Source organism: Tinamus guttatus, unplaced genomic scaffold (assembly GCF_059628265.1).
Source record: "Tinamus guttatus ecotype Peru unplaced genomic scaffold, ASM5962826v1 Tinamus_guttatus_pri_ptg000219l, whole genome shotgun sequence".
NCBI classification, from domain to species: Eukaryota; Metazoa; Chordata; class Aves; order Tinamiformes; family Tinamidae; genus Tinamus; species Tinamus guttatus.
This window is the reverse complement of record NW_028288753.1, coordinates 366,725-431,449: the sequence shown is the minus strand read 5'-3', so window position 1 is coordinate 431,449 and position 64,725 is coordinate 366,725. Positions and strand designations below refer to the sequence as shown.

The window sequence follows — 64,725 nt, the reverse complement described above, 5'->3', positions numbered from 1 at the left end:
TCTCCTTGCACGTTCAACGTCCCTTCTTCCCCCTTTCTCATTTGCTATCTTTTCCACACCTCCCCACTAGGCACTAGGCTATCCCCTAGTTGCCACCAGACACCTTCAGATCTCTTCCATTGCCCACTATCAGATCTCCTCTTTTGCCATGCTCACAATCCCATTGCCACTGCCAGAGCCTCAGCTCTCCTCCACTGCCTTGCTTCTGCCATAGGATCAGACAGCACACCGGATCTTGAAGACACCTGCCCTTCCAAATGGCTCCACATGGACGTACTGCCAGGCACAGCTGGGCTACTCCAGCTGGGAGAAATCACCGGGTCTTTATTGGGCACTGCCCAGGCCTCAAGAGCACTTGCAGAGGCCATGCTCTACTAAGGGCTGTCCTGGCGCAGAAGTGGCAATGCTGGCAGCAGCAGTGGGAACTCCTGCACCAACACGCTTCTGCGCAGCCCCACCACTGCCAGCCCTGCTGTTTCTCTCGGTCCCCTCAAGGCTTCAGGACCTTCAGGACCGTTTTGCAGGTCTGCGTGGTTCAACTCGGCCGTACTGCTCCCACGTCCGCCGGGCTGCCACAAACGACTCATACTTTTGACGGTGCTCTTGCAATTCCATCTTCTTCCCAACACTGAAGAGGAAACAAAAACTCCTCAATTTCGCATAGAGGCAGGAGGACAGAGACTCCTATAGACGTCTCTCACAGCCCAGGAGCCTGCTGCGCTCCATCCCTCAGGCTGTCAGGCCAAGACAGCTTTTCCACTTGCCATTCTGCCAAGGAAAGTGAGGAACATGCCACAGAAGGGAAATACCAATTGAAGCTGGACACATTTACCAAGAGAACTGCTGCTGGTCTCTTCTCCATGGCCTGCTGCTCTCCAGACTCCTCCATTCCTCAAGGCAGGCTCCTGAGGACTGCAGCCCTTGCAGATCTTGGCTTGCTTGTCTTGGCAGCACTCTGTTGGGGCAGGCACAAATTCCCCCTCACAGCCGGGCTCCGTCCTGGCCTGCCCCTGCCCTCCCCCAGCCTCTGCACGCTGCCCTGGCAGCTACTGCTCCCTTCAACACCGCAGCAACCTCAGGCACTCGCTGGGGGCTGCCTAGAGACACCAGCATCAGGGGCTGTCCCAGGGTCTCCTCCAGGTACCGAGAAAGCAGAAGCTGCCGCATCCTCCTCAGGGCTAAGCCAGGGGGATCCTTGACCCTGCAGCACAGCCGTCCCCGCTGCTCCACTCCCCTACACCTTTGAGACACTTCGCACACACTTACATTTGCCGAGACGTTTTCAGCCTCGGGACCGCTTCCTTCTCCCCCACCACTTCGGGAAGGCACAGAGACACCAAGCTGAGTCTTAGCGGGTGGCCCCGAGGCTTCTTTCTTTGTGCTTCAAGCCTTCCCTGCTCAGAGCCACCATAGATTTGGGGCTTCTGAGCTTCTGCTTTAGGTTGTGTCTAGGCAAAGAGAGAGGAGGAGGAAGGCCATGAGAACAGAGACAACAGAACGGAAGAGTCAACTCAAAAGCTATTGGCATTTGGAAACTGAAAAGCTACATCCCGCTGTGGCCATACACCTTGGCCTTTGGACGTTACGTAAATTCCGATAACCTACCCCCTCTCTTATCCGCTTGCCCACAACAGGGAGTCCGGATTCAGCAGCCTTCCTGCCCATGCTGCCTCCTTTCTGCACACTGCTCCTCCTTACTGGTGGCAGCGCGCTGCAGATAGAGCACACGCGCAGCTCACATGAGCACGTTCTCCAGCCTGCGCTCACACACCAAGCCCATCAAGAGCATGGCCGTCCCCAGAACCTTTCTCCAAGAGCCTCACCTCACTGAAGGCAGTGATACTTTCGGCCCCTGCACATCACTGGTGTGTGCGGGAGAAAGACGTGGCCGGGAGAGAAGGCGCTTGCTCGCGAGATCTCCTGGAAGCACATAACAGGGAAGCTCTCCACAACTGCATCTCCGGCACAGGGGCCACCAGAACAACAACTCAGCAATGCTCAGGCATGAAGTGCATTGGAGAGGGCCCTGACTCCTCCCGGCCCTTTCAAACTCCCTCCATTGTCCTACCCTCTCTTTCCAGAACATCCCCTTCCTCCCAGAGGGATTGCACCCTTCTGCTTTCTTTGCTCCACATTCTGACATGCAGCCTTCACTGTTGCATTACCTCTTACAGGCCGGTGCTCTCTGCAGCTGCCTTTTCCTGCCTGCTTTTGCCGCAGAAGCTCTCCAGATGCAGGCACAGCTTGGCCCAGGCACTGCTTATCTGCACCCCTGGGAACCAGGAGCACACACAAATGAAACCTCACACAGGACGCGCAACACAAACCGCCACACGCTTCCCACCCAGACACAAGTCCTACAAGCCATGGGGCATGGCACTATCACCTCCGAGCACTACTTCAGGCAACAGGTCAAAAGGAAAAAGTTCCTTCGTGCATATCCAGGAGCACAGCATTAACAAAAGGCAGTTCTGCCATGCTCTCACCTCACTCCGTGAGCTCTAGCCTGCGCCTTGCTCTTCTCCCTTTCCGGCTCTTTCACAGCACATGTGTGCTTTGATGTTACACGTGCTCGCGAGGGGACGCGCTCAGCAGCAAGAAGCCCTGCAATTACAAAGAACCTCTTCACACCTGCCTTTTTGGCATGCTTGCCACGAGAGGTACAGGCTGGCCTGCCCATGCATGGGCTACTATGCTGCAAGCCCGGACACTGCCAGCCTTGCAGACAGCCTTCCTAGCAGCCTTTTCAGGCTGCCTGCATGCTCCATGCATCCATTTCTAGAGCATCACGCTGCCCCCTGGGACCTTCCCCTCCCACTCTTGCACTGGCCCAGATTTGGAAAAGTGCCAGCAACTCTTACGGTACCTTCTCTGCCAGCATCCATCGCAGAGCCGCCTTTGCTTTCCTTCTTTGCCAGCGGTGACTCTTTGGCAGCTTCTTGCATGGCTTTGGCCACGTCCTGCTCATCTGCGAACCTGCAAATCACAAGGGCACACCAACCATACCTCAGCTGGGGGGCTCACTCAAAACTGCGACACACTTCCCTCCCACTAGGAGGACTTAAGACCACCCAGAGCACAACAGGAACTTCCCACCATTACGAGAAATGAGTCCAACAGCAACAGCTCCCTCCCGCAAATTCCACAGAACGCTTAACCAAAGCTGCTTCTGCCAGAGTCTCACCTCACCCGACGTGCTCTATGAGGGGCCTCTCCTGCCATCTCCCCATCACTCCTCTGCTTTGGCAGGACAAGCTCTTGGGAGAGGAGGCGCTCACCAACCAGACCACCTGCAAGGACAAAGCATGCAAGCTCTTCACATCTGCTCCTGCGGGACACTTTCCACAAGAGGCACGTGTTGGCCTGATCACACATGGGCTACTGCGCACGGAGCACACACTCAGCTAGGCTTGGAGGCCAGCTTGCTAGAAGATTCTTCATAGAATCACGCAGAACCACACAATGGTTGAGGTTGGAAGAGACCTCTAGAGATCACCTAGTCCTTGCTCCTTTCACACTCCTCATCTTGCCTGAGCCTCCCCTTCTAAAGGACCATGGGGTTCCCTGAGCTCTCCTTAGGCCATTCTTTCGGGTGCACATTCTCCAAGTCGGGCCAGAGGGACAGTGTGGTCACTTGACAGAATCTCTTTGGCATGGCACACATTCATTCTGAGAAGGCCAACACATATAGGCTGTCTTCACCCCTTATGGCTGCTCTCCACGCTCGCGCTTACACTACCTTTGCTGTCCGTTTGCTCAGGCAAGCCTTGTTCTCTACCTGCATTTTTACGTATAAATCTGGAAAGAACAAAGGTGAAACCAGTTTCAAGAAGGGGCAATCCAGTCCCAAGTGGCTTTCACTCAGCTGTTGCTCAGAGAGAGGGCGGAACGCTACTGTAAGCTCTACAGTTTTGCAAAGCAGAAGTTGGTGCAAGGCAGAAGTGCATCTTAGGAGCCCTAGCGCACAGCACTCCACTGCTGGAATGGCACAAGAAACTCCATCCACAGGCATTCTATAGATCAGGCTGGGACACAGCTTCTCACAGATGCTTTTCAGGGAAAAAAAAAAACGTGCAGGGAAGAGAAACCTCTTGAGCTTTAGCAGGGGATTCTTCAATTTCTCTCAAAAGAAAGCAGATGTAGCTGGATGTATGCAAAGGGATCCCTAACTTCCTCTCTCCCTCTCATTGGGGAGCAATGGAAAGGAGAACCTCCTCCAGGTGACTCCACCTCAACACACATGGCTTCCCAACGAGGCAACAACAGCCACGGACTTTGCTCACAGGTATAACACCACTACTATTTCTCCTGATGAGAGAAGCTCTGGCACCTAGGCCCTAGGCCCCTCTAGCTGGTCCTATGAAGCAGGAGGTAAGAAGCTGCTCAGTCAGGCAGTCAAGGCCTACCCAAGGAAACATACTCACTGTGGCAACACAAAGACACCCCCAGGAGGCATCTGAAAAACAGCCGTCTCCGTGCGGGCAATGATCAAAGGCCTCAAGGCTGGTGTCTGCAAAAGTGACAGAGACGCACATGGTCACCCCCGGAAAATAGCCCCTGGCTCACAAGGGCGTCAAACTGCCTACTACTACCCACACAACAAACCGCTCCTCCACAACTCTCACACCACGAACTCCTGCATCAACATCAGACCCTGTCCCAGCACAGACATGCTGCCCAGCAAAACCCTGAGAAGGAGCACTAATGCTGCTGGCCTTTGATGAGGCCAGTCACAAGGAGATTCCCTCAGGCAACAAGCTCTTTCCTAAAAAGAGCTCAGGACAAGGAGCACAGCACCAGGCTTTGCCTTTGATGGCCTTTCTGCCAGCATGGCTTACTGGAAGCTGAGAGGCTGGTGGAGGGGGAAGGAGCAGCAAAACTGCCCTGTGCTTCGTCTTCTTCCCAAAGCCCTTCCCAACAGGCATGGGCTACCGCTCTGCATCCTTCCTCTGACCCAAGACAGCTGCTCTCAAAGACTCCTGTGTTGGCAAGTCTCTCCCGAAGGTGAGACAAGCTCTCTCCAGAGAGCTCCCGGGATGGCACATCAAGTCTACCCAAGGCACTCCACAGCCAGAGAGAATTCTGGGGCCTCTTTTCTAAAGAAGCAGAGGGAGCACTCAACACTTCCCAGACTTACCCGCAGGAAAGATTTTGACAGCTTTCCCGTCACATCTACTTCATTGATGAAGTCTTCAAAAAACCTCATGGTGACGTTCCTTTCTCGGCACACAAGAATGCCGATGTTCTTGAAAACGAAGTCAAAATCTTCCCCTTTGGACAAGGCCCACACAAGCAAGGTCTGAGTTGCCCTTAGACAAACGGACACCTTCTGCAGGGAAAGGTGGGTCCTCATAACCATGGTGGTAAGCTTCACTTGAGCAACTTCCAGATGCCCTGCAAAAAAAGGCAGCAGGCAACAAAGTCACTCAAAGAGCCCTTGGGCACACTCAACTCACCTGGCAGCTCAGCACACCCTCCACAGCCTTCTCAACACCCTCCCTCCCCACCCACTCCCCTTTCAGCAGAAAACCGCTTGCCTGGGGGATACGGACCCATCTCCAAACACCTTTTGCTCTTCCTAGCAAACTGGACATGGTTTCACAGGAATGCAAGAACCACTCCAAACACAGCCCCACTCCTTCCTGACCCACAAGATCCACGCAGGGCCCCCTCCAGCTGGCCACAGGGCCCTGGGGAAAACTCCTCCTCCCACCTCTGCTTCACTGCTCCCTGCAGCTCTCTTAGACCACTACTAACTACAAGCTGCCAGGCAGAGCCCTGCCACAACACGAGGGAAACACCAGCTTTGCATCACGCTTCTAACCAGGCCACGGGATGTTCTCGTAGCTGAGGTCATTCTCCTTCAGAAACGCGTTGTCCAGATGTAAGACAGGCCTCCGAACAGGGAAACTCTTGTTCCTCACAGAGCACAAGTAGTTGTCCGTGATGAACATGTTTCCCACGCCTGCTAGCTGGACAGTCTGAAAAGAAGAGAGCACGTAGAGGACAGAAGGAGGCTTTTCACATGCCCAAAAAGTAAGGGATAGCTTTTCAGGGCACTCAGAGGGTGCTTAAGGGCCGGATCTACAATGCAGGAAGATGAGGTGCTTTGCAGGAGAGCCCTGCACTCTCTAGCCATGGCCTCTCCCACCCCTCACCTCCCACCAGCTAAGCGCTGACCCACAAGTAGGGAACACCACCCAGGGAGGTGCAAGACGTGGCAGAAAGTCTCCACCGTGTGCCAGGCGCGTTGTTCCACCCGGCCACGTGGGTCCAGAGAACGCCCCAGAGGAGAAAGCCCACATTCTGCTTCTCCAGCTGCCCTTTGCTTTGGCTCTCCATTGCCAAAGAGCTGCCTCTGGGGCAGAACTGCCACCCACAGGCTCCTGCTGGCACATCGCTTCTGCTTTCAGAGGGGACAGCAATACGGCTGCTGAAAGGCAGCACGGAAATGGGGGCATCGGCGCTCATCAGGGTCTGAGGGAGAAGGAGCAGAGAAGCCCACCTGGTTCTGCAGCAGCGCCTGGCGGTAACACTCGCACGCGCAGTCCCAGACTTTAGCGATATCTGGGCAGGAAGAGAAAGATGGGCTGTGCTTGAAGTGCACAAGCTCACCTCCATGCCAACCCTGCCAAACCATGCAGACGCAGCAAGCGTCACCCACCACCACCACAATCCCGCAAAGGACCCTTGCAGAGGAGGGCAGCGGAACTGACATTCCAACAGCGTTCCAACTACAAGCCCTCCCCTGAAAAGGAAAGCATGGAGCTCTAAGAGGAACAGTTCCCAGTGCCTCTCTAGAGCCCTGCGGGAGCACCAGCTCACCTCAGCCTTCTGCAAACAGCACTGCTGCCCTTTCACATGCTCCTTCCTAAGCTTGACCCTCTCCCTGGCAAAACCGGCCAATCCATTCCCACCCCACTAAGAGGACACTCCTCTGCCCACCACCGGCTTGGACACTCAGGGACCTTTCGGACTTACTTTCCTTACGGAAACGCACGAGCCGTTGAGAGAGTGAGTGGAGGAAGTTTGAGCAAAATGATTCCATGGCTCAAGGCACAGGCCACCAGCTCCTCCGCTCCAGCACACCAAAGAGCCCAGCGCTATTGCACTGCCTCTCTTGCCCTCTCCTCCTCACTGCAGAGCAGCTGCCACGAGCAGAGGGGAGCCGAGAGCAGCCGAGTGCCAGGGCTCAGCGTGGCCTCGCACGGCAGTGTGCGTGGGGCGCCCTACTTATAGGGAAGCTCTGATGGTGATGCGGGACATCCCACTGTGACCCCAGCCCGTGTCACAAAAGGCTGCAGGGCCCGGCCACCCCCACCGTCGGGCACCTCCCTATATTTCACCCCACAAGGACAAGGGGGCAGCACTCGGCTTCCTGGGGGATGCCCCCTACCTCCCCATGATCTGCACGCCTTAGCAGCAACCATCCACACCTCTGCGCTGGGAAGGACATTCAGGCCAAAAGGAAAGATAAGCAAAGAATTGAGGAGAGGCTGGTTCATCTAAGGAGCCGCAGCTTGCCACAAAACAGAGAGCTCTTCTTATTCTTATTCCTACCCAAAATAAAGGAAGCCCCCCTGGTGCACAACACTGCTAACTACCAGTTGCTCTGTCAGGAAAGATTCTCTCAGGAACTCCTTCCCGTGGGGAGCTTCTTTCCTTTCTAAGGAGAGATTTCACAGCCCTTTGGCGGCTAGAAATCTCCCAGGAAGACAAACCTCCCAAAGACGACACTGACAGCTTTGTGTTGGGAATAGTGCACATCACCCCAGAGGGACACAAGGGCCCTGTGCAACCACAGACATCTTCAGAGCACAACTACACACTGATACACCCCCTGCCAGAGCAGAGAACACCCTCATGCCTTCTTGCTTTGCAGCAAATTCAGAATTCACCTCACCAGCCCCAAGCTTGTGAGTTAAACAAGAGAAATGTGAAGAAGCTGAAAAGGGAGTTTTGCCCAACTAATCCTCAAGAGGAATTTTAAAAACATTTCAGCATTCCCAGAGCTGCGGTGTTTAAATGCATTTGTGAAATAAAATCAAAGGAAAACACAGCTTTTTTTTTTTTTTTTTTTTTTTTTTTTTTTTTTTTTACTTAACTACAAACATACAAATTCCTGTGAAGCACATATACCGCTGACAGGCTTGCATGATATGATGATTTGACCAAGGAACAGTCCCAGGAGCCACCAAGTGAGTTGAGCAAGGTCCGTGGGGTGGTAGGAGGGTGCCAGCAGCCCCTCGGAGACATGCTCTGTGACACGCTCTGGGTCACTGAGGGACACGGCGCCTCACACCTGCCCTCAGCCCAGGGTGTCCCCACACTGCCCAGAGCTCCGGGTCCTTCCTTCCTTCTAAATATGACAGCCAGAGAAAGAGCAACGCATGGCTGTTACCAGTTTAGAGGCTTTCCAGTGAATCGCAGTCCATAGCCCCAGTTTGTGCTGGTTCATCCTGTGCATCTTTGGCGCTGTCTTTGAAAAGGGCCAAAGCACCAAACAAGCGCCAAAGCGCAGCTGCCCACACAGCTCTGACCAGGACGGAGAGCTGTCAGTCCCGCTGTGCTGCACAAGCGCCTTCTCCAGCGGCCACTGGAGAACTTCCATAGCCCGTGGCACTGCCTGCAGCAGGGGGAATGGACTGGAGGGCTCTGTCAGCAGCTCCTGGACGCTGCATGTGCTCAAGGCAGGGGCTGCTCTCCAGGATGTGCGGGGCGATCTCTGCGCTCTCTCCTGGGCTCTGCCATCTCCCTGGTGCTGATGTCGGGACCCCCCAGGTGACATGAGTGGAGCTCACGGTGTAGCTGCCACCTCACAGGGGGTCTCCTGTGCGGGGCGGGCGCCGGGCCCTCACTTCCCTGCGAGACTCTTTCTCTGGCTGTCGTATTTAGGAGGAAGGAAGGACCCGGAGCTCTGGGCAGTGTGGGGACACCCTGGGCTGAGGGCAGATGTGAGGCGCCGTGTCCCTCAGTGATCCAGAGCGTGTCACAGAGCATGTCTCCGAGGGGCTGCTGGCACCCTCCCACCACCCCACGAACTTGCTCAACTCATTTGGTGGCTCCTGAGACTGTTCCTTGGGCAAATCATCATATCATGCAAGCCTGTCAGCGGTATATGTGCTTCACAGGAATTTGTATGTTTGTAGTTAAGTAAAAAAAAAAAAAAAAAAAAAAGGCTTTGTTGCTTTGTTTTCCTTTGATTTTATTTCACAAATGCATTTAAACACCGCAGCTCTGGGAATGCTGAAATGTTTTTAAAATTCCTCTTGAGGATTAGTTGGGCAAAACTCCCTTTTCAGCTTCTTCACATTTCTCTTGTTTAACTCACAAGCTTGGGGCTGGTGAGGTGAGTTCTGGATTTGGCGCAAAACAAGAAGGCATGAGGGTGTTCTCTGCTCTGGCAGGGGGTGTATCAGTGTGTAGTTGTGCTCTGAAGATGTCTGTGGTTGCACAGGGCCCTTGTGTCCCTTTGGGGTGATGTGCACTATTCCCAACACAAAGCTGTCAGTGTCGTCTTTGGGAGGTTTGTCTTCCTGGGGGATTTCTAGCCACCAAAGGGCTGTGAAATCTCTCCTTCGAAAGGAAAGACGCTCCCCAAGGGAAGGTGTTCCTGAGAGAATCTTTCCTGACAGAGCAGCTGGTGCTTAGCAGTGTTGTGTACCAGGGGGGCTTCCTTTATTTTGGGTAGGAATAAGAATGAGCTCTCTGTTTTGTGGCAAGCTGCGGCTCCTTAGATGAACCAGCCTCTCCTCAGTTCTTTGCTTATCTTTCCTTTTGGCCTGAATGTGGCGATGGTTGCTGCTAAGGCGTACAGATCATGGGGAGGTGGGCAGGGGAGGTAGGGGGCATCCCCCAGGAAGCCGAGTGCTGCCCCCTTGTCCTTGTGGGGTGAAATATAGGGAGGTGCCCGACGGTGGGGGTGGCCGGGCCCTGCAGCCTTTTGTGACACGGGCTGGGGTCACAGTGGGATGTCCCGCATCACCATCAGAGCTTCCCTATAAGTAGGGCGCCCCACGCACACTGCCGTGCGAGGCCACGCTGAGCCCTGGCACTCGGCTGCTCTCGGCTCCCCTCTGCTCGTGGCAGCTGCTCTGCAGTGAGGAGGAGAGGGCAAGAGAGGCAGTGCAATAGCGCTGGGCTCTTTGGTGTGCTGGAGTGGAGGAGCTGGTGGCCTGTGCCTTGAGCCATGGAATCATTTTGCTCAAACTTCCTCCACTCACTCTCTCAGCGGCTTGTGAGATTCTGTAAGGAAAGTAAGTCCGAAAGGTCCCTGAGTGTCCAAGGCGGTGGTGGGCAGAGGAGTGTCCTCTAGGTGGGGTGGGAATGGATTGGTGGATTTGGCAGGGAGAGGGTCAAGCTTAGGAAGGAGCATGTGAAAGGGCAGCAGTGCTGTTTGCAGAAGGCTGAGGTGAGCTCTAGAGGGCTCTAGAGAGGCACTGGGAACTGTTCCTCTTAGAGCTCCATGCTTTCCTTTTCAGGGGAGGGCTTGTAGTTGGAAGGCTGTTGGAATGTCAGTTCCGCTGCCCTCCTCTGCAAGGGTCCTTTGTGGGATTGTGGTGGTGGTGGGTGACGCTTGCTGCGTCTGCATGGTTTGGCAGGGTTGGCATGGAGGTGAGCTTGTGCACTTCAAGCACAGCCCATCTTTCTCTTCCTGCCCAGATATCGCTAAAGTTTGGGACTGCGCGTGCGAGTGTTACCGCCAGGCGCTGCTGCAGAACCAGGTGGGCTTCTCTGCTCCTTCTCCCTCAGACCCTGATGAGCGCCGATGCCCCCATTTCCGTGCTGCGTTTGAACAGCCGTATTGCTGTCCCCTCTGAAAGCAGAAGCGATGTGCCTGCAGGAGCCTGTGGGTTGCAGTTCTGCCCCAGAGCCAGCTCTCTGGCAATGGAGAGCCAAAGCAAAGGGCAGCTGGAGAAGCAGAATGTGGACTTTCTCCTCTGGGGCGTTCTCTGGCCCCACGTGGCCAGGTGGAACAACGTGCCTGGCACACGGTGGAGACTTTCTGCCACGTCTTGCACCTCCTTGGATGGTGTTCCCTACTTGTGGGTCAGCGCTTAGCTGTTGGGAGGTGAGGGGTGGGAGAGGCCATGGCTAGAGAGTGCAGGGCTCTCCTGCAAAGCACCTCATCTTCCTGCATTGTAGATCCAGCCCTTAAGCACCCTCTGAGTGCCCTGAAAAGCTATCCCTTACTTTTTGGGCATGTGAAAAGCCTCCTCCTGTTCTTTACATGCTCTCTTCTTTTCAGACTGTCCAGCTAGCAGGCGTGGGAAACATGTTCATCATGGACAACTACTTGTGCTCTGTGAGGAACAAGAGTTTCCCTGTTCGGAGGCCTGTCTTACATCTGGACAACGCGTTTCTGAAGGAGAATGACCTCAGCTACGAGAACATCCCGTGGCCTGGTTAGAAGCGTGATGCAAAGCTGGTGTTTCCCTCGTGTTGTGGCAGGGCTCTGCCTGGCAGCTTGTAGTTAGTAGTGGTCTAAGAGAGCTGCAGGGAGCAGTGAAGCAGAGGTGGGAGGAGGAGTTTTCCCCAGGGCCCTGTGGCCAGCTGGAGGGGGCCCTGCATGGCTCTTGTGGGTCAGGAAGGAGTGGGGCTGTGTTTGGAGTGGTTCTTGCATTCCTGTGAAACCATGTCCAGTTTGCTAGGAAGAGCAAAAGGTGTTTGGGGACGGGTCCGTATCCCCCAAGCAAGAGGTTTGCTGCTGAAAGGGGAGTGGGTGGGGAGGGAGGGTGTTGAGAAGGCTGTGGAGGGTGTGCTGAGCTGCCAGGTGAGTTGAGTGTGCCCAAGGGCTCTTTGAGTGACTTTGTTGCCTGCTGCCTTTTTTTGCAGGGCATCTGGAAGTTGCTCAAGTGAAGCTTACCACCATGGTTATGAGGACCCACCTTTCCCTGCAGAAGGTGTCCGTTTGTCTAAGGGCAACTCAGACCTTGCTTGTGTGGGCCTTGTCCAAAGGGGAAGATTTTGACTTTGTTTTCAAGAACATTGGCATTCTTGTGTGCCGAGAAAGGAACGTCACCATGAGGTTTTTTGAAGACTTTATCAATGAAGTGGATGTGACGGGAAAGCTGTCAAAATCTTTCCTGCGGGTAAGTCTGGGAAGTGTTGAGTGCTCCCTTTGCTTCTTTAGAAAAGAGGCCCCAGAATTCTCTCTGGCTGTGGAGTGCCTTGGGTAGACTTGATGTGCCATCCCGGGAGCTCTCTGCAGAGAGCTTGTCTCACCTTCGGGAGAGACTTGCCAACACAGGAGTCTTTGAGAGCAGCTGTCTTGGATCAGAGGAAGGATGCAGGGTGGTAGCCCATGCCTTTTGGGAAGGGCTTTGGGAAGAAGACGAAGCACAGGGCAGAGTTTTGCTGCTCCTTCCCCCTCCACCAGCCTCTCAGCTTCCAGTAAGCCATGCTGGCAGAAAGGCCATCAAAGGCAAAGCCTCGTGCTGTGCTCCTTGTCCTGAGCTCTTTTTAGGAAAGAGCTTGTTGCCTGAGGGAATCTCCTTGTGACTGGCCTCATCAAAGGCCAGCAGCATTAGTGCTCCTTCTCAGGGTTTTGCTGGGCAGCATGTCTGTGCTGGGACAGGGTCTGATGCAGGAGCCCGTGGTGTGAGAGTTGTGGAGGAGCGGTTTGTTGTGTGGGCAGTGGGCAGTTTGCCGCCCTTGTGAGCCAGGGGCTATTTTCTGGGGGTGACTGTGTGCGTCTCTGTCACTTTTGCAGACACCAGCCTTGAGGCCTTTGATCATTGCCCGCACGGAGACGGCTGTTTTTCAGATGCCTCCTGGGGGTGTCTTTGTGTTGCCACAGTGAGTATGTTTCCTTGGGTAGGCCTTGACTGCCTGACTGAGCAGCTTCTTATCTCCTGCTTCATAGGACCAGCTAGAGGGGCCTAGGGCCTAGATACCAGGGCTTCTCTCATCAGGAGGAGTAGTAGTGGTGCTATACCTGTGAGCAAAGTCCGTGGTCATTCTTGCCTCATTGGGAAGACATGTGTGTTGAGGTGGAGTCACCTGGAGGAGGTTCTCCTTTCCATTGCTCCCCAGTGAGAGGGAGAGAGGAAGTTAGGGATCCCTTTGCATACATCCAGCTTCATCTGCTTTCTTTTGAGAGAAACTGAATAACCCCCTGCTAAAGCTCAAGAGGTTTCTCTTCCCTGCATGTTTTTTTTTTCCCTGAAAAGCATCTGTGCGAAGCTGTGTCCCAGCCTGATCTAGACAATGCCCTTGGATGGAGTTTCTTGTGCAATCCCAGCAGTGGAGTGCTGTGCACTAGGGCTCCTAAGATGCACTGCTTCCTTGTGCCAACTTCTGCTTTGCAAAACTGTAGAGCTTACAATAGTGTTCCACCCTCTCTGTGAGCAGCAGCTGAGTGGAGGCTACTTGGGACTGGATTGCCCCTTCTTGAAACTGGTTTCACCTTTGTTCTTTCCAGATTTATACGTAAAAATGCAGGTACAGAACAAGGCTTGCCTGAGCAGACAGATAGCAAAGGTAGTGTAAGCGCGAGCGTGGAGAGCAACCCTAAGGGGCGAAGACAGCCTATATGTGTTGGCCTTCTCAGAATGAATGTGTGCCATGCCAAAGAGATTCTGTCAAGTGACCACACTGTCCCTCTGGCCCCACTTGGAGAATGTGCACCCGAAAGAATGGCCTAAGGAGAGCTCAGGGAACCCCATGGTCCTTTAGAAGGGGGGCTCGGGAGGAGTGTGAAAGGAGCAAGGGCTAGGTGATCTCTAGAGGTCCCTTCCAACCTCAACCATTCTGTGATTCTGTGTGATTCTATGAAGAATCTTCTAGCAAGCTGGCCTCCAAGCCTAGCTGAGTGTGTGCTCCGTGCGCAGTAGCCCATGTGTGATCAGGCCAACACGTGCCTCTTGTGGGAAATGTCCCGCAGAAGCAGATGTGAACAGCTTGCATGCTTTGTCCTTGCAGGTGGTCTGGTTGGTGAGCGCCTCCTCTCCCAAGAGCTTGTCCTGCCAAAGCAGAGGAGTGATGGGGAGATGGCAGGAGAGGCCCCTCATAGAGCACGTCGGGTGAGGTGAGACTCTGGCAGAAGCAGCTTTGGTTAAGCGTTCTGTGGAAGTTGCGGGAGGGAGCTGTTGCTGTTGGACTCATTTCTAGTAATGGTGGGAAGTTCCTGTCATGCTCTGGGTGGGCTTAGGTCCTCCTAGTGGGAGGGAAGTGTGTCGCAGTTTTGAGTGAGCCCCCCACCTGAGGTATGGCTGGTGTGCCCTTGTGATTTGCAGGTTCGCAGATGAGCAGGACGTGGCCAAAGCCATGCAAGAAGCTGCCAAAGAGCCACCGCTGGCAAAGAAGGAAAGCAAAGGCGGCTCTGCGAAGGATGCTGGCAGAGAAGGTGCCGTAAGAGTTGCTGGCACTTTTCCAAATCCGGGCCAGTGCAAGAGTGGGAGGGGAAGGTCCCAAGAGGCAGCGTGATGCTCTAGAAAGGGATGCATGGAGTATGCAGGCAGCCTGAAAAGGCTGCTAAGAAGGCTGTCTGCAAGGCTGGCAGTGTCTGGGCTTGCAGCATAGTAGCCCATGCATGGGCAGGCCAGCTCTGTGTGGCAAGCGTGCCAAAAAGGCAGGTGTGAAGAGGTGCTTTGTAATTGTAGGGCTTCTGGCTGCTGAGCGCGTCCCCTCGCGAGCACATGTGACGTCAAAGCACACGTGTGCTGTGAAGGGGCCAGAAAGGGAGAAGAGCAAGGCGCAGGCTAGAGCTCACGGAGTGAGGTGAGAAGATGGCAGAACTGCCTTTTGTTAATGCTGTGCTCCTGGATATGCACGAAGGAGCTTTTTCCTTTTGGTCTGTTGCCTGAAGTAGTGCTCGGAGGTGATAGTGCCATGCCCCATGGCTTCTAGGACTTGTGTCTGGGTGGGAAGCGTGTGGCGGTTTGTGTTAACGTGTCCTGTGTGAGGTTTCATTTGTGTGTGCTCCTGGTTCCCAGGGGTGCAGATAAGCAGTGCCGGGGCCAAGCTGTGCCTGCATCTGGAGAGCTTCTTCAGCAAAAGCAGGCAAGAAAAGGCAGCTGCGGAGAGCACCGGCCTGTAAGAGGTAATGCAACAGTGAAGGCTGCATGTCAGAATGTGGAGCAAAGAAAGCAGAAGGGTGCAATCCCTCTGGGAGGAAGGGGATGTTCTGGAAAGAGAGGGTAAGACAATGGAGGGAGTTTGAAAGGGCCAGAAGGAGTCAGGGCCCTCTCCAATGCACTTCATGCCTGAGCATTGCTGAGTTGTTGTTCTGGTGGCCCCTGTGCTGGAGATGCAGTTGTGGAGAGCTTCCCTGTTATGTGCTTCCAGGAGACCTCACGAGTAAGCGCCTTCTCTCCCGGCCACGTCTTTCTCCCGCACACACCAGTGATGTGCAGGGGACAAAAGGATCACTGCCTTCAGTGAGGTGAGGCTCTTGGAGAAAGGTTCTGGGGACGGCCATGCTCTTGATGGGCTTGGTGTGTGAGCGCAGGCTGGAGAACGTGCTGACATGAGCTGCGTGTGTGCTCTATCTGCAGCGCGCTGCCACCAGTAAGGAGGAGCAGTGTGCAGAAAGGAGGCAACGTAGACAGGAAGGCTGCTGAATCCGGACTCCCTGTTGTGGACAGGCGGATAAGAGAGGGGGTAGGTTATCGGAATTTACGTAACGTCCAAAGGCCAAGGTGTATGGCCACAGCAGGATGTAGCTTTTCAGTCTGCAAATGCCAATAGCTTTTGAGTTGACTCTTCCGTTCTGTTGTCTCTGTTCTCACGGCCTTGTTCCTCCTCTCTCTTTGCCTAGACACGACCTAAAGCAGAAGCTCAGAAGCCCCAAATCTATGGTGGCTCTGAGCAGGGAAGGCTTGAAGCACAAAGAAAGAAGCCTCGGGGCCACCCGCTAAGACTCAGCTTGGTGTCTCTGTGCCTTCCCGAAGTGGTGGAGGAGAAGGAAGCGGTCCCGAGGCTGGAAACGTCTCGGCAAATGTAAGTGTGTGCGAAGTGTCTCAAAGGCATGGGGGAGTGGAGCAGCGGGGACGGCTGTGCTGCAGGGTCAAGGATCCCCCTGGCTTAGCCCTGAGGATGATGCGGCAGCTTCCTCTTTCTTGGTACCTGGAGGAGGCCCTGGGACAGCCCCTGATGCTGGTGTCTCTAGGCAGCCCCCAGCGAGTGCCTGAGGTTGCTGCGGTGTTGAAGGGAGCAGTAGCTGCCAGGGCAGCGTGCAGAGGCTGGGGGAGGGCAGGGGCAGGCCAGGACGGAGCCCGGCTGTGAGGGGGAATTTGTGCCTGCCCCAACAGAGTGCTGCCAAGACAAGCAAGCCAAGATCTGCAAGGGCTGCAGTCCTCAGGAGCCTGCCTTGAGGAATGGAGGAGTCTGGAGAGCAGCAGGCCATGGAGAATAGACCAGCAGCAGTTCTCTTGGTAAATGTGTCCAGCTTCAATTGGTATTTCCCTTCTGTGGCATGTTCCTCACTTTCCTTGGCAGAATGGCAAGTGGAAAAGCTGTCTTGGCCTGACAGCCTGAGGGATGGAGCGCAGCAGGCTCCTGGGCTGTGAGAGACGTCTATAGGAGTCTCTGTCCTCCTGCCTCTATGCAAAATTGAGGAGTTTTTGTTTCCTCTTCAGTGTTGGGAAGAAGATGGAATTGCAAGAGCACCGTCAAAAGTATGAGTCGTTTGTGGCAGCCCGGCGGACATGGGAGCAGTACGGCCGAGTTGAACCACGCAGACCTGCAAAACGGTCCTGAAGTTCCTGAAGCCTTGAGGGGACCGAGAGAAACAGCAGGGCTGGCAGTGGTGGGGCTGCGCAGAACCGTGTTGGTGCAGGAGCTCCCAGTGCTGCTGCCAGCGTTGCCACTTCTGCGTCAGGACAGCCCTTAGTAGAGCATGGCCTCTGCAAGTGCTCTTGAGGCCTGGGCAGTGCCCAATAAAGACCCGGTGCTTTCTCCCAGCTGGAGTAGCTCAGCTGTGCCTGGCAGTGCGTCCATGTGGAGCCATTTGGAAGGGCAGGTGTCTTCAAGATCCGGTGTGCTGTCTGATCCTATGGCAGAAGCAAGGCAGTGGAGGAGAGCTGAGGCTCTGGCAGTGGCAATGGGATTGTGAGCATGGCAAAAGAGGAGATCTGATAGTGGGCAATGGAAGAGATCTGAAGGTGTCTGGTGGCAACTAGGGGATAGCCTAGTGCCTAGTGGGGAGGTGTGGAAGAGATAGCAAATGAGAAAGGGGGAAGAAGGGACGTTGAACGTGCAAGGAGAGGAAGTAAGGAGAGGAAACCACTGCTGTCTGATGGCCGAAGAGCATGTGAGCACGAGGCAAGGAGAAAGGAGGGTCAGAGGAGATGTGGAGGGTAGTGGGAAGAGATGTGGCTGGAGGGCATCTAAATGCTCCTGAAGGGACTGGAGGGCACAGGAGTGGTCTGTGAGGGGAGAAAACACATTGCGCCTTTGCGAAAAGGGCAAGGAAAATGCTTTAGGTACTCGTCAAAGGGGCAGACACACAAGGAAGGTGAAGGGAGGTGATTGACGCAGTCCAGGGAGGGAAGGGGGAATTTGGAGCGTCTCCCGAGGGGGCTGGACGGAGCCTGAGAGAAGGTGGGACCACGCTGTCTGTTAGTGCCTGCCATGAGCCACCCACAGCAGCTGTGGGCAAGGGGGAAGGCGGTGCTGGGCACCAAGAGGAAGGTGGGCGCTACCATGTGGCACCGCCACGCTGCCTTCCTGCAGAGCATCGCAGCTGCCCCAGAGCCCATGGAGCTGCAACCCGTGGAGGGAGAGCCTGCCCTGTGCACCATGGACGTGCCCCAGGAGCCCCAGAGGAGGAGGATGCGCTAACCCGGCAGGAGATTCCATTCCTGCCAGCCGGGGCATGACGCCCAGCAAGACCAGGCTGGTGATGGCAGTACCCTGCCATCAGATGGCAGCCACAGGCCTGCCATCACAGCTGATGCCATGAGTGCAGGCAGCTCTCGCACAGGTGAAACCTCGCTGCGATCATGTCCCTGTTCACCTCACTGCTGGGCTGCCTCAGCACATGGAAAGTGCCTAATGCATTGATGGCTACACCCTGAGTGCAGGAGAGAAAAAGAGGATGACAAATAAGAGTTTGGCTTCGATGGATGGATGACTCATAGGAGTAAGAAGATAGTGCCCTGTGCTGTGTGAGCTATGGAGGAAAAAGAGGGCAGGATTGGCCCTTTGGGAAACCTTAAAGATGACTGATTGTGGAGAAGACCCTCTTCTTTTCTTTCCCTCTTGGTCGCCTTTGCAAAGGAATGGAATGGGAAATGTGAAACAATAGCTGTGGGATAAAGAAGCTGGGAAGCGCAGCGTCCATTGTTTGTTGATCTGTTGGTGGACAGCTCAAGGACTCTCGATCATTTCAAGGCTGGGGTGGTGCTGACCGCCTGGAGCTGTGCAGTGTCCTCAATCCCCAAGCCATTCCTCTATAAGTCCTCCTTTTTTCTTTTGCGATAGCCAGGCTTTATTAGTGAGGGAGAATAGCATTCACCTTAGGGATGCGAAGGCACAGCTAAATAAGCATAGGACAAAAAGTATAACAATCAAAAGCACCAATCCTGTCTTAAGCAAGGATTTTAGCCACTCACCAAAACCCAATAAATCAGTTAACCCATCCAGCCCAAAGAAATCCCCGTCCTTTTGTATCTTCTGGGTGTGCTCCATCAGCTGCTGAATCTGCTGCTGGATTGCCTTAGAGTGGTCTTGTAGTTCCATGCAGCACATCCCTTCAAAGTCTTCACATCCATGTCCGTGGGCCAGTAGCAGGAAGTCAATAGACGCTCTATTTTGTACCACCACGTGTTGTAGCTGTGATAAATCCAGCACCAGATTAGAGAGGACCTGACTGGTGACATTTGCTTGTTTATCCACCCAGCAGGACAGGGTGTCTAAGATTTTGTGGGCTCTTGCTGCTGTTGCCCCTGGAATGAAAAAAGATGCGAAAATGGCCTCCCACTTGTACCAGAGGCGGACTTCGTCATCAGAGTCCTCCGTCTGGATTATGCTACGCGCCATTCGCTGAGTTCTTCTCTTGGCACTGGTGCTGTTGGGATGAACCCAGGGCAAAGCCATACTTACTTGGCCTACCGTACATGGACCCCCTATGGGCTTTGATGGAATTCCGGCTCAAGCCTGGTTGCCACATGTAAGGCAACGCATGGTGTGGCCTCTGTCAAGGGGTGGCAGACTTCAGGATGGTCGTTCCATTCTGGTACGGCTCAGGTCTACCTGTTGGGTACCCACCGTGGACCTGTTCAGGTGGAAACACACATATGCCCTCGACCATTAAATATGACAGTGGTGGGGCCCTCCCAAATCCCTGTTCTAGGGTTAAGATAATTAACCATCATTTCCTTAGTGGGAGTGCCTGCATTAGCACAGGTGGCATGGATTACAACGGGCAGATGGACATTGTCCCCGAAGACACAGAGATGATTTAATACAAATAGAACCTTATCCAAATGCTCTCTTGGGTCCACTATTGAATTGAACTTTTGCAAATAGTCCTTGAATGTTCTGTTTGTGCGCTCCACTATAGCCTGACCAGGTGGAGAGTTTGGGAACCCGGTGGTATGCTTTACTCCCCAGGTCATCAGAAAGCGTCGCACAGACTCACTGACATAGGCTGGACCGTTATCCGTCTTGCTGGGCTCAGGTGAACCCCTGACCGCAAAACATGTGGTTGGATGCCTACAGACACATAGGGCCCTTTCGCCGGTCTGCGCCATGGCCCACACAAACTTAGAGTAGGTGTCTATGGACACGTGGACATACTTGAGGCGTCCAAATTCAAGTACATGCGTGACGTCCATTTGCCACAACTCTACCCTTTTTGATCGCTTCACTGAGCGCTTCCATTCGAGTTTGAACACTCTTTTTTGGCTGCATTGCTAAAAATACCCATTCCAGAATGATAAAGCGATGAGTGTAGTGATGATCGTCTTCTCCCCCTTTTTTCTTTTGCCACTGCAAACACCAAGATTGAGTTGGAGACGATCATGAGGCGTATTGGAAGCTCAGGGCATCGCTGTCCTGCCCACCGGGTGGAGATGAGCTGTCCTAGGCAATGCATGCATTGTTCCTGCTCGACACAGAGCGTAACTGGCTTAGCTGCATCGGTGCCTTTTAACAGTGGCCAGAAGGCACTGTGTTACTAACCATTGAAGTATAAAGGGCATTCCTTCCATTGCAACATTGTCCTGTGTACACTGATATGATGTATTGAGTAGGCTATATGGATTCAGGTCTGTCCAGTTGCTTAGAGGAATACCTATCACCAGTGCATCAAAATGATCTGCTGTCCCACAAAGCCAACAACTCTTAATTTGGGTATAATTAACAATATGCCTAAGAAGCATAACATATCCATTAGTGTTAAAAGTGGCATCAGCTTCTATAATAGCGTTAAAAGCAACATTACCTCCTAAAAGCCACAATATACAGCTAATAACAACAGTTAACACCTCTTCTTCCCATGTTTTTCTTCTGCAGGCTCACACTTTCCACAGCTAGGGTACCAGCTGCTTGCCTGCTACGTCTGGTATATGCAAGTTTGCTTCCAGCCAAGGTCTGACCTATCTCTCTATTTCCATTTCTATTTATGTTTGTATAGCTTCAATTTGGTTTCCTCCCCAGAAATTGCTTGGGATTTCCATATATTAAGGAGGCCTCCACTCCAGTAGCAATTGAGGCTTTTACAACTTGTTGCAGGTCCTTCTGTGCCAGTCGCACTGGAACTTGGCTGTTGCTTCATTCATGTTTCCCATGCTGAACTATTTCCCTAATCTCTTTCCAAGGACACAAGTCAGAGTACAGCTCCCATTCCTCCACTGGTTGCGGGGGTGGGCAGGGGAGGTGGTGGGGGGTGCCGCAGTCTGAGTTATTCCTGGCTTTCCCGCTTTCAAATTCTGCACTTTCTTGTTGTGCTTAGTCAGCCCTCTCTGCTGATACATATTACACAATAAAGACCTAAAGACCACACACACAAACAGCACAAACACAGTTTCTATCCAGTGGCACGACCTCACGTAGCTGTGCACTCCACTAGTGAGTTCCACACAAAACAAGGTGGCTATGGTGAGCCTCTATTCAGGTGAACGCACATTAAAGAAGCCAAGTATAGATGATCACTCTTGAGGTAATACTTGCTGGCAGGACACTGAGACTGAACATTCTCTTGAGTTGGCAGATGAGAGGGTTGCTGACAGGCTCCTAACTCAGCGGGCGTCCCCGCAGAGACAACGTGGGTCTCAGTGTTAGGAATCTCACCCCTCCTTTCTCTGCACTGTCTGTTTATGCCTGGTGCATCCTGCCACGTAGGGCCAGTACGTGCCAGCAGGCAGACCAGGGGGGCGGACAAACTCCACCTTCAGTCACGTATCCTTCCCTCCTGGATGCACAGGTGTGCATACCAGTAAATTGTCCCAGTCGTCAGTCTGAGGGTCCTGCCTTTCTCGTCTCCCTCCCTCTCGGGTGTTTCACCTTCAAACTAATTTAGAGGATGTTTGCAGTTAAGTTGGCTACAAGCCCGGTCGAGCAGCCACCTTCAGCTGCTTTTGGAGGAGGTTGGCTCTGGGCCTGGCTGGGCAGCCGCCTCCATGCTCCTTATCGCTCAGCCTGGGCAAACAAACATCTTCTTTCTCAGCGTCTTGGATCCTATTTTGCACAATAGTTTTATGACTCTACGGATTGTACAAATTTCCAGCTTTTCAACCATACCTCGTGTCGGCATCAATATACAAAGGATACAACACATAATAGAGATGAACATAGCAAACAGAAATAATAGCCCTAATAACGGTTTCTGTCCTCACTTAAAGCATTACAGTTCTTCAACCCCCACTTTTAAAGACAGATCAAATTCCTCTGCACCTCCCTCCTGGCTTTCATCAAGCCCTCAGCAACATAAGTTTCCTTGATCTCATTCGCCTTCTCTTCCCCAGCCCCCTTTTCTCCTTTTTTCAAGGCGATCTAACAAGCGGAAGCGGGGGCACAGACGGTGCAGGCGCCGCAGGTGCAGGCACAGAGGCAGGCACGGGCGGGGGGGTTAGCGATGGATCTCCAAACACCAGCGGTTTTCAGTGGCGTGGCGGTCCCGGTCCTGAAGTGCTTGCAAAGGCTGCCGTGGCTCCGATGGCCACTTTGCTTTTGGCTTTCACATCGGGTTTGAATACTCGGTGGGGCTCGGCTTTGAACCCATTCTCTCTGCACCAGATCGAAAGCTTGCAGAGCATCTGTTCATCAGCCTCCGTCTGCACTCCCACTGCTTCGCTCTTCCTGAGCGCCTCCCGTGCTGCCCTCCAAGTCTCCCTCTCCTCCCTTGCTCTCTGGAGGACCTGCCGTATCACTCCCCATGTCTTTAGATCTTTCGCACTCCCTTTAGGCATACCATATTCCGTTAACGCGGTGGTACATCTCTGCCAGTGCTGAGGGAATAAAACTTCCACGGCACTGTTAACCGCCCCTTCTTCAAGGAGCCGCTCAATGCAGCTCTTAACTGCGTTCGATTTCATAGAAATCCCCCATTCCCGAGCACCAGATAGTACGACCTTGACTATCCCTTCCATGATCCGCGGATCCCTCGACCGCCTGCGGTCCGCCGCCTCGGAGTATCACGTCGGGGTCACCACTTGTTGCCTGACATTGGCAATCGACTCCATCCGCCGAGGCGGCCAGGCATGCCCAACCTGTGCCCGGGCCAAAGAGCACAGACACCAATATGAGGATGCTGCAAATGGCGTTTATTGATGGATAACAAGGTGTTATATAGCTAAGGTTTACAACGTCACATAGAATCATAGAATGCTTAGGGTTGGAAGGGACCTCTAGAGATCATCTAGTCCAACCCCCCTGCATACGCAGGGACACCTAGAGCACGTGGAACAGGACTGCATCCAAGCGGGTTTTGAAGATCTCCAGAGAAGGAGACTCCACAACCTCTCTGGGCAGCCTGTTCCAGTGCTCTGTCACCCTCACTGTTAAGAAATTTTTCCTTAAGTTCCTATGGAATTTTTGATGTTTCAGTTTCCGACCATCCGCCTGCTTACATCATAGACTAAACACTATTGGCTATTACGGGCCCTATCTTTCCGTACAGCACGATATCTTCCGGCCGCTGGACCCTAACTATCTGCAACAGTCCCCAAGGCAGAAAATACAGCATCCTTTTGATGGGAGGCTCAAGCTCTCCTCTAACCCAGATCTTCTCCCCACAGCGCCATGGGGAGCTCCCCAGGCAGGCTGAGCGCTGACACTCACAGGTGGCAGAGTCACTGCCCCGGGCTCACAGCACCATGGAGCACAGGGACGCTGCTCTGAATTACAGTCCTGGGCAGACCACAGTGCTCACCCTGGTTTCACACCCTGCAGCCATCCCCAGGAGAAGAGAGCAGCATGTCCTGTCCCTGTGTTGGAGTGGCAGGAACGCTGCTCTGAAGCATCTCCCCATTCTCTGCACAGGAGAAAGTGAGAGAATGATCGTTAAAAGCCCGATCTGTAATGGATTGGGGTCAGAAGAGTCCTCCAGGAACCTCAGTAGCATTGCCCTCCTCACAGAGACTCACCGTGTCAAGGGCTGTGACGATTTCTCCACCAGTTCTCCTCTGTGCTCCCGCTCCACACTGCCGTTCCCCTCTTGCTGCCTTCTCTCCTCTGCTGTCCGCAGCAGCAGGCAGTGCCCGCAGCCCTGCTGCTCTTGGCACAGGAGCTGCTCCTGCACACGCTGTCTCTGGGCAGTGCTGCCAGGCTGCCACGAGCTGCCTCCGTCCCAGGAGCCTGGCCCTGCTCAGGAGCAGAGGAACAGCTGAACTCACCAATTTCTCTGTCCCTTGTTCCCCCTCCTCCTGGGAAATGTTAAGTAAACTAAAATAATCACTTGTTGTCCTTTCCAACTGAGTGGAGAAAGAAGAATTCCCAACCTGCCATCTATTTCATCAGAGGATGACTATCTATGCAAGGTCCCACTCTGGAAGTCCCTAGTTAGTAAGATTCTCATAGGCAGGACACAGAGACAGGGGCAAAGAGGAGGGTCATGGATTCAGATGAATCTGTGTGGGCATCACATGCTGGTTCAGAAGTCACTGATCTGGAATCAGGTTCAGATTCCTCCCTTGAACTCCACAAACACACAGAAGGTGGGATTCTTCTTCCCCACTCTGAAGTGTGCACAGCACTGACATCTGCATGCGAGGTCCTTCTCTAAGCTCCCCTTGTAATCACTGGTGATGGAGGGTGGGATGACACACAAACAGCTGGGGGCAGTTGAAGAGGCAGAGGAGGTGCCAAAAATGTGCCCATGTCTGTTTGCTCTGCTGGAGCAAATCTGAGACCCACATTCTCAGGGAGCTTCAGGACAAGATGAGGTGGGAAAAGTCCTTTGCCACCCCTAATGGCCCCAGATGCCTTCCACTACTATGTGAGGACCATGCAGTATAAAGCAGAGACCCAGGCAGATCATTACAGTGCAAAAAGCTAATATAATTCAGTGCAGACATATCATTCAGTGACACAGGAATAGGCTGGCTGGGCCAAGACAGATGCCTGTGTTGTCCAGCATAACCAAATGTCTCCTCTAGCAGACACAGCATGGGATCTATGGGAAGCCATGTCCCTTTGGAGCTGGAGCTGGAAAAGTGCCCCACTGCATCTTGGGTTCCCTCCCCAGTGCCCAAACAACAGGATCCCACCACTGCCTTTGGGCCAAGTCCATCCCTCCTGCAGACGAGCATGGTGGAGATTGGGATGTACCCAAGAGTGCTGCAGTAGCTGGTGGATGTTATTGCTAAGTCACTCTGCCTCATCTCAGAATGCTCATGGAGAGGTGCTTGGGGTGTGTTAGGAAGTGTTGCCAGCAAACGGAGGGAGGTGACCCTGGCCCTCTACTTAGCCCAGCTGAGGCCACATCAGGAGTCCTGTGTCCAGTTCTGGGCTCTCCACTACAAAAGGGACATGGAACCACTGGAGAGAGTCCAGTGTGGGACTACAAAAATGATCAAGGGACTGGAGGATCTCTGCTGTGAGGAGATGCTGAGAGAGCTTGGGGCAGCAGCTCTCTGGAAGAGACCTGAGCATCCTGGGGGATAGAGGAAAAACATGAGACAGCAGCATTCCCTGGCAGCAAAGAAGGCCATAAGAATCATGGTGCTATGAGCAGCAGCACAGCCAGGAGGTCAAGGGAAATGGTGAATGCCTTTAATCAGTGTTCATTAGACCACATGGAGAACACTGCATCCAAGTGTGGTTTCCTGGAACAAGAAAGATGTTGATAACTGGGAGCAAATTAGGCCAAGGACCCTCAGTAGAGTTGGGGAGCTGGAGCACTTACCCTGTGATGAAACACTGGAACTGGTTGTCCAGAGAGATTGTGTAGTCTCCTCCCTCAGAGGTTTCCAAGACCAGAGTGCATGAAAACAGAGCAAGCTGGTGTGACACCAGGGCTGACCAGGCTGTGAGCAAGGAGATTGGGCTAGAGATCTCCTGAGGCCCCATCCACCCTCTGTGCAAGGAGTCCATGATTCTTCCTGGAACTGGCTGGATGGCAGAGCTCTGAAGGTTGTGATAAATGGAGCCGAGTCTAAGTGGAGGCCTGTGGCTAGTGGTGTCCCCCAGGGCTCAGTACTGCTTCCAGTGCTGTTCAACTTTATTTAATCAGTGATTTGGATGAGGGCACAGAGTGCACTCTCAGCAAGTTTGTGGACAATACCAAACTGGGTGGAGGGGCCAACACTCCGGAGGGCTGTGCTGCCATTCAGAGGAACCTGGACAGGATGGAGAGTTGGGCAGAGAGGAACCTCATAGGGTTCAACAAGGACAAGTTAAGGGTCCTGCACCTGGACAGGAATAACTCTGTACAGATAAGGGATGACCTGCTGGAAAGCAGCTCCACAGAGAGGGATTTGGGAGTCCAGGCTGACAACAAGTTAACCAGTTGCCAACAATGTTCCAGGAAGGCCAATGGGATCCTGGCCTGCATTAGGAGGAGTGTTGCCAGCAGGTCAAGAAAGGGGATCCTGCCCCTCTCCTCACCTCTGGTGAGGCTGCACCTGGAGTACTGTGTGCAGTTCTGGGCTCCCCGGTTCAAGAGGGATGTGGAACTTCTAGAAAGGGTCAAGTGTAGAGCAACAAAGAGTATTAAGAGCCTGGAGCATGTCTTGTATGAGAAAACACTAAGTGAGCTGGACCTGTTTAGTCTGGAGAAGAGAAAATTGAGAAGGGATCTTACCAACATGTACAAATACCTGAGGGGAAAATGTAAAGAGGTTGGGGCCAAACTCTTTTCGGCAGTGGCTAATGACAGGACAAGCAGTAATGGATATAAACTAAAACACAGGAAGTTCCACTGCCATGTGAGGAAGAACTTCTTTACTGTGAGGGTGACAGAGCCCTGGAAACGGGGGGCCCGGAGAGGTTGTGGAGTCTCCTCCTCCGGAGATACTCAGAACCCACCTGGATAGGACCCTGTGCAATGTGTTCTAGATGTCTCTCCTCGTGCAGGAGTGTTGAACTAGATGATCTCCATTAGCCTTTCCCAACCTCAACCGTTCTGTGATTCTGTGATACGTACACCTGGATTTAGTGCTCTACCTTCTGCTTACCCCACTGTCGATTGTCCCTCATTTCGTGAAGCTCCACTCATTGCCCGTCCCCAGGCACACGCTCTCCCTTGAAATCCCCTGAGCTCTCCTGGGGGCCCCTCCAGAAGCATCTATCATCAGCGCGGTCTCCTCTGGGAAAGACCCAGGTAGACACTTCAGAGACCGTTCCCTATCTCCACTGGTCACTGAGAGATGAACCATAAACCCAGTCTAATCCCTAATCATCTGGGGACTCTGAGCTCATCGCTGGAACCCATAGATCTTACAATCAGAAAAGCAGGCCCTTTTTGGTTCCACCCCACCTTGGACATATTGCAGCCATCCTGTGAATAAATGCCTAGTTTCAGACATATCACAGAGGAGATACCCTTTAATTATAGGAAATACTAGTCTGGAGGCCAGGGCTGACAGAAGGGTGCTCAGTGCCGGTGCTTCCAGGACACGTTCGCATGGCAACACAACAGAGCGTCACCAGGTTATGAGAACTCCTGGGCCATATCCACACAACAGAGCATAGAAGCACAGCATGGAAATGAACAACTCTAGAAAGAGAAAGTCCTGCTCTGCCAGGATGTGTCTCCAGAAAGCTGCAGATCCCATGAGAAGGCTGCAGTGAGGAAATGCCTGCTGTGGGAGTGTGGGGGTGACATTGTCAAGCAGAGGGTCTGTCCCCACAGGCTGCTGCCTGAGTCTCCTCCCCTCCCCTGTCCCTCCACTTGTAATGTTACAGCACTGGAGACAGAAGGGAAGAGCCCACAGTGACATCTGGCTGCCACCATCACAGGAGAGGGGTTTGAGATGACACCCTGACGGTGCCTGGGGCAGCTGAGCACTCCTAATGTACATGGGGCCCATGGTCTCACCCCGTCTGTACTCGTCTGAGCCTAACCCTGTCCCCCTGAGCTCCCTTGGTGCCAGTTCTGGAAGAGACACTGCACGAGGAAACTCTCCTCACTGCACTAGGGGCATGCGAGGGAGCTCGAGCAATGGGCTCTGAAGTGCCCCCTCTCTGCTGGAGAAGGGGGAAGAATCCTGGTTTCCTCCTTCAACACAGGATGTGGGTCCGATTTAAAGGAGAGGCTCCCGAGGAGACATGCAATGAAGTGGATATACTTATTTATTTACTTATTATATTTGTCTGAGATGGATGTACAAGAGAAAACTAAGAAGGAAATAAATGCATAACACACATCCTTGATGAGGGATATTTTGATGAGTGAATGAACGTGGGACAGGTATTGGCAATGACCTCATATCCATTGAACCATCTTTTCTAGTGTGTCCCTGAGCTCCTTGTTCCTCATGCTGTAGATGAGGGGGTTCACTGCTGGAGGCAACACCGAGTACAGAATGGACAGCACCAGATCCAGAGCTGGGGAGGAGACAGACGAGGGCTTCAGGTAGACAAGCATGTCAGTGCTGACAAAGAGAGAGACCACGGCCAGGTGCGGGAGGCACATGGAAAAGGCTTTGTGCCGGCCCTGCTCAGAGGGGATCCTCAGTACAGCTCTGAAGATCTGCACATAGGACACTACAATGAAAATGAAACACCCAAAGACTAAACAGACACTAACCACAAGAAGCCCAACTTCCCTGAGGCTGGAATGTGAGCAGGAGAGCTTGAGGATCTGGGGAATCTCACAGAAGAACTGCTCCACCACATTGCCTTGGCAGAGCGGCATGGAAAATGTGTTCGTAGTGTGCACGAGAGCATTGAGAAAGCCACTGGTCCAGGCAGCTGCTGCCATTTTGACACAAGCTGTGCTGCTCAGGAGGGTGCCGTAGTGCAGGGGTCTGCAGATGGCAACGTAGCGGTCATAGGCCATGACTGTGAGAAGAGAATACTCTGCTGACATAAAAAAGACAAACAGAAAGAACTGGGCAGCGCATCCCAAGTACGAGATGGCCCTGGTGTCCCACAGGGAATTGTGCATGGATTTGGGGAGAGTGGTGGAGATGGAGCCAAGGTCGAGGAGGGAGAGGTTGAGGAGGAAGAAGTACATGGGGGTGTGGAGGCGGTGGTCGCAGGCTACAGCTGTGATGGTGAGGCCGTTGGCCAGGAGGGCAGCCAGGTAGATGCCCAGGAAGAGCGAGAAGTGCAAGAGCTGCAGCTCCCTCCTGTCTGAGAATCCCAGGAGGAGGAACTCATTGAGGGAGCTGCTGTTGGACATTTAATCTTGATTCAGCGCACTCTCCAATGAGGAAAAAGCATCAACAAGTTAAAGTTAGAACAAGCTTCTCTGAATAAAATCCATTCCACTCCTCATGGCACCCCCATATGGGTTCTTTCCCTGCCTCCAGGGCAGTCAGTCCTGCTCTACTAGGGGGTGTAAATGGAGGTGTCAAATTGACTCATGCATTTGCAGGGGACACCTGGGGATGGGTACTGTGACCTGAGTGAAGGGGATTTGGTGGAGTGAAGTGGGAATATTCTCCACTTCCTATTGAGACAGAGAGAGAGAGAGAGAGAGAGAGGCCACACTCATGACAGCTCTGTTTGAGAGGGAAGATCACTGCGAGGGATTAATCTAACCCCTCTTCCAGTTTGCTCTCTTCAACAGAGGTGTCTGGACCTGAATCAGTCACCGCTGTTCCCACTCCAGCAAGGGAGAGGAACAGTGCAGTGAAGGCAGGGGCTGAGCTGACCCCTTCTGGGCATCTCATTTCCACTAAGACAGACCCCATCCTCACATCACCTAAATGTCTTCACTGTTGCTTGAGGGAATGCAGCGGGAGAGGGAAGTTACTGCCTCAACTGCAGCTGAATTCCCCTCCTTAGCTCCAGAGAGCAAAACCAGATCAGCACAGGCAGGTGAAGGAATGAAGAGCAACAGTATGAACCTTCTGCCAAGGGAAAGCAAGGAGCAGCAAACAGAGGAGCACTGAGGAAAGCCTTCACCTCCCCCAGCTGTGCACACCACCCCCCAGACAGTGACATCTGAGGACAGTCCCTCTCAGTCCCCTTGTCCTGCACTGGGAAAGGACCAGGCTGCAGGAGAGACACAGCCCCTCTTCTACCAAGGAGGGGGCTCATGGCCAGGACTCCATGGCCTTGAGGGGTGGGAGAGGAGACACGGGACTTTGCTTAGAGGAAGAAGTCTGCATTGCAGGGACTGACTGGGTTGATCCAAATCCCACCTCTCATAGCAATTATAGTTCCCTCCCATTTGCTGATTGTATCTCCACTGCTGGAGCTTTTCCTGCTGGCAGCTCTTCCTCTGCCCCATGTCTTCTCCCTGTCAGTGTCACAGACACTGTCCCATCCTCTGGACACTCACTCTGCTCTGCAGCAGCCCAGGAACATCTCTGTGTTTGCAGGTGGGGAGGAGAAGGTCAGCCAGACCCTGGTGAGGCCAGAGAAGGTGATGCTGGTGCTGTCTGCAGTCAGGGAGGGGTAAGGGACTTGCTGAGGTTCCCCACAGATCTCTCCATTTAAGGGACTGGGAGTCTCAGTCTCCTGCCCCAACCTGGCATCACCTTTCCATACACCCCTGGCCCTTAACAAACAGGACAAAACTGAAAACAGACTCCTGAAAGCTCCTTGTCTTTAACATTAACACTGCCTTGACTGTCCTGAGTGCCGACCCTCGCAGGGGGCATAGTCACTGCCCCGGGCACGCAGCACCCTGGGGCACTGGGACACGGCTCTGTATTACAGCCCATGAGCACCTGGGTGCATCCAGGGAGAAGACAGTTGTGATGCCCTGTCCCTCTGAACGTGCGGCTGGGAATCCCTGCTCTAAAGCAACCCCCTAATTCAAACAGGAGAGGCTGGGAGAGACACCCTGACACATCCTATTGATCTGAAGGTGCTGTGCCAGGTTCAGAAGATCCCTCCAGCACTCACAGCACTGCTGCCCTGCAGAGACAGACTTACCGTGTCAAGGGCTCGGAAGATTTCTCCCTGCACTGAGATTCTCGGGTGTCCTCCCATTCCCGACTGCCTTTCACTTATGAGCGACTCGTCCCAGCCTGGTGCCTGCGGGCAGTGCCCTGAGTCTTGGTGCTCCTTTATGAGGAGCTGCTCCTGGGCAGAGCTGTCTCTCTGCAGCTCCTGCCAGGTTGCCATGGGCTCCCGCAGTCCCAGGAGCCAGGCCCAGCTCAGGAGCAGGGACCCAGCTGGAGATGGGACATTTTCTGTCTCCTGTGCATTTCCGAGATGATCACGGGCCTCCAGGGCTGATGGTTCCTGAAAGGTACTCAAAGGTCACCCCTGCCACCCCTGGCAAATGTCCACTCACGTCCACAAAATGGTCACCAATGGTCTCTCTGTTAGCCGTGGAGAGAGACTGAGACATTGCAGTTGGTCTCATCAGAGGATGGTTATCTAAGAGAGGTGGACGTGTCCTGCTCTACAAGACCCTGCTCCCATCTCATAAGCAGACAGAACACATGCACAGGGGCAGAGAACAGTGCAAGTTCATTTCCTTATGCTTCAGGACCTCATTTGGAGGAGTACAGCAGGACATCCAATGCCAGCACATCTAACACTCCACAATCTCAGAAGAGGATTCTATCTGCCCAACTTTTGGGGTCCAGAAAACAGCTATGTGCATGGGAGCTTCTTGTCCAAGCTCCCGTTTTAGTCAGTGGAGATGGTGGCAGGGAGTCAGCTACACACGCACGCTCACCCCTTGGGACTTCAGAAGGGACAAAGGTTGGTCCAAGACTTGTGCAAGTGTCTGCTTGCTCTGAGAGGGCAATGAGGAGACCCATGTCCATCTCCTGCATCAGCCGGGTGGAGAATCTTCTTAGCCATCTGACATCTCAGTGCCTATGACCCTCTAGAGCTCCACTCACTCAGACTTCTGCAGAACCAGACATTGCAAAGACCTTGCATAATTCACTGCAGATCGTTGGTTTAATGAAATGACAACAGGCCTACTCGGTCATGTCAGATGCATGGGGTGTCCAGCACAGCCACCATGTTCCTAGCACATTCAAAAGGGAAACAAGAGAAAAATCAGGCCTTTCAGAAATGGTTGGTGGGCAAGCACCCTAGGACACCTCAGTTTTCAAACCTATTCCCCAAAACTGATTCCCACCACTGCCTTCATGCAAAGACCCCCTTGGAGAGGGATAACAGCTCCCCTCCTCTAGGTAGCCATGCTACTACTAATGCAGCCCCATAGCTGTCTGGCCTTATTCACGTGAACATGCACCACTGGCTCATATGGCCTCCCTTGTAACATGCAGGCCCTTCTCTTCAGGTCAGTCCTCAGTTTCTCATGTTCCACTCTGTTTTGATAGACAAGGTTATTGTCTTCCCCACACTATGGGGCTGCCAGGAGATTTCCTTGGCAGTGGGAAGCAGCATGAAAAGATGAAATATCCTGAAATATCCCTAGCTTGGGTATTTCTGATTGGGCTTTAGGATGAGGTAATGTCACTTGAAAGGCTAATGCTGGAGTGCAACAGGCCACCCAGCCCGAGGCAAGGATCATCCCTTGGCTTTGTGTTACAAGGAACAGCCAGTGGGGATGGAGAGACATCAGTGAAGGGAAGGAGATCCCGTGTGAGACCAAAGTGGGGAAGCGGGCTGGGTGTTTATAGGCTGCATGGGCACAACTGCAGGTAGGAGCCAGCATAGGACAGGCTCTGCTGGAGACAGCCTAAGGCACTGCCAAAGCTCAGGGACCCCAAAGGAGGGCAGCATCCTCTTGGCTATGGCTGTTGTCTCTGCCACCAAGGCCTGCCAGGAGACCCTGGGACCTCCTTGTCCCCCTTGACAACACCCTGAAAGGTGTCATATCATTGTCCTGCACTGAGCACTGCACACCCCCACACACGCACTGTCCCCAGGATGACCCCGAAAACATGTGGGGAAAGGATTTCCCTTCCCAGAAGCTCAGTGACCGAGCTTGGACATTTTGCCTGATAAAACACATCAAGGGTTAACGTGGCATCAGAACCATCTTGCACATTTCCTCTGCCTACCTGTTACCAGTGATTACGATTTTCTGCTCTAATCAGCTGGGGAGTCTTTGCTGCTAACGACTCTCAATGGGACCCATTAATGCTCTACAGAACTTTGGAGGTTGCTTCTGACTTGGAATTCTTCAATGTTTTGTTCAGCCTCCTCTCAGTAACTGAAGTTCATAGGCTCAGCACCAAACACACCAGGGGACTCATTAAAAAGCAAAAAGTTCTGACCAACTATGTCTCTCCCTGTAATTTCCTTCAAGTCTTGCATGGTTAATTGGAGACATTTCAGGAGCGTAGCTGAAAGGTGGAGACATAAATAACTACGAGTATTTCTTCTTTTAAAGGCTTTTATCATTATTATTATAATTTTAGAGCAAGTGACAGCAACATTCTCCAGCTGGTGTCAGTCTAGAGTGACTCCTAATGAACTCTGGACATGATAGAGGAAAAGCGTGCCATGGAGCTCAGGCACCATATGGACACTCTTCCTCTCCACCTTCCCAGTCCTTCCATTTCTCTCACCAGCCACAGGGGACTTCCCTCACTCTTGTTAGAAGCCTTCCTATTCCACTGAAGTCTGCAATTGAAGGTTGCAGTTCATCTGCCCCAGCTCACGCTTGCTTTCCTTAGAGAACTAGCTGCAAATAGGCACAGGATTTTTCTTAATTGCAGAGAAAGAGAAACAGAGCAGGAATAATTTCATAAAATGCAATTATTCTCTTTGGCTGTAGACTAAGTCCAAGATGCCAACAATGAGGTCCCCCTGCTACAGGGGAGAGCCTTACTGGATATCTTTTGGAGAGACAGGAAAGGCTGGATATAAGGAGAACATGGGGGACAGGCTCCTGGAAAGCAGAGCAAGCTTTAAACTCCCTGAAGTGCAAACCAGCAGCTGGGTTGTTGAGTGAATAAAGGGTAACAGGAGGATTCCCAGTGCTGCAGCTTTACAATGTCCGCCTCGTGTGCTGTGAAGGCCACGCTGGAACTTGTCAATTTAAGCAGGACATGTGGGAATGGGAGAGCCACACAACTCCTAGGCGTCCTGGGCCATGATGTGGGCCGTGCTGCTCTTGGCAATCGTAGACCTCTCTGTGCTTCCATACAAAAGCAGGCAAAACTCTCTGATGCAAGTCCCTAGAGAAGAGGGATTTTCTTGGCTGCTCAGAGCGACCCAAGCACAACATGGGGATGTCAAAGGAAGGCCTCCATCAAGCCTTCAGCTGCACAACTTAGAGCTTCAAGGGAGCTCCCTAAACCAGCACTTCCCATGACCCTGCTGACTGAGTAGACATGGAGGAGACAGGGGAGAGAGGAGAGGAGAAAGGGCAGAAACTCCAAGGTACAAAGGGGTGCTCAATGTGCCATAGACAGGATGATAAAGGCTGAATAAGTAACAAATAAATGAGTAAAGCCATGCTTCCCTTTGCAGTGGCTTGGAAAGTCCCATCTCTGACAGGCTCCAAGGGGAATGGGGTCTGCCTTCTACAAGATTGGGCCCAGGACTGTGCAAAGACTAGGAGGAGAGGAACGTTGGTTGTAGGGATGATCACAAGCTTCAGCAGCTGGGAGATGGTCATCTCACCACCTCGTGAACAAGCCAAAATGCAGCTCCTGAGGCTGGCAGTGCCTTACGGGCTCCATACGGGAGTCTCCACGGCAGCACTGCAGTGTGTGGGCACGTCCTGAGGCGCCCAGAAGCAAAAATGTGTGGGAGATCCAAGGTGCTCTACGGACCTGAAAGACAGACCGAGTGCCAGGAACTACCCCCAGGGGAGAAACACTACTTGGAGGTGTCATGGAAAAGCCCAAGGATCAACTAAGGTCCAAGATAATAAATGGATTTCCTCCGGGTCAGACAAAGGAAAGCTTGGCAAAATTCATGGAATCTGGAAAAACTTTCCCACATTTGCTACCTGGATTGACCCATGGTTTTGAGTCTGGCAGGAACCAATGTCCCAGTCAAAGCCCTCTAGAAGAAAGATGTGTTAAGGGCACATTGATTCTTTTCTGATGTATCATTTCCATCTCAAGCAGCACAGACCAAGAAACTTTGCTGAAAACTTTTAAAAGCAAAGATCCTGTGCAGTCTGCCTCAGAAAAGCAGATTCCTTGTGCCTGCATTGGAGGATTCAAGGCCCTGCTGAAGGCAGGTCCCAGCAGAGGTCTGGATTATCCCCGAAGATGGAGATCGGAGAATGTTTCTGCATCCCTGGTCTCCCAGAAGGACCCTGGGGTGGCAGGCTGGGCTCTGGGAGCGGAGCGCCGCTCTCTCCAGACACCTCCTCCCTTCGGAGCACCAAGACGCTGGGGACACACTGGGGCCATCCAGCACTGCAGCTCTCCATGACCTCCATACCTGACCCGAGGGCTGACAGCCTACACCTGCCTCTGCATGGAGGACACACAGGGATAAGCACCACACAGGGCACCAGACAGGACAGCCCAAAGTGTCCCAAGATGCAGGAAGCCCAACTCTCCACCCCTTCCGTTCTCTTCTAGACCTCCAGCACCTTCCAACAGGCACATGGGACTTCTCCCGACCTCTCATCTCCTCACATGGAGGTGACCTCACAGGTGCAAACCCACCACATCCCTGCTGCTGCCTGTGGCCTTCAGAGACAGCAGCTTCCTCAAACCCCTTCCCCACACAGGAACCACTGCTGCCCTCTCAGCTCCTCTCACCACAGAGACCCCCCACCCACCGCCCACGCCTGCCTGCCTGCTGCCGGCCAATCAGGCACTCACAAAGACATGACGTCACAGCGCCGTCCCGCCCAGCTCTCTGGCCCTGCCCTCCAGGGCAGCAATGGCCTCCCCAGCCCTTCCCCGCCAGGAGCCCAGCCCGGGCTCAGCAGCTGCTCCGCGGAGATGATCTCCGCAGCGCAGAGCCCCGCAGGGCCCGGCTGCTGCCCAATGAGGCGCTGCGGGAGCGGTGACCTCACAGTCACCAGGCTGAGCCAGCCCTGCTGCTGCCCAATCAGCTCTGCCCGCAGTGGGGACCTCCCAAGCAGCAGCCACGCCCTCTCCCTGCAGCTGGCCTATCAGGGGCTGCGGCAGCAGTGACCTCCTCGTGCCCAGCGCAGCCATTGACTGTCAGCTGCCATGGCAACGCTGCGCTTTACTGCGGGGACTGTGTGAGCTGCTGTGTTGGGATTCCTCTGGCACTTCCCGCCATGGTGGAGGGGAAGAGGGGCAGCCAGTGCCAGGGAAACCTGTCCTGGATTCTCTCCTTCTGCCCCCCAGCACCCACACAAGGGTTGGAGCTGCCCCATGGCAGCCTTGGGGCTCGGGGAAGTCCCAGGAGTCCTGGCTGCCATGTGGTCCCCAAGCAAGGGAAGACCCTCACACAAGACTCATGTGGCAGCTCCCAGCCCTGTGCCACAGCTCGGGATCCACAGGTGTTTTTCCAGTTTCCAGTTTGTGTGTGACACCTCAGGAAGGAGCTCCCAAAGCCCTAACCCTTGGCGCAGAGCAGCAGGATCACTGGGAACAAGAACCGAGGTTCAGGCTGCCGGTGTTCATCCACCAGTCCCCATCTCACTTGCTCCCTTGCCCTTGGATCACTTCTCCAGCTGAGGAGGAGGATGTTCTTCCCTTCTTGTCACTCAGAACTGCTTTCCAACTTGCCCCTGCTCCTCGGCCTGCTGAGAAGGGGCTCCCAGTGCAGCCCCACTGCCTCCTCTCCTCACTCCATGCCATGGACGTACTGCAAAGGGCAGCCATGGGGAAGGTAGGAGCAGTGCCCAGCAGCGCTGAGGACCTACAGGCTGCATCCCTATGATGGGGAAAATCTCACTGTGCCATCTGGAATTCAGTGTATCACTGCCGTGGAGTTGGGAGAGTCAGAACATGAGCAGGGAGATTTCCCTGTACCTCTAGGAAGCAGTCATCTCTCATCACTAATGTCGTGTTCCAATTTTTTCTGATAAATCCTTCAGGAACATCTCCAGACAGTGCCAAAAGATGTGAAATATATCAAACGGGGCATTGGAGAAGTCACTTGTGCTGCCCTGCACTAAGAGGTCTCTGTACAAGGCAGATCCATGCAGGAATCTGAGGTTTAGTAAATGGTTTGTAGGTCGGCATTTTTCAAACCTGGAATCCAAGTCATGTGGGGTGAAAGAGCACAGAGTGTGCCCACAGGCTGAGATGCTTTGGTGAGCTTCACAAGTCTTTTCTGCTGTGTGTCACTTGATTTGTAGAAGCAGGACAATATTTTGTACATGTAGGACAATATGGGACAGTTTATAACCTTCCATTTAGTACGAAAAGATGCTCTTATTTTTAAAAAAGTCCTCAGCAAGTTTTCTCTGGTGTTTAAGCTAGAGATGGTATGCCAGAAAAGAGCGAACATGCCCTTCACACATATTTTTCAGAGGGCTTTATCCAGAGACCTTCCATAAATGTGTCTCTCAGTGTGTCACAGCTGTCCTCCCGCTAATAGAAGGATATATCCTAGTGCAATGCTTGAATATCGGTCTCTTCTCTCAGAGCTGGAGTCAAGAATTTGCTCTACAACTCGCAGCCTGAAAGGTGCTTGTTGCATTTGGGGGCTCTTCATGGGCTCAAGGCAATGAGCTCATGGGGAGATGTGTTCGGGAATGAGGGCTGGATTCGTCTCTGACTTGTGTGTACCCTGTGCTCTTGGAGATGGTGAATGGTCAAGCAGCGTCTGCCTGGGACTGTCTCCCGTATGAGAGGGCTGGTGCCAGCTGCCCACAGTGGGGTCCTTGCAGACACAGGGGAGGGAGCTGCAAGAGCAGTTCATGACGCCTTGTATGTGAAACCACGGTCTGGATCTAGGGACACGCCTGAACACCTGGAGACAAGGACAGTTTGTGCTGTGTTGAATTTTACCAGGACCTGCTGAACGACAGTGTGTATTGATAGAAATGGATTTGCATTTAAAATATATCCCCCCCCCCTTTTTTTTTCTCCTAGACATCAGAACTGCTTTACTTTTAGATCATTTTCAGTGTCCACGACACTCCATCTGTCTGACCTGGCATGCAAGCATTTCCTTAAACAATATTCCCTTTCCTCTTTCCTCTGCTGCTCGATCCTGTACCTCTGCTTTGTTTTCTGGGGGACCTGGCTAAAAGCAATAGATTTTCGGCTTTCCTGTTATGAGGAAAGAAACAGGAAACTAAGGGGGAAAAACAAAGAACAAAACAAGAAACATTTTCTTGAATAAAAGCCAATAGGTTACATATTAATTGCAACTTGTAACTGTCACTAAGGCCCTTCCTCACCCTTGCGACTGAAGGCTCCCCGCTCAGGGAAGGGGGCTCAGGGTAGTAAATGAGTGTGGGCAGAAACAAGCCCATGTCGTGAACCTGTGCACGAGAGTCCCCAGTGTTTTGTCTTTTCCTGGTGGCAGGTTGGGGGTTGACGTCACATAGAGCTGAGGGGATGCAAAACCCCGCGGCAGCAGCGCGTGCTGCGTCACCCACAGTCCTGCCCTTGGCCCAGGACAGTCCGTGCAGTCCTGTGGGGAGGGGGATTTCTGTCGGAAAAAGAGGCCTGGGCATGGGGAGAGGATCACAGGGGAGAGCAAGGGAGACAGCTCAGGGGTGATGACGGGGGGCAGAGCACCAGGGTGGCCTCGTGGTGGGTGTCTGCTATGGAGCGCCTGACGAGGGGCAGCCTCTGCAAGGCCCGGGGAGCGCAGAGCTATGGAGGGGACAACTCGTCCTGCGCCCCAGGGACCTGCTCAGGAGTGGGGAGAGGAGGAAATGACGCGGTGCCTGGTGTCCCCATGGCGACTCCCAGGGCTTTGTGATGGGGGTGGAATCGTGCGCACAGGCCACTGTGATGGGGCAGTCCCCAAGGTGACCGTGTCCCTGCTGGGGTCTTCACTCTGAGGAGAGCGGCGCAACCAGCAGGGAGCAACTCCCCTTGGTGCCCGCGCAAGAGGTCCTCAGAGTGGTTCCGAGAATGGAGAAGGAGCAGCAGGGTAATGCCTGCTCCTCATCCACAGACGGGATCCCTGGAGTGCAAGAGTGTACGAGTGAGATGAGTAGTGGGGCTGGAGGGAGAGGTGGGAGGCAGGGGACTCGCATGGAGAGCACAAGGGTGATGGGGAAGGAGCCCTGGGTCAAGATAGTGGGGCAGGAGCTCCTCCAGTGAGGGAACATGTATTCCTGGGCGTGAGAAAAGCAGCCTGACCTGCACTCTCCCCCTGTACTTGGTGCTGGTGAAGTCGCACCTCAAACACTGTGTTAAATTATGGGCCCATCACTAAGAAAACTAAAAATAAAAGCCATGGAGGCACTGAAGTGTTCCCAGAGAAGGGCACCAAAGCTGGTGAAGGCTTTCCACCCTATGAGGAGTGGCTGAGGGAGCTGGCGTTATTTAGAGGGAAAAAGAGGAGACTCAGGAGAGATCTTATTGCTCTGCACAACAACCTGAGATGTGGTTGTAGTGAAGCAGGGTCGATCTATTGTCCAAAATAACTACCAATAAGACAAGAGGAAATGGCTTCAAGTTGCACCAGGAGAGGCTAAGTTTAGATGTTAGGAAAACTTTGCAGGTGGAAAGAGTGGTGCAGCATTGGAAGAGGCTGCCCAGGGAAGTGGTAGAATCAGTGTCCCAGGCAGCATTCAAGAAATGTGCAGATAAGGCACTCAAGAGCTATGGTTTAGCAGGCATGGTGTTGAAGGGTTTACAGTTGGACTGAATGGTTCTGAAGATCTTTCCCAAACATTGTGATTCTATGATTCTATGCTATGGATGCTCCAAGGCCCACATGAACCCCATGAGCTCTGTGCTGAGGGCAGAGAGCAGGTCCAGGCCAAGCGCAGCTGGATTGTGCTCAGCCAGGAGGTTCCCTTCGAGGCCAGGCTGGGGTTTCCCGTGTTTAGGAGCTGCTCGCACCAACACAACCAACCCCATGACGGGCCTCCTTCTCCCCACAGGTGGGCCAGCAGGAGCTGCCCGCAGCAGTGCAGCGCAGACGGACCCCAGCTTCGTCCCACCAAAGGGACCGGCTGCCGCCGCTGCCCGGCCCTCAGGGCTCACGCTGCTCCCAACACAGCATCGCACAGGTACAGAGCTGTGCGGCGGTGACAGCCAAGCGTCCATCTTGGAAGCATGGAGGGAGGGAAAAGGACACCAGTAACCTGGCCTGTGTGGTGGGCTTCGATTGCAGGTGGTGGAGGACACGGCCCGCGATGTCTCCTGCACAGTGCAAGATCTGCATCCCTCCTCCAGCCTTGCAAAGAAGGCTGCCTTGGGACACAGCAGGATACTGACTGGCAGGACAAGATCGGGGACATCAGATGTGCCCAGCTTCCCATCTCTCCCATCCAAGGCAACTTGGCAGACACAGGGAGGCCTGGAGGACTCTGCAGTGAAACCAGCAGGATCTGCAAGTCACACCAAGCTGCCTGCTCTGGAAACGTCCTGCAGGTCTTCTCCCAAAGGCAGGGCCTTTGCCCTGGACAAGGAAGAGCTGGCCAGGAGAGTCCTGGAGAGAATGGACAAGGCATTGGAGAGGGTGGCTGCAAATTCCAGCAAAGCTGCTGCCAGGGAATGCTTCCCACCTGTTCCTGGTGCTGGGATGGCTCTGGACTCGGGGAGGAGAAAGGAAGAGCAGAAGCTAAAGCCATCGCGTCTTGCCCTGCCTCCACTTCAAAGACCCCAGCAAGAAACCAGCGCTCTCATGCAGGTAAATCAAGAGCATGTGCAGTTCCTGCCTCGATGCAGGCCTGAGTCTTCAACATCATCAGTGGGAGAAGGCAGGATATTTCAAGGGGATGATGAGAGGATGAGTCTATCCCTGAAAAGCCAGCAGCTCTTGGGAAGCTCCTCCTTTGTCCCGGGAGCACAGAGCATTCCTCCTGAAGGGCAAGTGCCTGCAATGGAGAATCCTCAAGAAGCAGCGGCCTCTTCTGCCCCGGATGATCCCGAGCAGGGTGCGATGGCAGCTGAAGGTGTTTTGGAGGAGGCTGGACTCAGCAGCTCCTCCATTGCAGTGGTGCCACCCAGCTCTGCACAAGACGTCACTGCCGGGTGCTGCAGTGAAATGGCCCCACTGGAATCCCCATCGCCCTTCTCACCTGAGCCTGTCAGCCTCATTCAGAGCGTTGATGGAGAAACTGGCACGGAACTGAGACCTGAGAGCCAGGGGCCTGTCCCACATGGCCCCACACCTCCTGCTGTGGGTCTGGAGGACGCAGGCGTGGGGCTGGGGTCTGCCCCCTTGAGCCGTCCTGATGACGCGAGCCCTGGAGCCAGCCAGCAGCCAGCACAGCCTGATGCCTTGGCACACACCGTCGATCAAGGCACACAGGCAAGCTCATGGCTACTCCAGACCATGCAATGTGACCAAGGAAGAGCCCCTGCAGCTGAGGAAGGGCCGTATCCCTGTGCTCAAGGGGAAGAAAGGGAGGTGAGCAGGGCTGGTACACCAGCTTCCCCAGGCAAGGATGGTGGGACAAGAACACCACGAGGAGCACCAGCAGGGCAGGACCCAAAACAACAGCCTGTGGGCATCACCTGCCACGTGCAAGGAAGGCCGCTGCGTGTGCACGAAGACAACACCGCGCGGTACCTGGGGGTGCTCAGCATCAAGACAGAGGCCCTGGAGGAGCTCGACAGGAGCTGCCTGGCCCGCACGGGGCAGAGCTTGGCACAGATCCGGGAAGTCACTTTCCTGAGGAAGGAGCAGAGCCTGCAGGAGAGCCAGGGCGAGGAAGAGGAGGGCCATGGGGAGCGTTTCTCCCTGTCAGCATCAGGATCCCTCAATGTGAGACCCAAGGAGGTGAGTGCAAGGGAGGGCTGGGCCAGGTGGGAGCCCTCCCGGTGCTGGGGCCGGCCCCGGTGCCACTCTGTGACAGCCGGGTTGTCCCAGCACTGGCAGAAGGAGCCCCAGGAGACCTTTCCTGTTGGGAAAAGAAGCTCCCTTCACAAATTCTGCCTCTCTCATCCTAGCTCCTTGCCAGAAACTCCTTCCATAATCTATGGAATCCAGAGATCACGCAAGTGGAGCTCCTTAAGGATGCCAAGGGCAAGTGGGAGGTGCTGGAGCGCCTCTATGCTCATGCCCCCAGGCAGAACGTTGAAACATGGAGCAGACACCTGAATGAAATAGCTGAGCAGAGCGATGATGAGGAGGGTGCTGACGAAGAGCTTCTTCAAAGGGAGGAGGTAGAGGAAAGCAGCTCCTTGCCATGGATCAGACCCAGTCTGCGCAGCCTGTTTGCGGAAAGGGAGATGGGTCTCGAGAAGGTGCCCTGCTTGCCCAACATCAAAGAAGCAGAGGCTGCCAGTGAGGGACCTGGTGAGGTGGAGAGCCCCTCTGTTGAATCAGCAATGCCCAGAGGAGCTGAGGAATCTCCGCTGCAGGAAGCAAAAGCAGCAGCTTCTCCCCTGGCTGCAGGCCCTGCTCCCCAGGTAAGCATGGAGCATGTCACCTGTCCCCACGATCCAAGGGAGCTGCTATGTGAGCTGTGTGGGCGGGTGTGCAGACGGGGTGCCCAGAGCTGCCCTATCCTATTGATCCCCCTTGTCCATGGTGCCCAGATTTCCCCTCCAGCCATTGACCCTTGGTGATGTCTGGTGTGGAAGAGATGCTGGGTCCTCTCTGTTTCCAAGTGCCAAAGGTGCAGGGCTGATGTCCCCTCCACCCCTGCACCATGTTCAGCCCTGGGGCCTGGATGCCCAGCGAGGAGGGAAGGGGCAGCCCCAGCAGCAGCCCCCTCCTCACCCAGTGCACGAGCCCCCTTGTGCCACGCAGCGGCTGCCTCCGTTCCCCTGTGCATCACGGCCCCAGCCCAGCCCTGCTGCTACGGCCCCACAACGAGCCGGGTCCCATTGCCGTGCCAGCCGCAGGTCCCTTCCCTTGGGACGCACAGCCGTGGGCAGCCTCCCCCAGCCCCAAACCCTTTCCCCTGTGCACCCTGGGGCACCGGTACCCTGAGCAGCAGCAGCCGATGGCCGACGGGTGAGTGTTCTTGCTCTGTCCATGCAGGAGGCCACGGAGCCCCAAGAGGAGAAGTCATCATCCTCCTGCAGCCCCACGGCAGACGTTGAGCCAGGTACGTACCCGAGTGGAGAGCCCTGCTGGGGACGGTGGGTCTGTCTGGGACAGCGAGCAGCACCAAGGCCGGCAGCAGGAAGCCCTCGGGGGCTGCTGTGCTGAGGCCACAGCCCCTTGGGAAGCCCTTGGTGGCAGGGACAGGCAGGTGCAGCCCTGCGCCCTGCAGCCCATTGCCCACAGCTCTGCTTCCCACCGCAGGCATCGCCGCCCTCCCGGACATCGCGGCTCCCCGGCGATGGCGCTCGCGGCTCAGGACGGCGCTTCGGGCTCTGCGCAGAGCGTTCTGCTGCCGCTGCATCGCGGGGCAGCGAGAGGAGCGGCGCAGCTGAAAGAGCCCGGCAGGATCCTGAGAGCGGGGCTGGCGCAGAATGACAGACACTGTGTCCTGGGGGCTACAGAGCTGCTGCTGCCTCGTGTCCCAGAGCACCCATGTGCCCACACGAGCGCTAGGTGGAAACAGCCATCGCCGGCTCCAAATAAAACTCTTGGAAGTTTTTTCTCTCCACGTCAGTTGCTTTCGGAAAATCTCCATGGAAAGACTAGTGGGGCTGTGGGACCCTAAGGCCATGGGTGACTCCCGACTCCGCACTGGTCTTGATGGCTGGCTTGGGAAGCAGACCTGGACAAACAGGGCTGCTCACGACTGACACGGCTGGCACGTGTCTATGGTTCTCAGAGTGACCCCAGGGCTCTTGCAAGAGCAGGAGATGTTTTCAGGTGTGCACTAGCTCTGGCCTGTGGTGTTTCATTGCGAGTGCATGAATCACTCTCCAGGCCTCCTTCCCTGAGCCTCATGGGTCCCCATTGCTTCTCCAGGGACTGCTGAGCCCTCCTTTCCCCAGGCATGCCTGCATTTGCTGTGCGGCCTTTGGGGAACTCTACCATGGGCTGCCCCATGTTTGGTTAGACTGCACTCACTGCCCACCCCTGGGCATCCCTGGGGTTCCCCTGAGCTCTCCTGGAGCCTCAGGTTCCCTTCCACAAGGATGGGCATCTGTCATCAGCACTGTCACCTGTGCGACAGCCCCAGGCATGCAATTCAGAGTCCATTCTGCACCTCCACTGGCAGTGCTCCCAGGGACATGAACAATGCAGCCCTTGGTCCTGGAAAGACTACACTGGGACTGTGACCTCCTCCCCTGGAGCCCACAGAGCGCACAGGCAGAGCAGAGGCCCTTTCCTGCTGCAAGCCCTTGGGTGTATTGCTGTACTGTTGACCCCAGCTTCAGAAGAAAGACACAAATTTCATGAGGAGATTTCTTTTCATTACAGAAATGTTTTTCTGGAGGCCAGGTCTGGCATAAGCCTGCCCATTGCCTTGTCCTGCTTTACTTAGAAAACACATGGAAACACAACCCCACCACCACTATGGTATGAGAACTTCTGGACTATATACCCAGGTTACCAGAGAAGAAAACAGCATAGGAACAAGGAAAATAACTTTAAAAAGGGAAAATCCTGCTGCTCTTGGTGGACACATCTCCAGAAAGCCTCTGCAACCCTGTGACAGCTGTAGCAAGAAAATGCTTGGGAATTTCTGGGCAATATGCTCCCCTCGCCTTCCCCCAGGGAGAAAGAGGATGATATTATCACACATGGGTCTGTCCCTACACAGAGAGAGTGGTGAAGCATTGGAACAGGCTGCCAATGAAGTGGTGGAGTCACCTTGTCTGTCAGTGTTCAAGAAATGTGTGGTTGAGGCATTTGGGGACTGTCTATTTGGCCTGGTGGTGATGGGCTTAGAGATGGACACAATAATCTTGAAGGTCTTTTCTGGGAGATTCAAAATAATAATAATAAAATTATTTACTCCTGTTACTGCAGTGTGTGCATTGCCCATGTTTACCTCTCATCCCCATCCCAGTCCTGGCCTCCTTTTTTTTTTTAATTTGCACTTTCTGCCTTTTTCATACTTCTACCGCTTATATTTTTTAATTTTCCAACAATGACTATGGGCTGTCCTTTTCAACATTTTTAGCATATTCTGATATTTTTTGCCATTTTTCATATTTTTTATTATTTCTTACTGTTTTTCACCATTTTTGAGTTGTTTTCTTAGTTGCATTTTCATTCTGGGCACCTACTTTCATTGCTTATTCATTTCATTTTCTTCTGCCTTTTATTTTTTTGATTTTTTTTACTGAATTCGGTCATTTAATGTTATTTGCAGCCATTTTTCTCCACTGTGTTTTGTCTTCTGCATTTCTCGTGTTTCCTGCTGTTTCCTATGCTCCCTCTGGTCCTGCCCGGCCACCACGGGCTGCTCGGGGCTGGCCCCTGTGCTGGGGCAGGCGGGATCCACGTCTCAGCACGCAGCCTCCCTGGCACAGCCCGCGGGTGGCACCTGCTCTCCCGCAGTCGCAGCCTGCACCTGGCACCTCCCGTCACCGTCCCACCGTGGTGCCATTCGGGAGCTCGTGGGGCTTCAGTGCCCTGGGCGCTGGCTCCAGGCTGCTGTTTCTGAGGCCGCGGGGCAGCTCCTCCTGCCTCCCCTCCAGGACGCCCGGCTGCAGCTGCCTCCAGCCCTGGGCCTGGCTGCACCGAGTGCCAGCCCGGGGCAGGCGCTGCCAGCAGTGGCTGTGTGACCTGCGGGGGACACGGCTCCGTCCCTGCCCTCCCACAGTCCCTCTATGCCCCATGGAGCCCTGCAGGGAGCCCCAGCCCTGGGAAGGGGCTGCTTGTGCCAGCCGGTCCTGGAGAGAGGCAAAGAGCCCAGGCTGGGGCTGGAGACTGGCCCCTCTGCCACCTTGCTCTGGCAGAGACTGTGGGCCCCATGTTGAGAGCTGGTGGGAACTGGGCCCATGGGCAGGGATGAGCGCAGGCCCCAAGGGAGGCTGCTCAGGGCCACCAAGACCTATCAGTGTCCACAGGGCCCAGGCAGACTGCCAGGTCACCTTTATCAGCACAGAGGGGACACATCAGGACTCAGCCAGGATTTGTTGCCATGGACCCTCCTGGCCCCAACTCTCCTGCTTGTGACATTCCTCTTCTGGCCCTTGGGATCATTGTTATTCTTCTCCAACCACACTCAGAAAGGGGACACACCAGTTGAGGGATACGTTTTAATTCAAGAAAATAAAGCTTCCTGTGTCCAGGCGTCACAGCTGGTCACTGTTTGTTCTTCTTGCCTGTCTTGCCAGTGCTGAGGAGAGAGAAAGGAAGAGGCTGCGTGATGCACAGGGACAAAGGCAGAGAAATTCCACACACTAGCTCAGGACATGTATGCTTGGATGTGCTTCTGATAGCGTCTCCCCACTCACCATCATGTAACACAGGCCCCTGTGTCCAAGCAAGGTCCTCATGCAGCACATCAGCCTGGGGCTGGGCCTGTTGGGACCCACACTGGGGGTGATTCTGGCTCTGGGATCCACCTTTGGGGAGCAGTTGGAAAAGGTGCAGGCAAACCCTGGAGGGGGCCTTTTGTGCTCAGCTCTTCAGGACTTGTAGGTCCCAAAGCTGCAGCCTGTGCTGAGCGGTCAAGAGCTACCCCTTGGGTGGAAGGGAAGTCTCTTCCTAGGCCGGTGTGACTTGTTCATAGTGAAAAGAGGATGCAGCAGCACTGACATCTCTCACTCGATCTGAGACCCCTCCTGCTTTTGTCCTTCCCCAGCTCCTCCACCATGGTCCCATTTATACCCTCCAAAAGAGCACTTGGCATTTGCTTGGGGCTGGACAGAGGTGCTTAGTGTCTAGGTGGAACCCAGATCGATCCCATGTTGTGAGAACTCTCAGGGTGCTCTGTCCAACCCAGTGCCTCTAGGTTTGGGAGTCTTACCCCTCTGGGGGTCTCTGCTACCCAGTGGTCCCAGGCTTTTCCTGAAGCTGGCACATACGTACCCTTTCCGTTGAGTCCCCTGTTGCTGGGCCTCACTTTTCACCTCCTCCGTTATCCCGGATAAGGAGTAGGTCACGGACACACCCTTGTTTCTTCCCAGGTAGCATACAGACACTGCTGGAAGAATTGGTATTTCTTTCTGGACCTGCAAGAAAATATCCAACAGGTCTGTGTCCTGCTTACAAGTCCACTCAGCTGCTCTCAGCATGCAGAAGCTATAGATGCATTACAAAAGCAGAGCACAAGCCGTGTCTTTGACAGCAAGCTCATGGCAAAGGCAGTGAGAACTCACATGAACACATTGGAGGGGTCTTGTACAGCTAATACCCATCGACTGATGCTTTTGCATAACACAGGCTGGCACAAGAAGCACCTCATACATCAGGAGCACCTACCTCTTCGGCCTCCTGAGGCCCTTCATTCCACGACCCTGCAGATGGTGGTCGGGTTGCAAAGGAAGTTCTCCTCCCACGTCGTTCTGCCACCTGTGTGCAGGGCCTTGGGATACGTGGGAGCACACTGCAAATACACAACATGAGGATCTGCATGAGCACAGGGTGAATTGGGCCTTGCTCACACACTGGGCACCTGCTTCTGCAGCAGAAGGCAGCTCTGCAGGAAAAGACCCAGGCTTCCCTGGTGGTGGTTGCATCAATGAAGAGAGCAATCCCCTTCATCAAAACACCCAGGGGTGAACCACATGCCCAGAGGAAAGATCCAGGTGCCCGCTTTGAGGCTTTCTCTCCATGCAGCTTGGAGAGCAGCAGGGTCATATACAAGGTCACACCATTAGCCCCTATTCGGCCAAAGTATTAGGCCTTGGAAAGGCAAAGAAAGAGCTTCTCTCTGTTTAATCCTGCATCATTACAGACTCAGTGGCCTCTCGAAAATAGTCCCCGTGGTGAGGCAAGCCTCAGATACAAACCTCTTCTCCTTCAGAGGCCTTGCAAGAACACAGAATTTCCTCAGCCTCACAGATGGACCTTAGACCCCCAGCCCCATGGACAGTCCCCTATGGCCACTGTTCCAAGCTACTCACCTGCTAGGAGGGGCCTTCCCCACCACTTTCTCCTCCTTGGATTCTCCCACTTTCCCAGATGATACTTTGATGGGTGGATGGGGTGTCCGTAAGATGCAATGCCTGGCAGGAAGCTCTTCTGCAAGCAGGAGACAAGAAAACATCTCAGAGCAGAATCACAGTCACCAATGGGACAGGAGTGACATACAGATCTCCTCCATGCTGGGATGGAACTGTGAGGCCTCCACTGAAGACCTTTAAAACTGTGACCTCTTCTCACATTCGCTCATCTTCATTTTTTTCTGTGCAACATCATTTGCTGATGTGGGGCTCCTGCTCTAGCATGCTCTACATGTTGCTCCTGCTCTCCCATGTCCATGCTATTAAAAGGAGGGCTCACAAGCACTTGTCAGCAGCCTAAGTGAGTCTCTTTGGGGCAATAATTTCTCGACAAGAGAGGAACAGATCCTGGGAACCTTCTACAGATCTCACAGGTCTGAGATGCCTCTGGCAATACTGTCAACTCAAAAGCAGTGCTTAGGGAATGTATAGGAGAAACTCACAAGGAAAGGGCAGAACTGTTTGCTTTGAAAATCCAGTGAAGTGTTGGCACCTATTACTACCCTCCTGACCATCCTGAGCAGGTTCCTTTGGTCCCATGAGATAGGTCAGGAGATAGGGCACTCTACACATTACTATTCTGCTCCAGGAAAAACGGATAATTCCCAGGAATTGTCCTCAACTTTGTCTCTCTCCGGCACAACCTCCTCAAATGGAAGCGCGGTTTGACTGCTGGTACGCTGGTGCACAGAGTCTGGTGGGAAAGCTTAACTCAGAGGGACCAACTACATGTGGGAGTGCTGGGCTGCCCTGAGCTCTTCCTCCCTTGGGAGACACTTGACATTTGCCTTCAGGGCTCAGAGGCAGCACACTTAGTGCCTCATAGATTCTGACACACCGCAGTGGAGATATGGCTCCAACACATGACGGCAAGGAGGATAAAAGGAGAAGACACAAGCCCCAGCAGGATTAAGTGCTCCATTACCTTTCTCAACAGTCTTCTTCTCCTCCTTTTCCAAAGCAGTCTTTCCTTCAGCAGCACCGACACCTCTCAGCCGTCGATGCCGAAGAGCAGAACCTCTCCCAGTGGGAGGTCTCCCACTTGGAGGTCTCACCAGTGGTAGACTGGGAGAAGTCTCCAGCTCCTTCCTGCAAACAGCAAAAGGACAGCATTCTGATGGGAGGATTCCACACTTCCTTTGCAGCATTTGCTAACTTTGAGGACACATCTTAGAGCTACTCTGATGCCCATCCTTGCCTAGAGCAGAATATGCAGAATAGGCCCAATTCTGCAGGACTATCTTGGGAAGTGGAGTGACCCAGTACAGAGCTCCACTGCATAAACTTCCTCTCCAGCCTGCTCCAGGCCTTCCAATCCCCATCCTACAAGAAAGCTTTCTTGAAGTTTCCCCAGCCAAATCCCCCAAGCTGCCTCTGGAGGTCAGCTCCCAGCTGCTCTCCACACTCCTGTCCAGGAAGGACACATTGGCCTCATTTCCTTTCCTCCCACTTTCCACCATCATTTCAAATTCATCCCAGTCTTGCCCTGCACATCCCTGGCAGTCCCTCCTACGCATGCATTGCTGTATATGGAAAGAACAGTCTCCAGCCTCCATGTCGCTAAGGGAACAAAGCCTCCACAAGCTGGGAGCCACCACAGAGCTCTCCAGGAGCCCCTGCACAGAGCTCCACAGCAGAGCCTCAACAAAGCCAGAAAAGACTGGAGTTCACGGGTTTCCAACCACTGAAAAGAGTTACTCCCAAACCACTTCCAGAGCGCCTTCACAAGCCCTGACAATGCAACACCACCAAATATGTGCTGAGAGGATGTTCACATGGTCAGCCAGCAAACAAACATACTCACTTTGGAAGCTCGATGGCAGAGCCAGCTCTTGGGGTGCCTGACAGCACCGAATCTTTCCTCGCTGACATCTGCAAAGGAGAGGGACACATGTGAGATGCTGCCCAGAAAACGCTCTTGTTGCTCACAAGGGCCGCCAATGCTTCCACTCTTCAGAGAAGCCACTGCCTTTTAGAAGTTCTGAAACAGTCTTTGCTGTTCTGCACGGCAGCCCCTCCTTGTCACAGAAGAGGAGCTGCAGGGGAACACAGCAGAATGGGTAGTAACACTGCAGGGCTTTCCGCAAGGGCAAGGATCAAGAGCCTCCCTGGGCAGGAGAGCAATTCTTGCCTAATGGACAAGTCCCTGCAGGAGAGCACAGGTGAAGGCGTTCCCCCAAAATGTAGGGAATGGGCAAGGCAGTTCTGCTAGGGAGGGAGGGGAAGGACAGGGACAGCAGGTCTGTTATTCCATGCAGTGAACACCATTCCTCACACTTTCCTCTGACCACGCTCGTGAGGCTGCCTGCCAGCACCATTGTGCCCCTCAGGGAATCCTAGCAAGATTGAACCTCCCTTTTCTGTTCTCATCAGTCATCTAAATGATCACAGAGATGAACAGAACATCTCTGTCCTCAACCCGCAGAAGAACCAGCAATGATATTTCCATCAGAAACAGGCCTTAGGAGGGACTTCTGAGGTGTACATGGAGAACACAGCAGGAACAGACGCATTAAAAATGTAGAGCACAACCTGTGTCTTTGAAAGGAAGCTCATGGAAGAGGCAGTGAGAGCTCAAGTGAACGCACTGGAGGGGTCTTGTACAGCTATTACCCATCGGATGATGCTTTGGCATAATTCAGCCTGGCACAAGAAGCGCCTCATGCATCAGGAGCACCTACCTCTTGTGCCTCCCGAGGGCCTTCATTCCCTGGCCCTGCAGCTGCTGGTTGGCTTTCAGCTCTTGATGTCTTCGCACTTTGTGCAGACTCCTGAGTGCAGGGCCTTGGGATAGGTGGGAGCACACTGCAAATACACAACACAAGGAGTTGCATGAGCACAGGGGGAGCTGGATCTCCAGCGCTTGCTCACATGCTGGCCACCTGCTTCTGCAGCAGGAGCCACCTCTGCAGGGAAAGCTCCAGGCTTGCCTGGATGCAGTGTCATCAATGGAGAGAGCAATCCCCCCTCACCAAAATACCCAGGGGTGCACCACATGCACAGAGGAAAGCTCCAGGTGCCCACTTTGAGGCTTCCTGTCTATTTAGCATGGTCCTTTACAAGGACATGCTCCAAGACACACCGTTAGCCCCTGTCCTGCCAAGTGCTTTAGCCACTGCTAAGGCAAAGAAAGAGCTCCTCAGTGTTTAATCCTGTCTCACTACAGACTCATTGGCCTCTCAAAAACAGCTCCCATGGTGGGGCAAGCCCCACACAAACACGGCTCCTCCTTCAGAGGCCTTGCAAGAACACAGACTTTCCTCAGCCTCACAGAAGGACCTTAGGACCCCAGCCCTATGGACAGTCCCCTATGGCCACTGTCCCAAGCTACTCACCTTTCAGGACGCTTCTTTCTCTCTGTTTTCGCCTCCTTTCCTTCTCCCACATCCCTCGATGGTACTTTGAGGGGTTCTTGGGACTCCGGTAGGAGGGACTGCTTGGCAGGAAGCTCTTCTGCAAGGAGGAGACAAGAAAACACTTCAGAGCAGAATCACAGTCACCACTGGGACAGGAGTGATGTAGAGATCTACTCCAAGCTGGGATGGAACTGCAAAGCCTCAACTGGAGACCTTTACAGCCAGATCACCTAGGCAGTCTGTGACCTGTCCTCATACTGACTCCCATCCAACTCTTTGCTTTTCACAGCATTACAGAATGCTTGAGGTAGGAAGACACCTCTAGAGATCATCTAGTCCAAACCCTCTGCTCCTGCAGGGACAACTGGAGCACGTGCCACGGGATTGCAACCAGGTGGCTTTTGAAGATCTCTAGAGAAGGAGACTCCACAACCTCTCTGGGCAGCCTGTTCCAGTGCTTTTACACCCTCTCAGTGAAGAAGTATTTCCTCATCTGGACAGGATACTTTTGCTGTTCCAAGTTGTTCCTATTATCCCTTATCCTATCACTGGCTACCACTGGGAAGAGTTTGGTCCTATCCTCTTTGCATTCTCCCTTCAGGTATTTGTACATGTTGATAAGATCCCATCTTCTCCAGGCTAAGCAGTCCTAGTTGACTTAGTCTTTCCTTGTAAGTTAGATGCTCCAGTCCCTTAATCATGTTTGTAGCTCTATGATGGACCCTCTCTAGAAGTTCCACATCCCTCTTTTCTCCACAACACCATTTCTTGACATGGGGCTTTGCTCCTGCTCTTTCGTGTGCACACTATGAAAAGGAGGGCTTGCAGTGCTGTGTTGGTGTCCTAAGGGAGTCTCTTTGGGACAGTAATTTCTCCACAAGAGGGGAAAAGGTACCAGGAGCCTTCTACAGGTCTCACAGGCCTGAGCAGCCTCTGGTGACACGGTCAACCCAAAGGCAGTGCTTAGGGAATGTATAGGAGTAGCTCACAAGGAAAGAGCAGAGCTGCTTGCTTTGAAAATTCAGTGAAGTCTTGGCACCCATGACTATCCTCCTGACCATCCTGAACAGGTTACTTTGGTTCCAGGAGAGAGGGCACTCTTCCCATTACTATTCTGCTCCAGGCAAAACTGATGATTCCCAGGCATTGTCCCCAAATCTGTCTCTCTCCTGCACAACCTCCTCAAATGGAAGCGCAGTTTGACTGCTGGTACACTGCTGCACAGAGTCTGGTGCGAAAGCTTGACTCAGAGGGACCAACTGCATGTGGGAGTGCTGGGCTGCCCTGAGCTCTTCCTCACTTGGGAGACATTTTACATTTGCCTTCAGGGCTCAGAGGCAGCACAACTAGGGCCTCTTGGATTCTGACACACCGCAGTGGAGATATGACTCCAACACATGACGGCAAGGAGGATAAAAGGAGAAGACACAAGCCCCAGCAGGATTAAGTGCTCCATTACCTTTCTCAACAGTCTTTTTCTCCTCCTTTTCCGAAGCAGGCTTTGCTTCGTCACCGCCGACACCTCTAAGCCGTCGATGCCGAACAGCAGAACCTCTCCCAGTGGGAGGTCTCCCACTTGGAGGTCTCACCAGTGGAAGACTGGGAGAAGTCTCCAGCTCCTGCCTGCAAACAGCAAAAGGACAGCGTTCTGATGTGAAGATTCCACATTTCCTTTGCAGCATTTGCTAACTTTAAGGACACATCTTAGAGCTACTCTGATGCCCATCCTTGCCTAGAGCAGAATATGCAGAATAGGCCCAATTCTGCAGGACTGTCCTGGGAAGTGGAGTGACCCAGTACAGAGCTCCACTGCATAAACTTCCTCCCCAGCCTGCTCCAGGACTTCCAATCCCCATCCTACAAGAAAGCTTTCTTGAAGTTTCCCCAGCCATATCCCCCAAGCTGCCTCGGGAGGTCAGCTCCCAGCTGCTCTCCACACTCCTGTCCAGGAAGGACACATTGGCCTCATTTCCTTTCCTCCCACTTTCCACCATCATTTCAAATTCATCCCAGTCTTGCCCTGCACATCCCTGGCAGTCCCTCCTACGCATGCATTGCTGTACACGGAAAGAACAGTCTCCAGCCTCCACGTCGCTAAGGGAACAAAGTCTCCACAAGCTGGGAGCCACCACAGAGCTCTCCAGGAGCCCCTGCACAGAGCTCCACAGCAGAGCCTCAACAAAGCCAGAAAAGACTGGAGTTCACGGGTTTCCAACCACTGAAAAGAGTTACTCCCAAACCACTTCCAGAGCGCCTTCACAAGCCCTGACAATGCAACACTACCAAACACGTGCTGAGAAGATGCTCACATGGTCAGCCAGCAAACAAACATACTCACTTTGGAAGCTTGATGGCAGAGCCAGCTCTTTGGGTGCCTGACAGCACCGAATCTTTCCTCGCTGACATCTGCAAAGGAGAGGGACACATGTGAGATGCTGCCAAGAAAACCATCTTGTTGCTCACAAGGGCCGCCAATGCTTCCACTCTTCAGAGAAGCCACTGCCTTTTAGAAGTTCTGAAACAGTCTTTGCTGTTCTGCATGGCAGCCCCTCCTTGTCACAGAAGAGGAGCTGCAGGGGAACACAGCAGAATGGGTAGTAACACTGCAGGGCTTTCCGCAAGGGCAAGGATCAAGAGCCTCCCTGGGCAGAAGAGCTATTCTTGCCTAATGGACAAGTCCCTGCAGGAGAGCACAGGTGAAGGCGTTCCCCCAAAATGTAGGGAATGGGCAAGGCAGTTCGGCTAGGGAGGGAGGGGAAGGACAGGGACAGCAGGTCTGTTATTCCATGCAGTGAACACCATTCCTCACACTTTCCTCTGACCACGCTCGTGAGGCTGCCTGCCAGCACCATTGTGCCCCTCAGGGAATCCTAGCAAGATTGAACCTCCCTTTGCTGTTCTCCTCTGTCATCTAAATGATCACAGAGATGAACAGAACATCTCTGTCTTCAATCCTCAGAGGAACCAGCAATGATATTTCCGTCAGAAACAGGCCTAAGGAGGGACTTCTGAGGTGTACATGGAGAACACAGCAGGAACAGATGCATTAAAAATATAGAGCACAAGCCGTGTCTTTGAAAGCAAACTCACGGAAGAGGCAGTGAGAGCTCAAGTGAACGCACTGGAGGGGTCTTGTACAGCTACTACCCATCGGCTGATGCTTTGGCATAATTCGGCCTGGCACAAGAAGCGCCTCATACATCAGGAGCACCTACCTCTTGTGCCTCCCGAGGGCCTTCATTCCCTGGCCCTGCAGCTGCTGGTTGGCTTTCAGCTCTTGATGTCTTCGCACTTTGTGCAGACTCCTGAGTGCAAGGCCTTGGGATAGGTGGGAGCACACTGCAAATACACAACACAAGGAGTTGCATGAGCACAGGGGGAGCTGGATCTCCAGCCCTTGCTCACATGCTGGCCACCTGCTTCTGCAGCAGGAGCCACCTCTGCAGGGAAAGCTCCAGGCTTGCAAGAGCTCCTCAGTGTTTAATCCTGTCTCACTACAGACTCACTGGCCTCTCGAAACTGGCTCCCATGCTGGGGCAAGCCCCACACAAACACAGCTCCTCCCTCAGAGGCCTTGCAGGAACACAGACTTTCCTCAGCCTCACAGAAGGACCTTGAGAACCCAACCCTATGGACAGTCCCCTATGGCCACTGTCCCAAGCTACTCACCTTTCAGGATGCTTCTTCCTCTCTCTTTTCTCCTCCTTTTCTTCTCCCACATCCCTCGATGATACTTTGAGGGGTGCTTGGGACTCTGGTAGGAGGGACTGCTTGGCAGGAAGCTCTTCTGCAAGGAGGAGACAAGAAAACACTTCAGAGCAGAATCACAGTCAGCACTGTGCACCACATTCACCACCTCACGGCATCTGGCACAACACATTGGAGCCTTGGAACCAACAACTGTCAGCAAGGAGGAGAAGAAGGCACAACTCGCCACCAGGATTCAACTGCTCCATTACCTTTCTTAACAGCCTTTCCCTTGTCTTTTTTCAAAGCACGTTTTCCTTTTCGCACAGTGGGAACTCTCAGCCATGTATGTAGAAGAAAAGGAGCCACCCCAGGGGGAGGTCTCCAAGGTGGAAGTCTCACATATGGTTTCTTGGTAAAAGTCTCCAGCTCCTGCCTGCAAACAGCAAAAGGACAGTGTTCTGTAGCAAGGACTCCACATTCCTTTGTAGAACATGGTAACTCTGGGGACGGAGACCCACGTCAGAGCCACTCTCAAGCCCATCCCTTCCCACAGCAGAATATGCAGAACTGGCCCAATCCTGCAGGACTCTTTGTACAACATCACTCACTTTGGAAAGACCATCACACATCCAGCAAGGGTCAGTGAAACAGCTCTTGCACTGTCTGGAATGACTGTACCCCTCATCTGTGGCATCTGCAAAGGAGAGGGACACATGTGAGATGCTGCCAAGAAAATGCTCTTGTTGCTCACAAGGGCCGCCAATGCTTCCACTCTTCAGAGAAGCCACTGCCTTTCAGAAGCTCTGAAACGGTCTTTGCTGTTCTGCATGGCAGCCCCTCCTTGTCACAGAAGAGGAGCTGCAGGGAACCCTGGGGCAATGGCTGAGGTGCTCTGGCACCACGTGCATCTTACTGTGCTTGGATCTCTGCATTCCAGCTCAGAGAGTGGGGTGAGCAACAAGCTCTGCCGCCTGCTGTGGCTCTAACACCACTGAAGAGGAGGTGCTGAGGCTACCTCAGGGATGCTGGCAGCTCATCCACAAGCCGCAGTTGCCTGGTCTTACAGCAGAAGGACAGGGAATTACAGCAAACCACTCCATCCAACAGCACCAAGGGCAATCAAAGGTACCATGACCCCCTGCCACACAGCAGGGATGAAAAACACTGACGACTTCTAGCCTCACAAAGAGAGGGCTGAGATCACCAGAGAGCTGGAAGGGATGTCTGATATCCCCAGCAGTGCAGGGAAGGGCAGGAGGGGTCACTGTGCAGGGACCTGCCATTCCTCTTGTTCAGGAGTGATCCCGTGCCCAGACACGTTGTGGCAGCCCAGGAGAAATCCATTCCCTTGGGCTTGGTTAGGGCTTCAGAAGAGCAAGAGCTAGCACTGCAGATATGCAGAACTTACCCGAAGAAGAGCTCTTAGCACCACATCAGAGTCATTCATCCTTTCGAGAAGGCTTTTGTAAAATCTCATTCTCACAACTTTCTCTTCAATCACCAGGATGCCAACGTCCCTCAGAACAAGGGCCACAACAGTCCCATTCCGAAGACAGTCAGAGAACTGCTTCATGGTCTCTTGGATGCAATTCCGCGCTACTTTTGCAGGAAAGGAGCTGTAATATTCTATGCGATCGTAGCGCAGGCGCACGCATCCCTTAAAACCTAGGCAGCAACAGAAAAGCAACACAGTCACTAACAGAGCTCTTCAGCAGGCTAAAAAAAAACATAGAAAGAAAGAGAGAGTGTCTGCAGCTGGAAGGTCTTCCAGCAAGACAGTGCTACAGAGCTGTCCTCTTAAACCCTCTGGGAAACCCATAAAGGACACCAGTGTCCTCTCTCCTGTGGGAGAAATTCCTAGCACTCCACAGCTTCATGGGCCAAGAACACAGCAGCGCTTCCTTCCTGCAGGAACCAAAGAAAGGCTCCTGGCTATTTTGCATGATTGTGAGGCAGGATGGCAGTACAGCGAGAGGAGAAAGGGAGCCAGTTCCCAAGACAAGGCATTGATGAATCTTCATTCATGTTCGTTATAAAGAATATTAAGTAATTGTCATTTTTACCTCACTCCTGGACACCCCCAGGCCCTCAGAACTGCTCAGTACACAGCCCTGCTTTGGGTAACCAAGGCCCATTCCCAAGGAATGACACACTGAAGTTATAGCACTATAGCCCCAGGAAGGTAGAGTCACTGGAAAGGAAAGGTCGACTGGAAACACAGCCCAGAGCTCCTGCTGCCCACGGCCATCACCCCCATCACACTGCAGCTGCACTGCTGCCAGCACTGCCCAGCAATCACAGCACAGCTGGCCTCGGAGGGGTTTTCCTGCACACTAGTGTTCCCATCACTCTCTCACTCTGCCAGAGTGTCTTCAATCTGCTTTAAAGCAGAAGCAGCTTGGAGGAGCCAGCAGCAATGCTGCTCTTCAACCTTGCACAGTCTGCTGAGGCAGCAATAAGGAGCAGGAGTTTTAACTATATTGCATTAGAAGCAGCTGCTCCAAAACATTTCATTGGAGACAGCTGTAAAAGCAAGTCCAAGAGGGAGAGACAGAGAGCCATTTGATTGTGCATTATGATGTCATAACAATATAATTTAAAAAAATATAAAATGAAAAAGACCTGAAGCTCTCCTTAGCACCCGATGTAGGAATTAGAGATTTCAAACAGCCCCAGTTATCCACACCCCACAGATGTCGCAAGGCAAAGCAAAAGTTTCAACCTGTCTTCTTACCAGTATCATCATCCTTCCCTATGTCTAGATCATGACTCTCTGCAAGTTCCTCAGAGATGCGGAACACGGGTCTGTAGGCCGTCACAGGAGAAGTCTTGCCGTCTTTATCTCTAACGGAGACTTTTTCTCTAACAACCCTGAAGGCCCCAAGTTCACAAATTCTCACACCCTGCAAACAGAACAGAAGAGAGGAATTCTAAGCAGGTGAGGGGAACAGAGACCCAGATCTGGTCAGAGCATGTCCATGGGCCCTGCTCCCTCCCGGCATACAAAGGGACAAGACGGAGCCCTCTGGAAAGCTTGGAAGAAGTCTTGGAGAAGTCCTTTGGAAGAACATTCCAGGTGATTTCCTCCCCCTCCTCAACTCCTCTCAAAATTACATGTTAATCATCTCTCACATCTAGGAGATCCATAGGAAGGGGTTCCAAGAAGGGAGATAATCCTGCTCCATCCCATCCTCCCACAAAAAGGTAAAAAAAAAAAAAAAAAGGCCAGGCTCGCTCTCTGTTATTTCACTCTGCCAGTGGGGTCTAGAGAAGGAAAAGAAAGTCTCCAACCACTCCCCAGAATGAAATTGGACTGGAAATTTGCCATCTCACTTTAGGGAGACATTATCCATTGCACTGCTGCGTTTTGGAGCATCCTTCTCCAAGGGATTTACTTTCGGTTTCAAGGAGGGGCAGAACCATTGCATCCAATGGCACAGAGATGCCAGGACTGCTGAAACCATCAGGGAGGGATGGAGGGGAGGGACAGGAGGGCAGACCCACCGTGTTCTTCACCAGCTTCTCTACTATATAGTCTGAAGCACCTTCCCAGATGAGCACAGCCGCTGGAAAAGCAAGGGAAAGGGCTGCCTGTCAGGCTCCAGGATGGGCAACTCACAGCCATCCAGCACACGCCTCACCAAGGAGATGTCAAGAGCAGGCCCCAACAAAGAGCATCCCCTCCCCAAAATGACCCCCCTGCTGCGAGGGGCCACAACGCTGAGGTGGGCACTGCCGTCAGGCTGGAACCTGTGCCCTGAGCCCGGCAGCGCTCGGCACCTGGCACGGGCGGGAGGAGCTGGCGCTGCTGCCCCGGGACACCCACGGCCACCAGAGCTGCTCCAGCTCCTTCCTCTGCCAGGAGCTCACAGGTGAGGTGGGTGATCCCCACTGTGGGGCCAGCAGGGACCCTCGGGACAGGGACTTCTGCCTAGGGACCCCGGGTCTGCAGGGGCAGCGTCAGGACTGGAGCCAGGAGTCCTGGCGGTTGCACTGGCACCACAGCTAGAGCGGACCATCAGCCTGGGCTCTGCCTGCTGCCCCCAGCCCCTCCAGCCCCCTCAGCCTGGGGTTTCCACAGCCATGTTCACAGCTCTTCATCTCTCTGACAGCTCCTGGAAAAGATCTCCTGAAGGCCTCACCTTCTGGGGGTACTTCTGGAACCGCCTTGCCACGTCGTTTCCCGTGGCCACCCTTCCAGAGCGCCATCCTTCTCCTCCTCGCTCTGGGTCGCCCTGCAGAGGGAGGTGATGAGGACAGAGCTCCTCTCCTCCTCTTCCTCCGCACACGTCGCTCAGCACTAGGCTGCCCACGCTGCCCCTCGCCGGCTCCCGCTCGGAACCAGCAGCTCTTTGGAGCAGAGCAGAGCCAAGAGCAGCCCCAGCGCCTGCGCTCTCCCAGCTCCGCCGCGACGTGTGGGGAGAGGCCGGGCCGCGCGGGACAGGGCAGCTGTGGCTGTGACACGGGACGTCCCCTGTGACCGCAGCCCGTGTCACAGAGGGGACCGGGCCCCTCGCCCCCAGGGCCTGGCCAGGGCTGGCCCTGCAGCGGGCAGGGGCTGCGAGGGGCGCTGGGGCTGCCCCTGCCCCACGCAGGCTCTGTCGCAGGGATATCCCCCCGACGGGGTCCGGCCGGGCTGCACACTGAGCCTGTGCTCATCCAGCCACGGCCCCGCGTGGGGAACCTGCCTGCCAGGGAGGGCAGCGGCACCGCAGCGCGCTCGCCCCATGGCCACACAGCGCGGGCGGCTGCTGCCGCCGGGGCAGGGAGCGCTGCCCACTGAGACCACAAAACCTCCAGCAGCTCCTTGGCAGCTGACCGAATGTTCTCCTGGGTGCTCCAACCAGCGGGTCCTTCCCCTGCCAGTTCCTGCAGAGCTGCAGGCCCCAGATCACTGAATACAGGGGCCTCATAGGGAACAGCTGCAGGGACCTGGCAGTGGGTCCAGCTTTTAAAAGGATCTGCAAGGCCCATCTGTAAGAAACAGGAGACATTCAAAAGTGGTCTGCAGACCTCTGCTTTGAACACACTCAGATGTAGCGTGGGGATGCCTAAGAGGACAAGGAAATGAAAGAAGGGAAAGCAACTCATACCCACACGTAAATAACCTACTGCTGAAGCAGGACTCAAGAACAAGGTTTTCAAAACTTCCCAGCTGTGCACTTCCCCACTAGATAGATGGCAAGGGTCAAACTATTAGATCAGCTAAGGTAAAGAGGAAGTCTTGTGAAAACATCAACTTCAGGAACAGGATCCTCTTACCTTAAAAAAAAAATAGCATAACCCTATGTGGAGCCCTGAGGGGGTTACAGAGGCTCCTAGGAGTAGGATTAACAAGGGGTCCTCGAGGGTGGGGGGGCACACTGGGGCTATGGGGCAATTCTCGGGGCCGTTGGGGAGCACCCAGAATGGGGGAGCTCCACAGCTGAGGATCCATCAGGCCCTATGCAGGGCTCCAAGGAGGCACCCATAGGGTAGCATGGGGACACCTAAGAGTGGAGGTCACCCCTGGGGGGGCACCTGGTCCCTATTGTGGGGTTATGGGGGCTCCCAGTGGTGGGAGTGAGATGTTATGGGGGACACCTGTATGTGAGGGCCATCCAAGAGAGACAGCAGGGCCCCATGGGTGGTCTCGCAGGGTTCTGGGGTTTTCCCTTGGGATTACGTGGAGCTCAGGGGAGCAGCAGCTATGGGGGTGCAGAGGTTGGGGGTACCCAAGGGTGGGTGGTTCAGGGCTCCAGGAGCCCTTGGGGCGCTGACTCGGGTGCCACCAACAGTGGCCGTCAGCAGGGTGGAGTGGGACCGTGTCAGGTCCCTGCAGGCAGCTGCCCAGCGGCCCCTGCTCGTCCCGGCCCTGCCCGTGGGGCTCTCTGGGGACCAGCCCCTCTGCAGGCACCCATAGATGTCCCCCACCCATGCGCCCGCTATGGGCGCCTTGCCTACGCTGCCGGCCATGAGGGCATCCCCAATGCCCAGGGACAGCCCTGGGCCTGCAGGGGCAGCGCCAGCACCTGCGGAGCACCCTGCACCCATGGGAGCACTGCCAGCACCCACAGGTGACGCTCCTGCTGCGGGCGCCACCACCAGCTCCGTGGCTCCCCCTTGTCCCTGCCACGAGCCCTCGCCAGCGCCCACGTGCACAGTGAGGAGTGGGGGCGACCCCTCTCCAGGCACCCACGGGTGCTGCAGAGGTGCAGGTCCCGTGGGCCCCTGCCAGCACCCGTGGGTGTCCGTGCCCACCCCATCCCAGCCTGGCCCCCGCTACAGGCCGTGGCAGCCAATAAACTCTTGGTGGGTCGCACGCGAAGCCTGGATGGTGATTTTTGGGGGTTGCTGGAGGGGCAGATGCCTGGGCCCCCCATTGGGCTGCAGGGCACCCACTGGGTGCTGTGGCACAGGGGGGTGGGCAGGGAGCCCGGCCGTGCAGCCCGGGCAGGAGCTGGCGACACCGCCGCGTCGTGCGGCACCGCGCGGGGCTGCGCCTGCCCTCGCGGGCGCTGCACACACGGGCCTTGCAGCGGGGCTGCGTGTGCGGCAAACAGGCACCCGGCATGCACGGCGCTTGTGCTGCGTGCGCCTCTTGCAGGTGTGCTGCGTGCGCCGTGCATCCGCTGCAGGTGTCTAACACACACGTTTTGCATGGGTTGCACACGCGTTGCACACGTGTCGCATACATGTTGCCGATGGGTTTTGCATACATCGCACGTGCGTTTTCCTTGCGTTCTGTGTGTGTTGCCCGTGCATTTCTCACCATTTTGCATGTGTTGTGCGTGTGTTGCACTGTGCACCAAGCAGCACAGAGCCCATCTCTGTGTCTGGTCTCTTTAATGTTCATGCTTGCAACGGTAAAAACATCTGTCCCCATGAAGAACCCTCACCAGATGTGATAGAGCAGAATATAAACTTACCAAACAGAGTAAAAATAATTGTCAAAAAATAAGAAATGATATCCGGTGGCATCAGTTGTGCCCTAGTACAAGTTTAGGGTAGAGAGGCCCTAGTTGCTCCCAGAACAGCTAGCTGGAAAAAGTGGAGTGAGGAAGGACGGTAGCAGCGTAGACCTTGGACTCCAGAGGAGCAGACTTCTTGGCCTGTTCAGGGCATTGGTGGGGGATAGCGGTGGAGGCAGCTCTCAAAGGCCCAGAAGCTCAGGAAAAGCCCAGCAGGTCTTTAAGGACAGACCTGCCAAGCACAAGGATGGGCCATCCTGATACTAAAAGTAGCAGACTCCTCAGGGCAGCAACTTGGCCAAACAGGGATCTCGCACCTTAGTGCCAGGAGATTAGGACAATGTAGAGAAAGAGAAAGAAGGGAAAGGCAAAGGGAGAATTTAAAAATATTGTCCAAAATAATAGCAAACTGTTAGGGAAGAAAAATCTCCCACAGGATTGAAACTCGCAGGGCAGGTCGAGAGCATGAAGATGAACTGCTGCAGCTTCAGTAAGAATCCAAGAATAAAAAGGAAAATGCGTCCTCATTGCTAAAAGGCACAGGGAACCTTATAGCAGCAGATGCAGATAGGTCTGAGGAACTCAACTCCTTGTTACCTTCCCTTTCCAAAGGCAAGGTCTCCCAGGTTGTTGTGAATTGAGTCAGGATTCCAGAGGAGACAAACAGCCAATACTGGATGATCTTAGTAAGGGGTTACTTGTTAGAGCTCAAACTACACTAGTCAATGGGAATGGGGGTACTGCAGCCGAGGATGTTGTGAGAGCTGACTGCTGCCACTGCAAGGCCGCTCACTGTCATTTTTAGAAGGTTGTGGAGAGGAGGTGAAGTTCCAAGGAGTGTAGAAAGACAGTTATTCCATATTCCATCCCTCTCCAGAAAAGGCCAACAGGGCCATGTGGGGAGCTGCAGGTAGAGCAGCCTCACTTTGGTGACGAGTGACTCATGCAGTAAGTCCTCCCAGGCACATTCATGGAATCATAGAATCACTATGATCGTAAAAGACCTTCAGGATCATTGAGGCCAATCGTAACCCCTCAGCACCGTGCCTGTTTAAAATATGTCCCTTAGTACCTCATCCACACGTTTTCTGAACACTGCCCTGGAAGGTGATTCCATCACTTCCTTGGGCAGCCACCATGAGATCATTGCTATCCCAATCCCTGTTCACCTCATCTGGAGGGGTGAGCAGAAGCCAAGAAGATGAGAGCTACAATGGTTTGACAGTGCAGAAACTAGAGCAGCAACTTTGGTGTGATCTTACTATCCTTTATGCAGCACAAATGAGTTAGATGTGAACCATGTGTCAATGATCTCTGTTCTTGTCACACCTAGGTTTCCTGGCTAAATGAGAGATGCAAAAGGGAGCTTCCAGAGGGGAACATTTCTACCTTTCATAGACAGTCATCCTCTGATTAAAGAAATTGCGATGTTGGAATCCGTCTGTCTGAACTGCTAAGAAAAGGACAGCAGGTTGTTTAGTGTACATTCCTCAGGAGAAGGGAGCACAAGAGACAGAGAAATTGGTGAGTTCAGCTGGGCCTCTGCTCCTAAGCGGGGCCAGGCTCCTGGGACGGAGGCAGCTCGTGGCAGCCTGTCAGCACTGCCCAGAGACAGCGTGTGCAGGAGCAGCTCCTGTGCCAAGAGCAGCAGGGCTGCGGGCACTGCCTGCTGCTGCGGACAGGAGAGGAGAGAAGGCAGCGAGAGGGGAACGGCAGTGTGGAACGGGAGGGCAGAGCAGAGCTCACTGTGGAAGTGAGCTCCCAGCCCCTTGCATGGTAAGTCTCTGGCTGCAGGGCAATGCTACGGAGTTTCCAGAGGGCTCTTCTGCACCCAGTCAATGCCATCACTTGATAGGGTTTGGGGCAATCGCTTTCCCACCATCTCCAATGCAGAGGATGCTTCAGAGCAGGATTCCCTGCCTCAGCATCACAGGGACAGGGCATCCTGCTTCCTTCTCCCGGGGATGCTGCAGGGCTGTGAAGCTGGGTGTGCACCCAGGTCTGCATGGGCTCTCATCCAGAGCAGTGTCCCTGTGCCCCAGGGTTGCTCCTTGCTTCCCTCCTGTCCATGCTGCTCCTGGTCTTCTCTTAGGCTCGCTCGGGTGGAGAGGATTTCAGCTGCAGTTCAGATATCAGTGCTGCAAGTTATGTGAAACAGGGGTCTGCACGGGAGTGTGGTTTTTAGGATAACATGTAAATGCGATCATCCTCCAGCTCAAAGCAGTGTCAATGCAGGACAGCTGGAACCTGGGGTAATAGAGAAGCTCTCATCACGCTGCCCCAAGTGATAGGGAAGCCTTTCCTCTCAGCACTTGCAGCAGAAAGGACAATGACTGCTATCTTCAAAGAGCGCTGCCCAGGTGGGAGAGGGGCATCTCAAAGAAAATAAATAATGTCAAAAAAAAAAAACCTTTCTTCTACAATCCACATCCTTTAGAAATGGGTGTGAAGATGCTGAACAGCCCTGTTATGTGAAAAGTGATTTTATTGTGAGTGTCAGAATTACTCACTCCAATTCCCTCCACATTCCATAGGCAGAGGTCCCAAATCCTTACAACACACCCCGTCAGCACAAAACGGGGTTCAAGCCAGGTAAGTGCGCTGATGCCCCTTCTCCGTCCCCGCCCCCTAGTAAAGAGAGAATCAGCGTGATGTGTTTTAATGAGAAATTGAATATATATTTTTTTAATTTACTGGTTTTTCTTTCTTGAAATGTGTTTTCCTAAAATGCCACATCTTTGTTTTTTCTTTTTCTCCCAGGACAGTGCACTATGCTATGCCCTGAGATAGCAAATGTCCAACAGCAGCTCCTTCAGTGGGATCCTCCTCCTGCCATTCACAGACAGGAGGGAGCTGCAGCTCTTGCACTTCTCCTTCTTCCTGGGCATCTACCTGGCTGCCCTCCTGGCCAACGGCCTCATCATCACAGCCGTAGCCTGCGACCACCGCCTCCACACCCCCATGTACTTCTTCCTCCTCAACCTCTCCCTCCTCGACCTGGGCTCCATCTCCACCACTGTCCCCAAATCCATGGTCAATTCTCTGTGGGACACCAGGGCCATTTCCTACTCAGGATGTGCTGCGCAGTTCTTTATGTTTCTTTTCTTGGTAATAGGACAGTATTTCCTTCTCACAGTCATGGCCTATGATCGCTATGTTGCCATCTGCAGACCCCTGTATTATGGGACCCTCATGGACAGCAGAGCTTGTGTCAAAATGGCAGCAGCT

General features: G+C 53.8%; 1 protein-coding gene across 1 annotated transcript; it reads left to right on the top strand.

The window, feature by feature from the left end:
* Nucleotides 1-9,794: 9,794 nt before the first annotated feature.
* Nucleotides 9,795-42,436, top strand: LOC148594641 (uncharacterized). Its single transcript, XM_088525012.1, has 11 exons — nucleotides 9,795-9,828; nucleotides 10,663-10,724; nucleotides 11,249-11,405; nucleotides 11,836-12,092; nucleotides 12,713-12,798; nucleotides 14,238-14,352; nucleotides 39,404-39,532; nucleotides 39,637-40,334; nucleotides 40,509-41,250; nucleotides 41,421-41,798; nucleotides 42,344-42,436. The coding sequence occupies exons 1-11, from the start codon at nucleotides 9,795-9,797 to the stop codon at nucleotides 42,434-42,436; spliced, it is 2,751 nt and encodes a 916-aa protein (XP_088381138.1).
* Nucleotides 42,437-64,725: the final 22,289 nt, after the last annotated feature.

Bases quoted from the DNA above. Each gene is read 5' to 3' on its own strand.
- LOC148594641 (XM_088525012.1), top strand. From the start codon at position 9,795: ATGGTTGCTGCTAAGGCGTACAGATCATGGGGAG. The intron at 41,251-41,420 runs GTGAGTGCAAGG...CTCTCATCCTAG, and splicing joins TCAATGTGAGACCCAAGGAG to CTCCTTGCCAGAAACTCCTT. The intron at 41,799-42,343 runs GCAATGCCCAGA...TGGGACGCACAG, and splicing joins AGAGCCCCTCTGTTGAATCA to CCGTGGGCAGCCTCCCCCAG.